Raw genomic sequence first — 61,656 nt, forward strand, 5'->3', positions numbered from 1 at the left:
GGGTTTGAACCGCCAGCCTTCTGGTTAGCAGGCAAGTGCCTTATCCACTATGCTACCAGAGCTCCCAAGTGATAGTAGTCAGGAAAATTGACAAGAAAATAAGCTACCTGTGCTTTTTCATTGTTCTTTTTCCTTGATTTATAAGAAGACCAATATTTTGTTTTACTTTTCACATGAAGAGAATGACAAATCTTTGTTTCTCCTCTAACAGCCATACTCTAAATAAGTGGTTTTTTTTTTTTTTTTTTTTTTAAGATTTATCTATTTGTCAGTGTAATAGAATAGAGGGAAAATAGTAAAATAAATGAAACAGTAAAGTTCTTCAACATCAGTAAGTTTCACGCAGCTGCAGGGATAACTTGATGAAAGGATATGTTCAGCCAGATGGCCTATGCTGGCCCCCTTCCCATTTCTGCAAAAGATAGGTTATTCACTCCCAGGGTAACTCAGGGAAAGAGCTGGTTATGAAATTAAAACAACCAATGTCCAATTAACCTCTGTTTTGGTCAGTATTTCCTACACAGTTTGGATAATTGGCATACTTTAGTTCCATCAAGGGAGGCAACTGGCTTACTGGGAATAAGAAATGTGAAATTCTCTTATTAGCTCTGCACATACAAACTCTTAAGTATAATTGTGGACAACTTATTTACTATTTGCATCATTAGCATTCTGCATTTGAAAATTGGAGATATGTTTGCTTTTTGACTATACATGAAGTATAGAGAATACTGTAGAATAATTGACGAAAAAGAGTGTTGCAAAATTCTTTATAGCCATGGAATAAAATGTGCAGTTTTTCTTCTATAGTAGTATTACCTCATCTTAGGGATAGTTTTATTGCATAGAACAGAAATCCACTCAGTCAGTAAAGCTAAAGTACAGGGGATTTACTAGAGGCATGTAGGAACCTCTCAGTTCCCTGATAGGAGTTCAGTGATAGGAGTATGTTGTGCCTCCTTGAAAATGGAAAACTGTTTAGCAGCTCTTTGCTGTCTCTTCTCTCTCTTCTTTTTGGCCTCCCTTTTCCCCTCCATTTAGTTCATTATATGTGCTGCTCTGTACCTCTGTAATTCATTCTTCTCTCTCAGTGTATTGGCTCCTCTGTATTCTAATCTGTGAAATGTGTCCTCATTAAAGCTGTCTTAAAATGAAGGTTTCAGTCTGTCCCCAAATTTCAGATCCCAGGAAAGGGAGTGGATTGAAACCCAGCTTAGTCAGGTTCACAACTTTGGTTCATTCTCCTGAGACTAGGAATCAGGGAACAGGTTCTCTAAAAAAGAGGTCTAGGGAAGGAAAAAGCAGTAAGCATCTTTTGTACATGAAATTGCTCTTTGCTTAGAAAATTAAGCATGTCTTAGAAAATTAGATCAGTTGGCTAAGTTACTGAATTATTTTGAAGATCCAAAGACTTTGTTTTTTAATTTTTTTAAGATATATGTAGAATATGTTAAAGCATTCAACAGATAATAGATTGACCGTCTCTGAATTATCAAGCATTGGGATGCAATGACAAAAGATGATCCCAGTCCTCAAGGAGTTTTTTTTAAAAAAAAGCTCACTGCTGTCAAATCAATTCCAACTCATAGCGACCCCTCCTTGGGTTTCCAAGGTGATATCTCTATGGAAATAGATAGCCCAGTCTTCCTTCCAAGGAGTGGTTGGTGGGTTACCACCAGTCTTCTGGTTAGCAGTCACATGGCTTAGACACTACACCACCAGAGCTCCTAATAGATAGAATAGTTAACTTTAATTGAGTGCTTAGAAAATGCCAGGTATGATATTACTTATTTTACATACATAGTTCATTTAATACAACAATATTATGAGACAGGCACTATTATTCCCATTTACATCTAAAGAAACTTGGCACCAAAATGGGTAAGTAACTTGATCAGAATCCTCCCCCATTGATGAAATGCAGAGCCAGGAATAGAGAGACTGTTTTCTTAACCACTGTGCTCTGTGGCCTTTCTAACAAAAGCAAGAGAATTATCACAGCAGAAGCAAGATGTTACAGTAGGGAAAGTAATACATATTTTCAAAGCACTGCCGTAGCATTTCCAGTATTGTAACAGAGCCACAGTTTGTTTTACCAAATGTTTTCAAATCCAGTTTTATTAGAAACTCACTGCCATCGAGTCAATTCTGACTCATAGTGACCCCCTTTGGCGACCCCCTTTGGGTTTCTGAGGCAGTAAATCTTTATGGAAGTAGATTGTCCAGTCTTCCTTCCGTGGAGTAGCTAATGGTTTTGAACCACCAACCTTCTGATGAGCAGCCAAATGCCATGGGCATTACGCCACCAGAGCTGCTTAGGTTTTTTATAGTCCATGGCAATTTAACATAAAAGAAAAGGCTAAGATTCAGAGGACCCTGGTTTGATTTTGAATCAACCAGTTACTGGCCATGAGTTTGATCCTGGCTTTTGCACGTTTGACTAGGATAAAACTGAATTTAGAGAGGTAATTAACTTGTCCAAGACCAAACAATTGATGAGTGGAGGAGCCAGAAACTGAACCCACAGCCATTATACTCCCAAAGATACCATGTTGTAAGACAGCTACTGTTCACTACAGGTTTTCAGAAATAAATTAGACAGCCAGAATTAGAAAATAAGTTTTAAACATGTTTAACCGTAAGATAGAATGGTTAGGCAGTTGGCCTTTCAGCTTTCATCTAACCTTTCATTTGTGATTCTACTCTGTTTATAGATCACTTTGAGAGCTGTACTGTTATGAAAATGATAGCTGGTGGTAGAATTATTACAGGAAAATAGATTTACTCCATAAAAATTTTTTTCCTGCCAGTTTTCCATGAAGTCATATTCCCAGTTTTTTGAGAACAGACTGTCAATTTAGCTTTATTCAGGAGTCATTGTTGTTGTTGTTGTTGTTGTTGTTTGCCGTCAAGTCGGCCCCGACTCATAGCGACCCCTCCTTGGGTTTCCAAGGCAGTATCACTACGGAAGTAGGATTGCCCAACCTTCCTTCCGAGGAGTGGCTGGTGGGTTTGAACCGCCAGCCGTCTGGTTAGCAGGCAAGTGCCTTAGCCACTATGCTACCAGAGCTCCCCATATATATATATATACACACACACACACACACACACACACACACATATATGTATCTGTTTATAGTAGTAGACAAGGAAATTTGATTTGACCGTGTGATATCTTTAAAACAAAAGCCTAACGAGCTTTTGGAATAAACCAAGATTTGTTTTAATTACTTTTTTAATAGTGTTTTGCTTTGGATTTTGGAAGACTGGGTTTTCAAACTATTATTCATCCTTATCAAAGTTAGTTATTATTTTCTGAACTGATAAGACTCCTTCCTTAACTTGAGAAATATTATTAAGGCTTAGTACCACATCACAAAGCAAGAGGAGCCTGATAACTCCTCACAATAGGCCAAAGGAGTATTTTTCCTTATTTTTATATTGGTACTGTTGGCAGCATGCAGATATATTAAAAAGTAGAAAATACATGACCATGACACATTGATGCTCCTCACATCGATATTTAGCACCCACTTGGGTAGTTTTTTCTTTGTTGTTGTTGTTGTTTGATTTTTCAAGTTTTAAAGCCTTTAAAAAGTAATATTATTTTAACATATGCTAATTGAACCATATTATGACAGGGCCCAGGGAGTTCTTTTTATTTAGCCAAATGTAATGATAGCTCATATTTGAAGTACCTCAACAAATATAGATTCAAATGAGAAAAATCATTCCAGGAGTAAAATCCTGTTGCCATAAAGTTGATTCCAACTAATGACACCCTTTGTGTGTCAGAGTAGAACTATGTTCTATAGAATTTTCAGTGGCTGATTTTTTTGGAAGTAGATCATCAGACCTTTCTTCCAAGGCACCTCTGAGTAGCCTCAGTCTTCTAGCCTTTCAGCTGATGTGTTTAGTTAACCGTTTACACCACCAGGAACTCCATCCCAAGAATAGCGTTTACCAATTTAATTTATTCTTTATCACACAATTTTAAAAGTTCAACTTATTTTGCTATTGTCTTTGGTATACTATCATTATCTGCTTTAAAAAAACATTCCTCTGTTGTTGTACAGTAAAAAGTTAATTCAAAAAGGCTTACTTTCCCACTTTTATTATAACTATTTTTTAAGATACATTTGTTTGGTTTTGGGGATTGTATCTTTTGATAGGATCCTTTATTTCTTAATTAATATATATCCATCATAAGTAATAAAGTAATATTTTAATGTTTAATGAGTTTATTCAACTTCTGTGGAGTGAGTAATTTGAGAGGGGAGAAATGATGAAAAGCTTAATGGTACCAGTAGTTTGAAATATATCATGCTCGTTCTTGGTATATGGTCTATGTGAATATTAGACCTTATAAACTTTAGCTGGGGAGGCAGTGATTAAAGGGGATCAAATTAACATCATCATTTTTTAATAAGTACATATTAAAATAAAGATCATCTTACAACTTTTTTAATATTCTAAAATATGCATTTTTTAAAAAATTAAATCTCAAGTTTTTCTATGAGAATATAAGTCATACATACATCCCAAACCCACAGAATTTCCTGTATAGGATAAAATGATTTATTATCCTTGTATTTTGTAAGTTTTTATAAGTTAATATTCAAGAGAATGCAAGGTATGTCGAATATGAAACTAAACATTGTAAAGAGCATTACCAGATTTTTTCAAGACTTAAGACCTCTTGGAATTGCGATAGCCCACCACTCATTCTGTAAACCTAGATTCCAAGAGATTCATTCACTTGCTGCATGTTACACTGATAGTGCTACCTCTGCCATATGCTGGCATGAAAGATGACAAAGATGCAATACTTGGATGTAAGGAGTTATGCTCTAGTTGGGGTGCCAGAAATAAAGCAAAGTTCAGTTTTCTGTTTGAGGTGGCTGACAGAGCTGCTGAAAGCTGTGGAGGCACAGAGATGAAAAACTGTCCTCAGCTTGTGGAATTCAGGGACGGCTATCTAGGAAGGAAGGATTCCTCAGCTGACACTTCAAGACTGAAAAAGATGTTTTATCTCTTTAGTTTGATTGTTCATAAATGGTACTTTTTCTCTGCATTTTTGGATATATTTCATTATCGTTAAAAAATTGAGATTGTGTGGGGTTGAGGAGGGCACTGAGCAGAAGGTCCTTTACTCTTTCTTCATTACCGTGCTATTTTTCCCACCTACCAATAAAATTTTTAAAAAACCCACAGCCATTAACATTGATTCCAACTCATACCAACCATATAGGACAAAGTGGAACTGCCCCTTAGGGTTTACAAAGCTGTAAATCTTTAAGGAAACAGACTGCCCATTTTTCTCCTGTGGGGCAACTGGTAGCTTGGAATCACTGACCATTCAGTTAGCAGCCAAGTGCTTAACCACTGCACCATCAGGGCTCCTAATTTCTCCAACAGTAATGTCTTATTTATATCTTCATGTGTAACTATGAGAACTTAAGCATATAACTAATTATTCATTTTATATAAATGACATGATAAGGATCAAATGTAAAGCAAAATAGAAACAGTAGGAAGTATTAACATAAGAATTTAAGTAATACTAGAGTTGAGATAACTCACTAAACAAGAAGTGATCAGTGTAGTACATATTTGCCATTTCACATATCATTGTTCTGTTTCAAAAAAAAAAAACAAAAGCAATGTATGCAGTACTGATGTTTTCATAAAGCTAAATTACTAATTTTTTTGGTGTTAAAATATTTTAGTTCTATTAAATGATACTGAAAGTACGTACTAGCTGCTGTTTTTACTTATCATAGTTGTTACAGCAAAAGTTGTCCTGATATGTCTTTCCAGTGAGTGAAGTCTGAAAACCCCTGACATATGTTACCTAGACTATTGTTCTTCCTGCTTCTCTTCCAGCTTTTTGCAATCTTCTACAGCCTCCACACTAACTCCTCTACGTGAGTGTATATCTATGGTGGATGTCAGGTGTAATGACATGAACATGTCTTAGGCCTGAACAGGAAACTGCATCTCTCATTAGTGGTGTGTAAAGCCTGGAAGATGTCCTAGCTCATTATTGAAATTATTACTTTAGATATTTGATTATATGCACAGGTAAACAAAAGAGAGAGGTCAGGTGAAAGTATGGATGGCAATTTCTTCAGTAAAAATGCAACCATTTAAAGTGAGGCTGACTGATGGTGTGCCAGTAGCTTCATCTTTCTAGTTGAAGGACATATTTTAAACTTATATGTTAATATTTTAAAATATAGAACTTCAGAACTTCAGGTACATTGTGCATATTCCTGTTCTCTTTCTTATTAATTCCCTGGGAGGGAACCCTGTCCATTTTACTGACTTCCTCACTTTCACAGATATCATTGCTATATCTGTCTCTAGAGTGTGACTGTGGTGATACTCCTCTGCTACAGACCGACTGACATCTTCAATCTAGAAAGCTTTGTGTTCTGGGCCAGTATTGGGAAGAATGATGATGTCACAATGTTTACCATTTCTGGAAAATCAAATCAGAGTTCGTGGTCCATTTACAGCAAGTCAGCACTTTCACCCAGGTAACATGTAAAGAAGTTTATTCATTGATAAATTATTCCTTTAAAAAGACATTAATAGTATATAAATAATAGTGTATAGTTTATAAAGAATTTCATTTGAAAAAAAAATATATCAGTAGATTTTATGAGTGAAGTCTGATGTGCAAATTACTGTCTACTAGTAATTTTGATCTATCCACTGTCTACTTCTGTCTTTGGGTAGAGGAAGTTTTGTAGTGGTGTTGAGTTCAAGATTCTTTTTCATTTTTCCTTTTTATTTTGTTTGGTTATTAAGAAACTAACAACCTTTCTAAGATGGTACAATTCTGTCATTTTCATTCAAACATATTTAATTCATCAAAAATAATTTTATAAAATTAAAAACTGATAATTGAGAACATTTACATGTATATGTATCATAAGTAATGTGAAAATTATACAGAGCTACAATGGGTGGTACTTATTTAACAAAGAAAACTTTTATTAATTTGCCCTAACATTATGCATTCTTAAAAATGATTTCTTGTTGGGAATGCTTCAGTAAGAACATTCATCACATAACTCTTATTTTCATAAATGCAATTGAAGATAAATTCAGTATCCTGTTTGAAAACTGGAGGGAAAAAATCATAGTTTTTGTTAGCTAAATTGCATTTGATAATATATTCCATTAACAATCACTTTTCTTACGTTGTTGATTCAGATAATTTTGAAATTGTCATGGAATATATTACAAAACCTTACTTTTCAAGCCAGTCATGTGTTTGGGAAGAAGTGGCCCCAGATATTAAGGAACATACAATGAACAATTTGAAAATTGTCACAAGGCAAAACTAAGGATGACAAATATATAAATACATACACAAACATACATAGTTATATACATGCACATACATAAGCACATGATTCTGAGACAGAAACAGACATACACACTGGTTTCTTCTCTTATTCTGTTATTCAATACAACAATTTAGCAAAACATGCTTTATAACAGAAAGTTTCTGAAGATCTTTTCTTCAAAGATGGGGAATATTTTTAAAACAGAGTGTGCTCTGTAAGTAAATGCACAGTGTCTAGTAAGTGTGCTAAAAACCCCAGGAGCTTTGATCAAATGCCAGCTGTTACATCAGTCCTGTTGGTAATCTTTCTTGCTGATCTGTGACCTTGACCTTGTGCTTTTGTCTGTATGTCAAATCTATTTTAGGAATGGAGAAACCATAGTTGAGTTTAATAGGATTTATACTCCAATTTCAAAAGATGTCCCTATCTATATACTATAAACACTCAATATCAGGAGACAAAAGCTCCAGTTTTCATTATATTTCTAATTCTGATAGAGATTGGAAAATACTATATTTTTGAGACTGATAGAAAGCAGAACTATAGGAAAAGGTTAGGAGAAGCTATACTCTCTAGGTTTAAAATCTAAACCCTACTTTTACACTTGTGGTAGTTCCATAATCCACTTATTAAAGATTATTTCATGTTCTTTCAGAGACTTGGTTAAGAACAGAAGACAGTGAACAAACACTAATGTGAATGACATAAATTAGTACTCTTTATCATGTAATAATTCTCTTCCTGGATTTTTTAATTTGTAGTTAGAATTAATTTTATTTCACACTATTTTACATTCTGCATTAAAGACAGCTCAGCCCAGCATCCAAGAAGGTCATGCATATTTGAAATAGAAATTGACAGTTCTTTCTCTAGGTTTTTTTTTTTATTTTACAGGCCCTTTAACTTAGAGTCTCTGTGTTTTCCATATTAAAACTTTTTAAAGATAAATATAGAGGTGCAGAGTAAAATGCATAGTGGATTCATTGAATCTGATTCATATATATAAGCTTCAGGAGGTTATTCAGAACAAAGAAGCCCTTCTTTACTTTGCTACATTAATTATGATGGAGTATTTCTTTTGGTCACCAGGACAATGATTTCACCTCTCTCTCATGTTTATCTATGTCATCAGGTATCCTAAATTGTTGCCATTCTCTTGCATTTTATTCAGTGTGTAGCCATTATGAGATAAGCAAAAGCTTCAGTTTGAATGTAAGTGCATGTTTAGTTTTTAAATAAGTATCTCTTTGAAGTTTTGTGTGCCACTGAAGAAAAAGTGGATGATTAAGTTTTAGGGGATTGAGTAGGTGGATTCCATGACAATTTTTAAATAATTTCCTTCCCCTAGAATTTGTTAGAAAGGCTATAAAATATATTGGTCAGGACTATTTCCACATCTTTAGGACAGCATATCATGTTTCTATTTTAAATAATTGTCATTTTTATCAACTACAGGTTTGACAAATTACTTGGAATCAAATAAAATTTTATATTTGAAAGGGTCCTTATATATATGTCCTTGTGTTGAACACTTGAGTTAGTCAAGCAGTAGTGTCTCCTAGTGAGTCTCTTTTAATGGGATATATGATTGATGCTGTTTTACTCCTATGGAAGCAGCTGACAGCAAGTTAAAGCTGATAGACTTGGAGTGAGGAGCATATTTGGCCTTGGGCAAAAATACGTAAGTCCCTCAGGTTGAGATGAAGAGAAATCTGGGCTGCTGTTTTACTAAACAGAGTATCAGTGACTTCTGTGTTACCTCTCTCTGAAGAGCATTTATATCTAAAATGAGAACCCATGGGAGAGGGCAAGAAGCTCTTAAGGTCTGTTTTCAAATGTTGAGGTTCTCACTTGAGCAAAAGAACAGTTAATTAGGTAAGCTAATTTTCTTGACACCCATCAAATTGTACCATCACATATCTGTCTTTGGATAAAGATAATACTGCAAAGAAAGCTACTGATTTGGAATTCAAATTATATCAAAGTGCATATACTAATTGTTGATGTATTTTTTTCCTCAAGAAATGGGAATCATATCCTAATAAGTAAGATATCAGGTTTATTCCTTTACTGTTCCTTTATTCTTTCCTGTTGTGAAATGGTAACAATTCAATGATTATTGTAATTCTTTTCCTTAATTTTTTTTAAATAGCCTTCACTTTTTTTTTTTTTTTTTAAAAGCTTCAGAAACTTTATCTGAAATACATCTTTACCTTTCTTGTTCTCTGAAATTACTTGTTGGGTTTTGTGTATACTAATTTTTTATTGGCACTCAATTGGGAAAGCTTATTTCATCCATTTGGAAAAATACTTGGTGTTATATCCTCTGTATAAATTTGTTCTTGAGTTTTCTGTTTACTCTTCAACTTTTTAAACTTCTTAAAAATGTATAGTTTTTAAGGAGCTTTTGCAAAATCTAAGGCGTTTGACTGCTAAGCAGAAGGAAAATGGGGCAATCTACTTCTGTAAAGATATACCTCCTTGGAAACTGAAAGGGGCGGGAGAGGGGGTCGCTATGAGTTTGAAATAAATTCGATAACAATTTGTTTTGTTTTGTTAATGTTACACATTAGAGAATCCCAAGAGCCAGTATCTGGATTATTTTTCTGTATTTGTATTGTTTACATGATAGGTTCAGGAATCCTAATTCTTCTAACTCTTAATGAAACATCTTAATGTTTTTCTTAAACTTTTATATAGACAGAACCCTTAAAATAATGAAGTGTAGGTACTGTTGTTCAATAGGAGTATTCCTGAGTGGCCAGAAGTAGACTCTCAGTTACTTCTGCATTGAAGAATCAAAACTAAGAAGCCAAATGCTCATAAAAATTGCGTTGCTAAAACTCTTTCAGATTCATTGCTCAAACAAGTATTATTTGGTCATACAGAAGAAATTGGAGGACATTGGAAGTCATGAGGTATTCATTAGACCCAATTTAAATAGCGTACAAAGTGACTTCATTGATGTCTAATCATTTAAATGTGTTTTTAATGGAAAATTTGATTACAAGTAAGATACAGGATACTTAAAAACACCCAGAGAAAGACCTTTCTCATTATCTACTCTCAAATAAATGTAGTCCCACATATAATAATCCTGTAAGATGCATCCTTCATTTATTTAAGAAAAATCCTATCACTTTGGGCTATACTATTTTAAGGTGTGTAAAAATTCAGAAAGTTTCCTTTTACTTATTAGTAAATTGTTTCCACATAGAAAGTGCAAAATAGAGTCAATGGAAATAGTTTAACTACTTAAAAGAATCACTATAAACATCCTTTGTGTTCAGACCCGCCAGCCACTCCTCAGAAGGACGGTTGGCCAATCTACTTCCATAGTGATACGGCACCTGGGAAACCCAAGGAGGGGTTGCTATGAGTCAGACAGCACTTGACGGCAGTGTGTTGTGTGTAATAGCTAATTATTTAGAACTATCTTTAATGATTAAAATCCTAAACAAATTCTAATTAACTTCTACTTAATTTCATACTTTGAAGCTACATAGAGAAAAGAAAATGCAGCTGTTTTAAAAATATACTCTGTAGTTCAAACATTTATAATATTTCATTAAACTAGTCTGTTAAAACCTCGATCTCTCCCAAAATCTGTGTATACATATGGCCAAGATTGCATGGTATTCGTTTATGGTTTAGGTTTAATTTTTTTACTTTTAATAATTCTGCTTTATCATAACAATGATTTTTTTTTTCACTGCATGCTAATGGACCAGTAAAACCTCAGTTTTGTATAATTTAAAAGATTGTTAGGCTAATAAAGAATTTTAGATCAATAAAGTAAGACTCAATTTATAATGGTAACAGTGTAAAAACAATATTACGTGAATTTCATTATATTGTCAAAAAGTCATCAATTCTCAATATACTCTTGGGGTTATTTTTACCCAGTTTTAGTTTTTGAGGTATTTGTTTCTTTAGCATCTGTAACTAGTAGAAAGGATTTTATTACATGACTTTTATTCTTAAAATTTTAGTGAGTTGGGCTTTTACTCAAAACATATATTGCTGTTACTGTATGAGTCCATCGGAACCTTTTATAAATCAAAGATACATTATGGAATTTTAGTGACCTTATTTTACCTATATCTTGAAAATTTTTGCCATTTTATTATCTTAGGAATTAATTCATGATTTATTCCCAACTGTGCTGAAAAAATGTAAAAGTAATAAAAGAAAGAAAAAGGAAATGGAAATGCGTAGAACGATGCAGTAATGAAATAAGTCATCACCGCTATCTCATCTTCATCTTTCATATTGCATAACCCATTTAGTACTGCATTGTCTTTCAAAAATGTATAAAAAGTCTAGAGGTGATGTCTCTGCAATCTTTCTTTTTCTGTATTATCTTTTATTCAGCACAGTTGAGAATTCAGAATTTTGCACATTCTACCCATAAGTTTTCATAGTCTCTTTCTTCAGAGAGAAGAAAGCTGATATGGAAAAGTGTTTCTGTTAGATAAATCAGAATATGAATACAAAGGAACTTGTGATAGGAGCACTCCAAACATGAATGATGATGATGAAATTGACAGTATCCTAAAAGGATTTTCTCAAACTCTAGACTCAGTGAGTGAACAATATAGTTTAGCAATGTAATAGAGTAGAAAGATAGACTATTTTCATCCAGACCAATAGAAAAGACTTCATAACTCAGTATTTTGTGACAAGAATCAAGACTGCCCTGTTTTGCTAAAAGGATTGGTAACAGCATTCTTTCATCTTTGATGATGCTGGTGCACCTACATTTATTTGGAACAATTCATAAGTAGAAACATACTGAGAGTAGGTGTGTAACACAGAAAATTAATGAGGTAGAAATAATAATTTAAAAAAAAGTTGAATTGGTCATTGTAATTGGTGGTTTTTAATCTAAAAATGAAAATATTACAATTATGAAACAAAGATTTCTTTTCTCTAGTCAACAAAATTAGGAGCTGTAAAAGTTTTCCAAAGTTTCACATTTTGGTGCAACCACTGTGGAAAATGGTATGGCACATCCTTAAAAAGCTTGGAAATAAAATACCGTATGATCCAGCAGTCCCACAGCTAGGTGTATATCCTAGAGAAATAAGAGCCGTGACACAAACAGATATAATTACACCCATGTTCATTGCAGCACTATTCACAATAGCAAAAAGATGGAAACAACCAAAATGCCTATCAGTGGAGTAATGGATCAACACACTATGTTACGTATGTACAATAGAATATTGTGCAACTAAACAGTGATAAATCTACAAAACATTTTATAGCATAGATGAATTTTTGTTTCTCCTATGACTTCTTCGGAGAGTAGAAAATTTTGTGTTTCTCTTTTTTAACTCATTAGGAAAAAACAACAGCCATATTTTCTTTCTTATAATGGTCTAACATTATTTACATAACTAAAAAAAAAATAGTATCACATTTTGGCAATACATGAACAAAATGAAGCCCCCAAAGTGGTGATAAGCTAGAACTTATTAGACATATACTTTAAATATGGAATTGATATTTGTAAGATATTTCTAGGTTCATGCATGACAGTTGATGGGCTGTTAGTACCTTGCCCATTTCAGATACATAGTCCTTCAAAACCAGGAAAGTATGAAATAAAGAATTGGCTTTACTCTGTTTAAATTCTTATTAAAAATTTTCATTAAGTTGTTTTTCATCATTACTTCATTCTTATTTTATACATTATTCATAAGTTGACTTAAATATTAATAAAATGTATGTTAGACCGAGATGATAAATAGTGCTGATTTTTTTCTTGGTATACTGAGGGTTAAGATGGACTTATTAAAATTACAGAGAGCTAATTTTGATTTCAGATGGTAATCATAAAATTAAAATTTAATCACTTCTTGTTATACTAAATGGTATACTAAACTTTTGTTTAAAATTAGTCTGTTCTCAAAAGCACGATTTAGTCATTTTATTATTGGGCAGGTTTTATTTTTCTCTTTCACATATGTGTATTTTTAGTGTACATTAAAGGAATTTATTTTGCTTGTCATAGCTACTGACCTCATGTTGATTGACAGGCTATTGATATATTCTCTCTTAATTTCTACACTAAATTTTTTCTTCTAATACCTCATGAGAGTTCCAAACTCTGTGAGTCCTTCATTTGTTCATAGGAAATTTTTCTATTTATTTCCTGTGCTCTCAGTCCTTTCACTCTCTTTGATCCCTCTTCCCCTTAATAAACCAAGTTCTGGAATAATTCTGTACCTTTTACACAGAAATAGTTTAATAAGAATATACAAAACAAGTAACATCCCTTCCTTATTGTGTTTATGAAGAGAGGATCTGGAATGTCTTTAAATAGACCGATATAGAAGTTCTAATAAAATCAGTATTGAAGAAAAATGACAAGCCAGTGGATTGCAGTATTTTATAAACTATTGCAGTGTTAAAATATTTTGTTAGCAAATCCCTAAAGAAACTAAATTTGTAAATGTGTGATTTGAAGTGACCTTTTCTTTTTTCCTAAAGTTCTAAGTTAGATTTTGTACTATCGACATATGAAAGCAAGTCTTGGAAAGGTGATTGTATGTCATTGTAAATGATCCTACTCCACCCTTTGATGTTGTTGTTTAGAGGAATGGAATTGTAAGGTTTAGGTGAATTTATCCAGGCTTGCAGTAGTTACAGAAATCATACTTGCTGACACATTTCATTTTCCAATGGAAAGGTGGTTGGTGTTGCCATTGAGCCTCACGTCAAGCTGCCTCTTGGTAACAACAGGGTTGCTTTGACTTACAGATAAATCTTATTAAAAATTAGATTTCTATGAGAAGCTTATTCCCCCCCCCCCAATTGCTTCATGTAATTGGTACTGTTTATAGGATTTTCTTTCAAAGAAATTAAAAATAACCACCTTTCCTTAAAAGTAATTTTGTTGGAAGGAATTACTACTGATTTTTCCTTCAAATCTATTCTAAATTGGTTTCTTGCCCAGTTTATAAGAGGGTTATGTGATAAGCTTAGTGTGTAAATAATTATGTGTATTATGGTGTGGTGGTTATGTTTGTGTGTCAGCTTGGCTGGGCCTGGTTGAGTGGCTAGGCAGCTGGATGTAGTATTCCCCATGATGAGACTGGTAATCAACTCCATGGTGGAATCTACTGTGAGCAGCTGAATAAGCTGCCTTTGGGTATGTGGTCTGCTTCTTGTGTATAAGAAACAGCTTTGGGAATGGTCTCTAGCTTATGGCACGCTTGAACCCTGCATATAGCTGTGTCGTTGTTCAGCAGCCTGCAATTGTCTGCCAACCTTGGGACTTTCAGTGGACTTAAATTTAATGGCCTGCCATGTGGTTTGGTAACATCGGGACTGTGCCTTTTTACTTGTCAACCTTGGGTTTGTCAGCCTCAGCAGCCAGCAGCTGTCTGAGTGAAGAAGAGCCTCTGGCTCCAGTGGGCCAGGAGCAGGAGGCAGGTTGAAGGGCTTTCACCCAGCCCCTAGAGCCTGGCACTTTGAACGTGGACTTCAAGCCTCCAAATTGTAAGAATAAACTCCTGTTTGTTAAGGCCATCCCATTTGTGGTATGTTCTTGTCAGAGAGGCACTAGGTAACCGGAACATATGGTAACCACCTTTTCTATACTAAAAGTTGGTACATGTGCCCCAACACATTTTCTTTTTAATTTTTTTATAATTCTTTTAAAAAAAACTCGTAAAACTTTTTTGTGCATCACATTTAATCATTTGATTTATTGAACTTACTGATAAAATGAAGTCACATGAAAAGAACGAGCATGGGTGGGTAGAGAATATTTTAAATTAGAATCATCCTATAAACAAAGGTTCACCTACCTTATTCTTCTGTATGTTGCCTATTACACTATTTCCCTTTTCTAAATAAACATGATTCAGCACTCCTGAGACAGATCTCTAAGCAGATTGGGAGTTTGGTAAGAGTCTGTTGTATTAAATTAAATGAAGTTAATGTAATGAAATTTGTGATTTCAGTCATTTTAGTTTTTCATCTATCCATTGTTTCAGTGGATGAATGTGTTTGTGTGCGTGTGCGTATGTGTGTGTGTTTGGATATCAAAGACAATTTTAGTCTTTGATCCTAGTAGCAGTTTGTTTATTTAATCACTATTTATTATTTTAACATTCAGTTAGTAAGTATGTTGCACTGTGCAAATTATAATTAGCACAGGCCTCAAACCCAAGTAACTTAATGAAGTTATTTGAAAATATCATTTCATGTTCTTGAAGTTAAAAATTGAATTCTGATTTCTTATTTCATAGTAGAAAATTATTCATCTTAATCTCTATCATCTACTTTCTCTGTTAAGATGGAAAACTTATAAAGAAATGGTAAAGTTTAACATTTCAAAGACACTATGGCAATTCCTTTTAAAATAAACTTCCAGATCTGCTTTGTAAATTTAGATATGTATAAATTCAGTCTCTTTAGAGCAATGAATAATACATTGTAACTTTCTGTTAATAGTAAAAAGTGAAGTGGAAATAACATGAATAATATGCACCAAAGATGCTCTGATAACCTTTTTTTTTCTTCTTTTTTCTATGAAGTGTGTTTTTTGTTGTGATTGTTGTTTGTTACACATTTATTTAAGACCACCTCCAAATCAGCTATCAAATTGTCTTATGTGATTTTAACTGAGTTTCTTTCGTCCACCAAAAGGTTGATAATGGTCTTCAGGAAAGTATAGTGAGTTTGCATGACCTTTGAAATGATTGAGAAACTTAACATTTGAGAATTAATTATATATTAAAAATTTAAAAAAATAATTGTAAAACCATGCTTAATCAGCTTCAACATGTTGTCACGTGTAAAATGCATCATGATTTTATGCACCATAAGGAAGAAAAACAATTATCCAATTAAGCTAAATCTTATCAATTGTAAGACATGTACCAATGGGAAAATGTAGTGTGTTTTAGTCAGGATACCTTCCCTACTTCGTGAAAAACAAATTAGGGTCCTGGGGTAAATAAAGGAAAATGAATATTGGGTGGCACTTGTCAGGTCTGCCATAATCATCATCATTTTATGATTATCATTACTTGTTTATTAAAATATTCATCTCACTTAGGTATATGCTGGCAAAGTTTGTTGTTAACTGCCATCAAGTTAACCCGCTACTCATGAGGACCCTATATATGAGAGAGTGAAATGCTCCTGATCCTGCACCGTCCTCATGATTGTTGCAGTTCACACTGTTGGGATCTGTAGGGTTTTCATTGGCTGATTTTCAGAAGGAGAACACAAGCCTTTCCTCCTTGTCTATTTTAGTCTGAAGGCTCCATTGAATCCTGTTTAGCCTCATAGCAATACCGGGCCTCCACTGACAAATGTGTGGTGGCTGCGCATGCGGTATATTGGCTAGGAATTGAACCCAGGGCTCCCACGTGGAAATTGAGAATCCTACCACTGAATCACTGCTATCTCATGTGGCAAAGCTTGAAGACTTTTTAAAAATTGTGACTTTGGTATCTCAAAAAGAGTCAGCCTGTTTCTTAGCCTGTTCCTGTATACTTGGAAGTTACTTATTTTTACCGGTGCTGCCTCTTTTTTAAAGCTTTGTTTGTTAAGCTGTAGTTTTTTATATTTTTAATCAATTAATTTAATGTAGCTGTTTAATGTAATGAGATAATTCTTTCCTACATTTTGACTTCTAGGTAAACATTTTCATCTAAAAGACTACAGGTTAAACTTTAAATTAAAATTAACTTTTTAAAAATCCGTGGGAATTAAGGTGTATTTGATAGAACTGAGGAGGTCTAATAACTTGAACAGCATTATGTCACACTTTAAGTTGTCACTGCATGAAATTCATTCTCTTCTTGGGGTACAGTGACAAAAACATACCTAATAAGCTTCCAAAATCATAATAAGTTCCTTTTCAGTTGTATATATGTTGGTCATGGGAAATTATTTGATATCTTCTTAAATAGTAAATAGCAGTGAAACATTTTGTAAATTCTGGCCAAAGAAAAGTATTTCTCATTGTACTTCTTTACATTCATAGACTTCTGTGGGAGCTCTGGTAGCGTAGTGCCTAACGCACTTGACTGCTAATCAGAAGGCTGACGGTTCAAACCCACCAGCCACTCCTCAGAAGGAAGGTTGGGCAATCTACTTCCATAGTGATATCGCCTTGGAAACCCAAGGAGGGGTCGCTATGAGTTGGATCCTACTCAGTGGCACATAACAACAGCAACAAAGTCGTCTATATTTGCAAGGAATGAACTTAACATAAAAGTACATGGCAACAAGTCATGTAAGCATGATGGAGTGTGTGTTTAAAACAAAAAGAAAAAATTGCATTTTTGATGAAAGTTTACACAGCAAGTTAGATTTCTGTCTGACAGTTTCCATACAGATTGTTCAGTGACATTAGTTACATTTATCACAATGTTTCAATATTCTCTTTGTGTTCAGTTTTTCCCTTTCCAGTATTGTAGTTTCCCTACCTTCTTATCTTCTCGTCTTTGTTCTTGAATAATTGTTGATCTTTTGATCTCATACTGATGGTTCATTTAAGTAGAGCACTGATATTACGGATTGTTGTTGTGTTGTTGTTGTTGTTATGTGCCATGGAGTCGTCTCTGACTCATAGGGACCCATCCTTGGATTTCCAAGGCAATATCACTATGGAAGTAGATTGCCCAGTCTTCCTTCTGAGGAGTGGCTGGTGGGTTTAAACAGCCAACCTTCTGGTTAGCAGTCAAGTGCTTTAGGTACTGCGCCACCAGAGGTCCCGATATTATGGGTAATCTTTTATTTTGTGTGCAACTCTGCAATTTCACTAAAAGGTGATCTTACTGGGGATAGGCCCAGTTCTGTGTTTAAAGAGTGTCTCAGGGTGATAGTCCTGGGGTGTCCTGTGCTATCTAGTGTTCCAGTGTGTCTGTCGTTGGAATGAAGAAGAAGAGTTTGATTTCTGCTCTCTACTTTTCTCCCATTTTATCTGGGACCAGCTATTGTGATCCCTGTCTGAATGATCTATGGTGGTAGCCATGTACCATCTAGTTCTTCCGATTTCAGGGTAGATGAGGTTTTGGCTCGTGTTGACTTGTTTCTTCTCTGTGCTTTTGGTTACCTTCTTACTGTTTTGGTCACCTTCTTAGCTGTTTTGGTCCTGGTGAGTAGAGACGTGTAGCTGTGTCTTAGGTGGCAATCTTTTAAGATTCCAGATGCTACTCACTTCAGTAGGATGCAAATCATGATTTTTTTTTTTTAACTGTATTATGGCGGCTGACTGAGTTGTCTCATGAGACTATGGTCCTGAGCTTTCAAACTGAGAAAACCAATGTTAGAAGGTGTTTGTTTATGTCTCAGGTGTATTTACTGTGTCTTCAATAAATATATTTGCCTGTACCCACATATTTATATTTGCATATACCTGTAGATACCTCTAAGAAGCTTTGGTGGCACTGTGGTTAAGGCATTGGGTTTCTAACCAAAAAGTCAGTGGTTCAGACGTGCCTCCTGCTCCACGGGAGAAAGAGGCAGTCTGCTTCCATAAAGATTTATAGCCTTGGAAACCCTCTGGGGGTCACTATGAGTCAGAATCAACTTGATAGCAGTGGATTTGGTTAGATTTTTTGGTTAGATTCTTTTTTATTTTCTCACATATGTACACATCTGTACCTGCCTGTATACCAGTTTGCCTCTACACATCTATATGTGCTCAAAACTAATTTTTACTTTGGTTGTACTGTGTTCATACATCCACATTTGGTGCCACTTTTCCCATCACCAAATTAACTAATCTCTATTCTATAAAGCATGCTTCCTCCCACTCCCCAACCCTGGTAAACACCAATGAACTTTGATCTCTCTATATTTATCCTTGTTTTGTAAAAAGAGGGATCATGCAAGATTTGTCCTTGTGTGTTTGACTTATTTTACTCAGCATCATGTCCTTCAGATCCATCCATGTGATAAAATTTTACACAGATACATCATTTTTCTTTATGTTTGCATGGTATTCCATTGTATGTTATGTACCACAATGTGCTTATCCATTCATTGGCTGATGGATACTTTGGTGGTTTCTGTTTGTTATGTGAGTAAAGCACCAGTGAACATAGATATGCATTTGTCTGTTCTTAATATTTTTAGATCTCTAGGGTATATATGTAGAAGTGGGATTGCTAAATCATAAGGTAGTTCTGTTTTCCAGTTTTTGGAGAAAGTGCCATACCATTTTCCATAGTGGTTGTAGTCCCACCAGCAATGGATAAGGTCCAGTCTCCCCAAATGTTCAACAACATTTGTTGTTATCTCTTTTTGTTTTTGTTTTTGCTTATAGTCATTGCCATTGTAGCTGGGGTAAGATATTAACCTTATTGCAGTTTTGATTTGCATCTCTTTAATGGCTAATGATGTGAACATCTTTTCATGTGTTGGTTGAGTGTTTGGATGTCCTCTTTGGTGAAGATTCTGTTTGTGTCCTTTATCCACTTTGTGATTAGATTGTCTTTTTTATTGTTGAGTTTCAGTTTTCTACACATTTTAGAGATTAGACACTTATCAAGTAAATAATTTCCAAAGATATTTCCCGGTGTATAGGTTGTCTAGGAGCTCTGGTAGCATAGTGCCTAAGGCACTGGACTGCTAACTAGAAGGCTGGCGGTTCAAATCCACCAGCCACTCCTTGGAAGGAAGGTTGGGCAACCTACTTCCATAGTGATACTGCCTCGGAAACCCAAGGAGGGGTCTCTATGAGTCGGGTCCAACTCGACGGCATATAATAACAACAACAACATAGGTTGTCTGTTTACTCTTTTAATAAAGACTTTCAATGAGAGTGAGTTTTTAATTTTTATGCCATCCTGTTTACCTATTTTGTCATCTTCTATTTGTTTGTTATCCTGTATTTACCAATGATTATGTCTCACAATTTTCCTCCTATGTTGTCTTCTAGGAATGTTATGGTTAGGGTTAACATTTAGATCTTTGATCCATTTTGAGTTAGTTTTTGTGTATGGTGTGAGTCATGAGTCCTATTTCATTTTCTTGCAGGTGAGCATCCAGTTTTGCCAGCACCATTTATTAGAGACTGTTTCTACTCCACTGAATGGACTTTGACCCCTTGTTGAAAATCAGTTGTCTGTAGATGACTTGGTTTAATTCTGAGTTCCAAATTCTTTTCCACTGGTCTGTGTTTCTGTTGCTGAACCAATATATTTTGATTATAGTGGCAGTATTGTTGTTGTTACTATGTGCCGTCAAGTCGGACCCGACTCACAGCAATCCCTCCTTGGGTTTCTGAGGCAGTATCACTATGGAAGTAGATTGCCAAACCTTCCTTCCAAGGAGTGGCTGGTGGGTTTGAATGTCCAGCCTTCTGGTTAGCAGTCAAATGCCTTAGGTACTGTGTTACCAGAGCTCCCACAGTGGCTGTATAGTATACTTTATAGAATATGAGACCTCCTACTTTGTTATTTTTCTTCAATATTATTTTGGCTATTCCGAGTTTCTTTCCTTTCTGTATGAAGTTGGTCATTACTTTTTTGATTTCAGTAAAGAATGTTGTGATTTGTATCAAGATTGAATTTTGTCTGTAGATCACTTTAGGTAGAATTTACATTTCACTTATTAAGCCTTCTAATCCATGAGCATGGAATACTTTCCATTTTTGTAGGTCTCGTTTAGTCTCTTGGAATTGTGTCTTACAATTTTCATTATATGTCGTATGTCCCTGGTTTCATTAGTTTATAGGTAATTTATCTATTTATTTATTATAAACTGTTGTTTTCTTGATTTCTTTTCTGGAATTGTCATTGTTAGAGTAGAGAAACCCAACTAACTGTTTTTTGTGTGTTGGTCTTATATCCTTATATACCCTTATATAGTCCGTTCAGTGGAACAGAAACAACCTCTTTAATAAATGGTACTGTTAAAACTGGATGCCTACCTGCAGGAAAATGAAACAGAACTCATACCTCACACCATAAACAAAAGCTAACTCAAAATGGATCAAAGACCTAAATGTTAAACCTAGCCATAACATTCCTGGAAGACAACATAGGAAGAAAATTGTGGGGCATAATCATTTGTAAGTACAGGATAATAAACATAGAAGAAGACAAAATATGCCCATTCTTCTATTACTTACAGAAGTTGTCTTGTGGAATCTTCAGAATCTTCGGTGTATAGAATTGTGTCATCTGAAAATAGAGGTAGTTTTACTTCTTTTCAATTTGGATACCTTTTATTGCTCTTTCTCATTTTATTGCTCCAGTGAGGATTTCTAGTACGATGTTAAAGAGTTGTGATAGTGGGCATCCTTATCTCATTCCCATTCTCAAGGGAAGGCTCTCACCCTTTCTCCATTGATTATAAATACTGGCTGCTGGTTTTACATATATGCCCTTAATTGTGTTGAGAAATTTCCCCTCTATCCCTTTTGCTAATAAGAGTTTTCATCAAGAAAGGGTATTAAATTTTAGAAAATTTTAAATCAATTGATGTGATCATATGGCTCTTTTCCGTAGATTTATTTATGTGGTGGATTACATTCATTGATTTTCTAATTTTGAACCACCCTTGTAATCCTGTACGAAACCCACTTGATCGTGGTATATGATTTTTTTGATATGTTGCTGAAGTGTGTTGGCTAGAATTTTATAGAAAATTTTGCTTCTGTATTCATAAGGGTATTGGTCTGAAATTTTCTTTTTGGGGGATGTCTTGCCTGGTTTAGGTATCAAAGTTATTCATAAAAAGAGTTCAGTAGTGTTCCTTCCTCTTCTGTGTTTTTCATTTCTTAATTGGGTTATTTGCCTCCTCTTCTTTTTTTTTCTTTCTCTCTTTCGCAGTCAACTTCTGGTTTTGTTGATTGATTTTATTGTTTTTCTATTTTCTGATTTATTTCTGCCCTGATCTTTATTATTTCTTTTTTTTCTGGTAGTTATTGGTTTCTTTTACTCTTTCTTCCTTTTCTGTTTATTCATGTTGTCAGTTTAAGTTAATGTGTTTAGATCATATTTTTTAATATAGGCATTTATCACTTTGAATTTCCCTCTGAAAATTTCCCACAGCTGCTTTTGCTGTGTCCTAAAGCTTTTTAAATGTATATTTTCACTTGATTCTAGGAATTTTTTAATTTCACTTTTGATTTCTTCTGTGACCCAATAACTTTTTAAAACAAAAAGCTAAACTCACTGCCATCAAGTCAAATCTGATTCATAACGACCCCCATTGGGTTTCTGAGGCTGTAAATCTTTACAGAAGTAGATTGCCCCATCTTCCTTCCATGAAGCAGCTGGTAGGTTTGAACCACTGACCTGCATTGCTGCCAGATGCCTTATCCACTATGACACTAGAGCTCCTTAGTAGCTTTTTAGTAGGGTATTATTTAGTTTCAATTTATATATTTTTTTTTCCTGTTCTTTTTCTTCTTGTTGATTTCTAGCTTTTATACCTTTAGGGTTGTATGATTTCAGTTGTGCCTAAGGCAATTGACTGCTAACCAGAAGGCTGGCGGTTCAAACCCACCAGCCACTCGGAAGGAAGGTTGGGCATTCTACTCCCGTAGTGATACCGCCTCGGAAACCCAAGGAGGGGTCACTGTGAGTTGGATCCGACTAGACGGTAGTGAGGTTGATTATTTTTTTATTTATGTTTTTAATTTGTTGAGACTTGTTTTGTGTCCTAGCGTATGACCTATTCTGGAAAATGATCCATGTGCCCTGTAGAAGAATGTGTATTGTTCTGATGTTGAGTAGAGTGTTCTCTGTATGTCCATTAGGTTCAATTAGTTTATGATTTCATTTAAGTTTTCAATGTTTTTACTAATCATCTTTTTAGATATTCTATCTGTAATTGTGAGCAGTGTGTTGAAATCTTTACTTTTATTGTGGCCTGTTTCTCTTTTCATGCTATTCAGAATTTGTTTCATGTATTTTGGTACCTTGCTGCTCTTATAGTTCTTATGTGCTGTCATGTTGTTAACAAGTCATTGTGACCCTGTGTACAACAGAACAAAATGCTGCCTTGTCTTTGTACCATCCTCACAATCCTTGCTATGCTTGAACCCATTGTTACTCCCACTGTGTCAATCCATCTTGTTAAGGGTCTTAAACTTTTTTGCTGACTCTCTATGAAGCATGTTATTATCCTTCTCCAGGGAATTTTCCCCTGACAACATGACCAAAGTAGGTGAGATGAAGTCTGGCCATGCTCACTTCCAAGGAGCATTCTAGCTGCACTTTACTCTTTCTTCTCGCAGTCCATGGTATTTTCCATATTCTTCACCAACACCATAATTCAAAAGCATCAACTCTTCTTTGGTCTTCCTTATCCATTGTCCACCTTTCACATGCATGTGAGAAAATTGAAAATACCATGGCTTGGGTTAAGTGCACCTTAGTTTTCAAAGTGACATCTTTGCTCCTTAACACTTTAAAGAGGTCCCTTATAGCAGATTTGCCGATTGTAACATGATGCCTGATTTCTGGACTGCTGCTTCCATGAGTGATGATTGTGGATCCAACTAAAATTCAATCTTTGACAACTTCGATATTTTCTCCATTTATCATGATGTTGCTTATCAGTCCAGTTGTGAGGATTTTTGTTTTCTTTATGTTGAGGTGTAATCCATACTGCAGACTGTAGTCTTTGATCTTCATTAGTAAGTGCTTCACATCATCTTCACTTTCAGCAAGCAAGGTTGTGTCATCTCCATAACATAAGTTGTTAATGATTCTGCCTCCAATTCTGATGCCTATTTCTACTTCATATAGTCCAGCTTCTCATATTATTTGCTCAGCATACAGATTGAATGAGTATGGTGAAAGGATACAACCCTGCCACACTCCCTTCCTGATTTTAAACTATGCACTATCCCCTTCCTTGATCTGTTAGAATGACAGCCTCTTGGTCTATGTATGGTTTCCTCATGAGTACAATTAAGTATTCTGGAATATCATTCTAAATAATGTTAACCATTATTTATTATGATCCACACAATCACATGCTTTTGCATTGTCAATAAAACATAGGAAAACATCTTTCTGGTATTCTTTGTTTTTATCCAAGATCCATCAGACATCAGGAATGATATCCCTCATTTCTTATTTAAGATGTCACCCAGCTGTGTCCCAAAATGTGTATAATGAGCGAGCACTCCCAATGTTAGTGGGTAGGTTCTCCCTACTTCTGTGCCATCGCCACTCTTCCTTTTTCCCTTTTAGGACTCACCCCTGCTCTCCAGCACCACATCTACTGTCCTGTCCAGAGTTCTGAGATCTGAGTCTGTGCTTGTTTTTATTCATTGTTCAGTGGGGTAATTGCTGGGGGAGTAAATGGAAGCCTTCACTCACTTTGCCATCTTGCTCTACCTCCCTAATGGGCATATAAAGAACCACCCTTTGCTGTCTTTAATAGAGCATTGCAAATTCAATGGGTGAATAAAATTAATTTACTGCTTATGAATGTGATTAAGACCTTAATATTACATTTTGCAGAGCCCAGACAACAGACTTAAACTTGTGCTTTTCTGTTTGTATTAAAACAGAAATTCTAAAAATTGCTTAGTTTTAATACTGCCATGTCTGATGTATGGGGAAAGTCAAAAGTTCTGTAGTATTCAACCCTGTCATCAGATGTATTAGACAAGAACATATCATGTGCATCTCCTTTCTTTTTTTCTCACATCTACTTTTATTTCTTCTTAATTGTCCAGTAATATAAGTAAATAAGGGGGCTAATTCTAACATCCATGTAGAGCTATAAAGGAGACTTAGCATTCACATAACTTTGTAGAAAGATGCTTATTGAAACTAAAGTAAATAAATAAATTAGAGGAATTTGAAAGACAGATGAGCGCTGATGGCACAGTGGCTAAAGCATTCAGTGGCTAACCAGTAGGTCTGCGTTTTGTACCCACCAGCTGTCTCATGGGAGAAAGATGAGGCAGTCTGCTTCTATAAAGATTTACAGCCTTGGAAATGCTACAGGGCTCTTCTACTCTACCTTATATGATTGCTATGAGTTGGAATTGATTTGATGGCAGTGGGTTTGGTTTTGGTTTAGAAGACAGTGTTATATAGAACATTAAATTATTTTCTCTTCTGTAATTGATTTGATTATTTTAAGAATACAGATTAACCGGTAGGATTTCTGGTAGTGATTTCTAATTTAATTAATTACTGAAGAAGTGCCTGTAGTGTGTGTGTGTATACATATATGTATATGTGTATGTGTACATATATATATATATATCAATGAAACTTGGAAATACTTTTGCTTATATGTATCATGGTATGATCCTATTGTGGCATCTCTTTAACTATTTTATTTTATTCTATTTTTAGAACACTGATATTTCCATTTAATGGAGAGCAAAAGATGAAGAAGGTAAAGCAGTATATTCACTAAGGATTGCATCTTCTTGCTGCTACGGACCGTTGTGTTAAGGAATTCTGCTTCTTCTTGCGTAGGATCTGATCAGCTCTTTGGTCAGTCTACATTGGCATTACCTGCCCTTTATCTTGTCATTGCCAAAAGAAATCCTGGCTAATTGCTATGGAGGGTGATAAACTGACACTTGCTTATTAGAGTTACATCTCATTCACCCACAGAAAACCATTCTTAAAAGTGAATAGAAACAAGCTCTTGTGAATACCCTTCTATTGAACATGACTCATGGAGAAGAGCTTGGCTCTGATGTGCACCAGGATTCTATTGTTTTAACTTACCTAGAAGGATTACTAATGCATCAGGCAGCCGGGGGTTCAAGTACTGCAGTCGAAAAGAAGTCTGCGGGGCATGATGAAGAAGATCAGAACTTTAACATTTCTGGCAACATACTTCCTACCTGTCAAAGTAATGGTCCAGTTCTCAATACACATACATACCAGGGATCTGGCATGCTGCATCTCAAAAAGGCCAGACTGTTGCAGTCTTCTGAGGACTGGAATGCAGCAAAGCGGAAGAGGTTGTCTGATTCCATCGTAAATTTAAACGTAAAGAAGGAAGCTTTGCTTGCTGGCATGGTTGACAGTGTACCTAAAGGCAAACAGGATAGCACATTACTGGCCTCTTTACTTCAGTCATTCAGCTCTAGGCTACAGACTGTCGCTCTGTCTCAACAAATTAGGCAGAGCCTTAAGGAGCAAGGGTATGCCCTCAATCATGATTCTTTAAAAGTGGAGAAAGATTTAAGGTGCTTCGGTGTTGCATCAAGTCACTTGAAAACTTTGTTGAAGAAAAGTAAAGCTAAAGAACAAAAGCCTGATACCAGTCTTCCTGATGTCACTAAAAACCTCATCAGAGATAGGTTTGTAGAGTCACCTCATCATGTTGGACAGAGTGGAACAAAGGTCATGAGTGAACCCTTGTCATGTGCTGCAAGATTGCAGGCTGTTGCAAGCATGGTGGAAAAGAGGGCTAGTCCTGCCACCTCACCTAAACCTAGTGTTGCTTGTAGCCAATTAGCATTACTCCTATCAAGTGAAGCCCATTTGCAGCAGTATTCTCGGGAGCATGCTCTAAAAACACAAAATGCCAATCAAGTGGCAAGTGAAAGACTTGCAGCTATGGCCAGATTACAGGAAAATGGCCAGAAAGAGGTTGGCAGTTTCCAGCTTTCAAAAGGAATGTCAGGCCATCTTAATGGTCAGGCAAGAACATCCTCAAGCAAACCAATTACTAGCAAAAGTAATTCAACATTTCAAAGTCCAACGGGTATTGTTCCTTCTTCCCCAAAAAATTCAGGCTATAAGAACTCACTGGAGAGAAACACTGTAAAACAAACTGCTAGTAATAGTTTGCTTTTACATCTTCTTAAGAGCCAGACCATACCTAAGCCAATGAATGGACATGATCACTGTGAGAGAGGAAGCATTTTTGAGGACGGTAGTACACCCACCACTATTGATGAATATTCCGACAACAATCCTAGTTTTACAGATGACAGTAGTGGTGATGAAAGTTCTTATTCTAACTGTGTTCCCATAGACTTGTCTTGCAAACATCGAATTGAAAAGCCGGAATCTGACCAACCTGTTTCTCTGGATAACTTAACTGAATCTTTACTAAACACTTGGGATCCAAAAGTTCCAGATGTAGATATCAAAGAAGATCAAGATACCTCAAAAAATTCTAAGCTTAATTCGCACCAGAAAGTAACACTTCTTCAATTACTGCTTGGCCATAAGAATGAAGAAAATGTGGAAAAAAATGCCAGCTCTCAGGGAGTACACAGTGATGTGACAAAGTTCAATTCACAAAGTTATACCAGGACTTCTGTAATAGAAAGTCCCAGTACAAATAGGACTACTACTCCAGTGAGCACTCCACCATTACTTACGTCAACCAAAGCAGAGTCCCCCATCAATCTTTCTCAGCAATCTCTAGTCATCAAATGGAATTCTCCATCCTATGCCTGCAATACTCAATCAGAAAAGCTAATGAATACTGCCTCTAACCACTTGTTAGACCTTACAAAAAACAAAGAATCACAAGCAGAGAAACGAGTCCAAAATGAAGGTGCACAAAACTCTGCAACTTTTAGTGCCAGTAAGCTGTTACAAAATTTAGCTCAGTGTGGGATACAGTCTTCTATGTTGGTAGAAGAGCAGAGACCCAGTAAACAGCTATTAACTATAAAAACAGATAAACCAGTAGGTATGATTGACAGATTAAATAGTCCTCTGCTCTCTAATAAAACAAATTCAGCAGAAGAAAATAAAGCATTCAGTAGTCAGCCAGCAGCTCCTGAATCAGGACTCTGTGGTTCTGAAATAGAAAATCTGCTTGAAAGACGTACTGTCCTCCAGCTGCTCCTGGGGAACCCCAACAAAGGTAAGAGTGAAAAGAAAGAGAAAATTCCTTTGAGAGATGAAAGTACTCAGGAACATACAGATAGAGCTTTAAGTGAACAAATATTGATGGTGAAAATAAAATCTGAGCCTTGTGATGACTTACATGGTCATGATACAGATGTGCACCTGAGCCACGATGTGAAGGGTGGCCCACTCTTAGGCACGGCTCCTACTATGCAGAGGAGCACAGCTGCCTTACCAGCCTCTGAGGATTTTAAATCGGAATCCGTTTCACCTCAGGATTTTTCTTTCTCAAAGAATGGTCTGTTAAGTCGATTGCTGAGACAAAATCAGGAAAGTTACCTGGCAGATGATCTGGACAACAGTCACAGAAACAGTGAACTGACACTTGTAGAATCAAAGAATCTTTGCATGGTCCCTAAGAAAAGGAAGGTTTATACTGAGCCTTTAGAAAATCCATTTAAGAAGATGAAAACTAATATTGTTGATGCTGCAAACAATCACAGTACTCCTGAGGTATTGTATGGGTCCTTGCTTAACCAGCAAGAGCTGAAATTTAGCAGAAATGACCTTGAATTTAAATACCCTGCAGGTCATGGCTCAGCCAGTGAAAGTGAACATAGGAGTTGGGCTAGAGAGAGCAAAAGTTTCAATGTGCTGAAGCAACTGCTTCTGTCAGAAAACTGTGTCAGAGATTTGTCTCAGCACAGGAGTAACTCTGTCGTTGACAATAAAAAGAAAGGACACAAAAGCAATGTGACAAGTAGCAATCCTGAATTCAACATTTTTCCTTTAAATGGACTGATGTATAGTTCCACTCAACCCAACAGCTGCATAGATAACAGGACATTTTCCTATCCAGGAATTGTTAAAACTCCCATGAGTCCTCCTTTTCCTGAGCATTTAGGCTGTGCAGGGTCAAGACCAGAATCTGGGTTTTTGAATGATTGTTCCTTGCCCAGTGACAAAGGACCCATGAAATGGGTTATCACAGATGTGGATAAGAATGAATATGAAAAAGACTCCCCAAGACTGACCAAAACTAACCCAATACTGTATTACATGCTCCAGAAAGGAGGTAGTTCTGTTACTAGTCGAGAAACACAGGACAAGGACATTTGGAGGGGACCTTCATGTGCGGAAAGTGTCTCACAAGTTACAATCAAAGAAGAGTTACTTCCAGCTCCAGATACTAAAAATTCTTTCTTTAATTTAAGAAGTCCTTACAATAGCCATATGGGAAATAATGCTTCTCGCCCACACAGTGCAAATGGAGAAGTTTATGGACTTCTGGGAAATGTGCTAACAATAAAAAAAGAATCAGAATAAAATGTACCTGCTATCCAGCTTTGGATCTTTTTAAACTGATTAGTATGAACTTGAGATCTGTATAAATAAGAGCATGATTTGAGAAAAGCATGGTATACTGAACCTTTTTTTTTTTAATTATTATTTTGAAACTTGGTTACTGGAGATGTTTAAATAGGCATACTACATTTTGCTTTACATTAGATGTCATGATGAAACTAATGAATTAGCAATTGGTTGTTTAACACTTCTGTATGCATCAGACAACAACTGTGAGTAGCCTATGAATGAAATTATTTTATAATCATAAATAATAGGCATAAATTAAAATTTAAATCTCCATCCATAGTGGATCACTGTATTTGCTGCCTTTCATGCCATTATTAGGGTATTTTATTTTGCTTTTTGGAAGTTTGTTCACATGTTTTTTAAAAAAGTCCCAACAAATACTCTGTAAGTGATAATTGTTAAACAAAAAACCTAGTGCTGATTTACTTTCATTATCCAATTCACCACTAAATTAGGGGGAAAAAATGCTTAACATTTTTCACTTTTGCTAAAAAAAAGTATTCTCTCTCTCAAAGGGAGTTTTGGGGTTCCTAATATCTCCACCCCAATCCAGTCCTTTTCGATGTATTTCTTTAAATCTTGTACTACTTAGTAAAAATTAATTACAATTGAGGAAGGTATGATAGATTCTTAAAGAAAAGGCAGATTTCCATTTTTGTATTTTAGCTACTTTACTAAATTAATACTCCTTTTACAGAATTAGGAAAGTTAAAATTTATCTTCAGGTGGTTTCTTGAATAGTTGAATATTTAAGAAATTGTTTTTATCAGAAGCAAAATGGCTTTTCTGTAGAGTTTTCACCATTTCTTATAAAAGTTAGTTTTCACCCCTCCTGTGGTACCTGTCTGTCAGTCTTATGACCAGGGTTTCTTAAAGCTGGACTCAGATCACCTGCATCTGGAGTGCTTGTTTTAAAATGTAGATTCCTAGGCAGCATCCCAGATGTACAGAATGAGAATCTCTACTAAGTGGACCTGGGAATCTTCCATCTTCATCTTACCATGCTAGTTGTTTCTTCTACAATCTGAAGTTTGAGAATCATTGCTTATGACTTTTCTCAGAACAAAGAATATGAGTGCACAAAAAAAAAAAAAAAAAGAAAATGCAATTTGATGCTTATATTTCCCCAGCACTGTCACACATCAGTTCAAAATTTGCAATATTCTAGTTCATGTGTTACTGTTAATGTCTTTGAAAGTCGGGTTCACAATACTTTTTATGACAAAAAAATGGGTGGATGGGGCAACTTTCATATCTGGTTCAACATCTCAGGAAAATCTCTGATTATTTATGTATTCTAATGAGTAACATCTTCTTAATTAGCCTTAGGTATAAAATAACAGGGCCACTTACCAAACTCAGGTGATTCTAGGATGGTTTAGAAACTTCTCCTGAATACATCCTTAACTTCTGTTAAAACCATTGTCCTAAAATCAGTGCTTATAAATATGAAAACATATAGTTTAAACCCAAGAAAGGCACTGCATTGAGAGTGACTAAACAAAAAAAGTACAAAGGGTACATATACACTATGGAATGGTACACAATCACTCCATTGAATCTATCATTTTTAAATCTTGATTGAAAATGAACATTGACATAGCTTATAAGAACTTAATATATTATTGAGCTACATGGGGTCTAGATCTTGAAACAAGTCCATGTGTTCAAGTTCAGTTTTTACAATCCACAATTTCATTCACCAAATACTGTTATTGTTTTTAATTGTGAACCAGGCTAGCAACTCATGTAGCAAAAATTATAATCAAATGTTAATTAGAAAGAAATCTATTTGAAGTTCTACTTGAAGTTTCTAAGATTTTTATATTAAAAATGGGCGTTATTTCCTAATATCTCAAATTCTAAATGGTTATTTTTTTTCTCAAAATGATTTATAAATAGTTACTGGATATATTATAACAGGAGTGAGTATTATGCTACATCATGGAGAGTTAAAGGTATGTACTAATTCTGAAATGAAAATTCTACAGGCCAGTGAATATATTGTACTCCATCCCATATTTTCTCTGCAACAATCTTTTTGTCTATATAAATAAGCTTTTAAAGAAGTCATCCCCTTCCCCCCATTTGAAAGGTGTAGAGCATTAGCGGGGAAAAAAAAAAAAGTTGGTATGTTCCCTTGATTTGGGGAAAATGGGGTTTTGCAAGGAAGTGAAATTTAGATCAGGGAAAAGAATATCGGGGGCAGCAGCACTGCTATTTTTTGTTTGGTTGGTTGGTTTTGTTGTTCTTACTTTTGTTAACAATGAAAGGAACAAGAATGTTTAATACATAAAAAATTATGACCGCAAAGAATGCCGTTCTGATTTACTAGGGAATGTCTCCACTTTGAGTTTAGGGTGATTTTAAAGAACAACTGCAAGAACATACATCCACGGATTCACTTTGTTTATACATATATAGATACAAAGATGCACATAAACACATTTCCAAGGACTATTTTAGATATGTAGACAAGTTCTTCCTAATAAAGTCATTTGTGAAAGGGTACTACAACTCTCATTGACATCAGTAAGGTAGCATTACCTGTTTATTCTCTGCTGAATCTTACAGAGGAGTAAACTGGTGAGAGTATATATTTTATATATATATATACATATATAATATGTATATATATATATGGACTTGTTACATGAAGATGTTAAAATTGGTTTTTAAAGGTGATGTAAATAGTGATTTCCTTAATGAAAAATACATATTTTGTATTGTTCTAATGCAACAAAAAAACCTTTTAATCTCTTTGGTTTCTGTATATTCCGTGTATAAGTGTAAATATAATCAGGTTTAAAAATTGTGCATGTATGTATACAGTTGCAAGTCTGGACAAATGTATAGAATAAACCTTTTATTTAAGTTGTGATTACCTGCTGCATGAAAAGTGCATGGGGGACCCTGTGCATCTGTGCATTTGGCAAAATGTCTTAACAAGTCAGATCAGATGTTCATCCCAACATGACAGTATTCCATTTCTGGACATGACTTCTGTGGTTTAAGCTTTGTGAAAGAATGTACTTTGAATCCAAGGGTCTTAAAATTTTTTAAAACCAGCCAGCCACTTTTCGACATAAAGAATCACACAACTACTTTCATGGATTTTTTAATCCCATTGGGAACATAATATTATACCAGAAGTTTTCTGGGTATTAGCAAATTCTGGAATACAGGCACTAATATTACCACTCATGGTATGAATTCTGGGGTTTACACAACCAATTTTGATGCGATGTGCTCCGTAATATAATTTGTTATTTTTATTAGAAGTTTAATTTCTTCATGTGATGTCATGAAACTGTACATACTGCAGTGTGAATTTTTTTGTTTTTTTTTTAATCTTTTAGTGTTTACTTCCTGCAGTGAATTTGAATAAATGAGAGAAAAAAAAAGTGTAACATCTAGTTTGAATTGACTGTTATTTGATGGGTTTTCCATAGTAAAAGTCCCTAGTCATGAAAATAGCAATAGGTCTTCAAGGACGCTTTGGTACTCTCAGAAAAAGGGAGGATGAGGGGAAAATAGCCAGCAAGTTAGTACGTCTAGTGACAAGACAAATGAAATAATCACTCAACATGACAGTGTTGTCTGTTGTCTGTCCTTCTTAACTTCTTTTCCGTTTTTTAGTTCCAACTCATAGTGACCCAACTTGGCAGAGTAAAACTGCCCCATAGAGTTTGCAATGCTATAAATCTTTACAGAAGCAGATGGTCACATATTTCTCCCACAGAGCAACTGGTGGGTTTGAATCACTGACTTTTTGACCTTTTGGTTAGCAGCCAAATACCTTAACCACTGGACCACCAAGGCTGCTGTTAATGATGATAAACCAAAAAAAAAAAAAAGAATTTTGAGAATATATGTGTATTGTTGGTGTTACTAAACTAACTTGTTTGGTTACCAAAAACAGGTTTTAAATGTTTAGTATTAAGGGTAGCATTTTGATTATTTCATAAGAATCAGAGAAAAGAGAATTGTCTAACACATGCTCACCTTGTAGAGGTGGAAAAATCAGTCTTTGGCATTATTTAGCACTAATTTGATACTCCATTTTTCTAAATAGTTTGTACAGTAATATTTACAATATTTTAAAGATGCTATGTTCACAACAACAAGAACATATTCACAGGTAAATTAAAGACATTTGCTCTGACAACCAAGCAAGAATTAATGTTTTCTGATTGATAGCAGAATCATTGGGCATCAAATACAAATTCCATAAATTTCAGTCCTGGGGAAGTGCTTCCACACTCTTTGAGTGGCTAAATATAAATATATAAAACTTTGAGCAATAACTGAAAATTTTAAATTTTAGCATACTTCTCTGTCAGAAGAAAAGAATGTTGAGCCATTCCTTTTCAGTCTTTTTATTGACACAAAAACCTAAAAAGCTGCTGTTTTCCCCCTTTGTTTTACAAAACTACATTGGTAGATGTTCTGAACTTTCAGAAAAGTTTACAATCCTGTTGGAATAGTTCCATTTTACTCGTTTTTAATGATGAATGTTCACCTCAGAGGCCATATCTGGAAAAGGTAAAACCCTACCACTGGATGAGTGGCAACCTTTATTTTGGGAGCTCTAGTGATGTAGTGCCTAAGGCACTTGACTGCTAATCAGAAGACTCGGGGTTCAAACCCACCAGCCACTCCTCAGAAGGAATATAGGGCAATCTACTTCCTTAGAGATGCTGCCTTGGAAACCCAGGGGGAGGGGTCGCTATGAGTCAGAAGCGACTCGAAGGCAGTGAGTGTGGCTTTTTGGTTTATACAAACAGCAGCAGAGTAAAACCAAAGAACATTTTTTTCCAAAGAATGGAAAGGTTGCATCTTCATCTAAACTTTCCATAAGGAAGCTGCAATAAATAATATAAATCTTTTAGCACCACATTGGGTGTTCTAGCTAATCTTACTACATTTTGAAGTGTGTCCTACCCTTCTCCCTTACACTCTGGCCTTACGAGTTTTCTTGTGTTCTGGTTTGTTGCACAGTGGCACTAGTAAATACATAAAGCCATCAGATGAATCTTGAAGGAATCGGGAGAGATCTACAATGCAAGGGGTCCCTTTTCTTTCCTCTTCAGATCTTTATACCCACTGCCATTAAGTCGATTCTGACTTATAGTGACTCAGTTGGGTTTCCAAGGCTGTAAATCTTTATGGAAGTAGATTGCCTCATCTTCCTCATGCAGAGCAGCAGGTGGATTTGAACTGAGTTTGGAGTTAGCAGCCAAATGCCTTACCCACTGTGCCACCAGAGAGCTTCTAACTTTATAAAATTCAAACCAAACCCACTGCTATGGAGTCAGTTCTCACTCATCGCAACCTCCATTGAGTTTCCAAAGTGATAGGTAAATCATCATGGAAGTAGATTGCCCGTCTTCCTTCTGTAAAGCAGCTGATGAGTGTGAACTGCCAACCTTCTGGTTAGTGGTCAAATGCCTTAGACACTGCATCACCACAGCTCCTTCATACCTTTATAGTTACCTTCAAAACCCAAAGTTATAATAACCTTAGCTCCTTCCTCATGTCCTAAACCATACTTTCTCCTTGCAGTTACCTTTCTTTTTGGGGAAATAGATACTAGAATAAACATTCAGATTGTTAGCAGTCTGGATGTGGCTACAACTGGCACTCAATCTGCCAGAAGAAACTAAAGGAATATCAGTGGAGTAAATACTATAGTACCCACTGATCAGTCAGCTATAGGTTTCAAGCTAAGGCCTTTGTCATCTTTTTTCCTAAATTCTTTCCTATTATTAATAAAGACTTCTAACTGCCCATCATTTCCTAAGCCCATGCCCTTGGGTTCACTACCTCTATCACATCTCTTACCCCATCTCAGCCTATAATGTGTTCCTTCAAAATCTCCATGACCTTTCCATATACCCATAAAAATTTAGACATTTATCTATAGAGCCATTTGCTCTTTCCTAAGAGCAGTTGACAATAAGGAAAAGAAATTCCTTTCAGCTCTACCTGCCTTCAACAACATAAAGAGATTTTTATCTCCTAAGCACACCCAAGCCATGGTATTTTCAATAGCCTCATATGCATGTGAGAGCTGCACAAAGAATATGGAGGGCCACAGAGGAAGGATTTGAATTTTGATGTTGGTGAATATTGAAAGTACCGTGGACTGCTAGAAGAACAAACATCCGTCTTGGAGGAAGTATGGCTGGAATGCTCTTTAGAAGAAGTCATACTTCATCTCTCATACTCTGCTCACATTTTCAGAAGGGACCAATCCCTAGAAAAGCTTATCATGCTAGGTAAAATAGATGGTCAGTGAGAAAAGGGAAGTCCCTCATCAAGGTGGATCGACACAGTGGCTGTGATGATGGACGTAAGTATGGCAACCATTCTGAGGATGGCACAGTACCGGGCAGTGTTTCTTTCTGTCATACATAGGGTCACTGAGGCAACAAGAAGTGGAGTTTTATAGTGGAGACTCAGTGGCCAAACTCCAGGGATAGTCTGACCAGAAGGGGTGCAGTAATTTAATGCTTAATGAGCATTATTACCTGCTCTTGTAGGCAATTTCACCATATTCAAATTTACTACTTTCATGTTGCTTAGTTCTATGCAAATAAAGCTGCTCCGCAGAAGGAAGGTGGGGCAATCTACTTCTGTAAAGATTTACCACCTTGGAACCCAATGGGGGTCTCTAAGCAGGAATGAACTGGATGGGAATGAGTTTGGAGCTTTTGGAGTATACTAATAAATATAAGCATAATAATCTTTCCAAAGTGAGCAATGTGGGGCCCTTTAGATTCTTTTGGAATTTCTTGCAGCATAGGGAATTTTATGCCCTTACTCTGAAGTCAGGTTCACTTGCTTAAGAACGTTGTTGTTATGTGCCATCCAGTCAGGATCAACTCATAGCTATCCATCCCTGGGTTTCTGAGGCAGTTTCACTACAGAAGTAGATCTCCCAACCTTCCTTCTGAGGAGTGGCTGGTGGGTTTGAACTGCCAGCCTTCTGGTTAGCAATCAAGTGCCTTAGGCATTACGCTACTAGAGCTCCCATAGTCCTCTGAAATGGAGATTTCCTGCCTGGGCCTCCAGGCCCCTGGGGAGGTAGGAGGACAGGCAGGCACGTGGCTTGGGCCTTTCTGGGGCCATCTTTATCCAAGACTGGGGGCTGGGCAGGTAGGCAAACAAGCAGGTGGGCAGGTGGGGAAATGAGTGGTTAAGTACAACTAAGGGAGATGAACTTGTCTGTGAGTTTGTCCTCCTGTGGTGGCTTATGTGTTGCTGTGAGGCTGGAGGCTATGCCACCAGTGTACAAAATGCCAGCAGGGTTACCCATGGTGGACAGGTTTCAGCAGAGCTTCCAGACTAAGACAGACTTGGAAGAAGAAAGACGCCATCCACTTCTCAAAGAATTGGCCAGTGAAAACCTTATGAATAGTAGTGAAACACAGTCTGATCTATTACTGGAAAATTCTATGAATAGACCTGAAACATTGTCCAATACAGTGCTGGAAGATGAGCCCATCAGGTCAGAAGGCACTCAAAATATAACTGAAGAAGAGATGAATCCTCAGAGTAGAGATGACCTTAATAATATGGATGAAGTAAAACTTTTGGGACCTCACGCGATGTGGCACAACTCAAAGTGAGAAGAAACAGCTGCAAACATCCATTAATAACTGGAACATGCAATGTATGAAGCATGAATCTAGGAAAACTGGAAGTTGTCAAAAATGAAATGGGATGCATAAAGAGCGATACCCTGGGCATTAGTGAGCTGAGTTGGACTGGTTTTGTCTGTTTTGAATCAGACAACCATATGATCTATTATTCTGAGAATGACAAATTGAAGAGGAATAGTGTGGCATTCATTGTCACAAACACTTTCAAGATCTGTCCTGAAGCATGATGCTGTCAGTGACAGGATAATGTCTGTATGCCTCCAAGGAAGACCAGTTAATATTACTACTATTCAAATCTATGCAGAAACCACCAAAGCCAAAGATGAGGAAATTGAAGATTTCTACCAAGTTCTGCAGTCTGAAATTGACCGAATATACAATAAAGATGTGCTGTCACTGGTGACTGGAATGCAAAAGTTGGAAACAAAGAAGAGTTACTGGTAGTTGGAAAATATGGCCTTGGTGATAGAAATAATGCTGAAGATTGCATGTTAGAATTTTGCAAGACCAATGACATTCATTGCAAATACCTTTTTTCAACAATATAAATGATGGCTATATACATGGACTTCTCCTGAGGGAAAGTACAGGAACCAGATTGACTACATGTGTGGCAAGAAGGAATGGAGAAGTTCAGTTATCTTTAGCCAAAACAAGACCAGAAGCTGATTGTAGAACAGACCACTAACTGCTCATATGCAAGGTCAAGAGGAAGCTGAAGACAATTAAAACAAGTCCATAAGAGCCAAAATATGACCTTGATAATATTCTTTCTGAATTTAGAGACCACCTAAAGAATAGATGCATTGAATACCAGTGACCAAAAACCAGAGGTTCTGGGATGACATCAAGAACATCATCCATGAAGAAAGCAAGAGGTCATTAAAAAGACAAAACAGGAAGAAAAGACGTAAGTGGATGTCAGAAGAGACTCTGAAACTTGCCTGTGAGCAGAGAGTAGCTAAAGCAAATGGAAGAAATGGCAAGATAAAGGAGCTGAACAGAAGATTTCAAAGAGCAGCTCGAGAAGACAAAGTCAATTATTATAATGAAATGTACAAAGACCTGGAGTTAGAAAACCAAAAGGGAAGAACACGCTTGGCATTTCTCAAACTGAGAGAATTGAGAAAAAAATTAAACTATGAGTTGCAATATTGAAAGATTCTACAGGCAAAGTATGCAGGAAACATCAAGAGAAGATGGAAGGAATACACAGAGTCACTGTACCAAAAAGAATTGGTTGATGTTCATCTATTTCGGGAGGTGGCATATGATCAAGAACCAAAGGTATTGAAGGAAGACGTTGAGGCTGCACTGAAGGAATTGGCAAAGACCAAGGGTCCAGGAATTGATGGGATACCCATTGAGATGTTTCAACAAATGGATGCCATGCTGGAGGCATTCGCTCGGCTATACCAAGAGATTTGGAAGACAGCTACCTGGTCAACTGACTGGAAGAGATCCATATTTGTACCCATTCCAAAGAAAGGTGATTCTACAGAATGTGGAAATTATCAAACAATATCATCAATATCACATGCAAGTAAAAGATAAAAGATAATTCAAAAATGGTTGCAGCAGTGCATTGACAGCGAGCTTCCAGAAACACTGGCTGGATTCAGAAGAGGATGTGCAATGAGGGATATCATTGCTGACGTCAGATGGATCTTGACTGAAAGCAAAGAATACCGGAAAGATGTTTACTTATGTTTTTTTGACTATGCAAAAGCATTCGATTGTGTGGGGCATAACAAATTGTGGATAACATTGGGAAGAATGGGAATTCCAGAACACTTAATTGTACTCATGCAGAACCTATATATAGATCAGGAGGCAGTTATTCAAACAGAATAAGTGGATACTGCATGGTTGAAAATCAGGAAGGGGGTGCATCAGGGTTGTATCCTTTCACCATTACTTATTCAATCTGTATGCTGAGCAAATAATCCAAGAAGCTGGATTATATGAAGAAGAACATGGCATCAGAATTGGAGGAAGACTCATTAACAACCTGTGATATGCAAATGACACAACTTTGCTTGCTGAAAGTGAAGATGACTTGAGGCACTTATTGATGAAGATTAAAGACTACAATCTGCAGTATATCACACTTCAACATAAAGAGAAGAAAAATATTTGCAATCGTCCAGAAAACAGCTTCATGATGCACAGAGAAAAGATCGAATTTGTCAAGGACTTCATATTACTTGGTTTTACAATCAACACCAATGGAAGCAGCATTCAAGACATCAGACGACATATTGCATTGAGAAAACCTGCTGCAAAAAACCTTTTTCAAGTGCTGAAGAGCAAAGATGTCTCCTTGAAGACTAAGGTGCATCTAACCCAAGCCATGGTATTATCAATCACCTCTTACGCATGTGAGAGCTGGACAATAAATAAGGAAGACCAAAGAAGAGTTGATGCTTTTGAGTTGCGGCGTTAAAAAGGACTAACAGATCTGTCCTGGAAGAAGGGCAGCCAGAATGGTCCTTGGAAGCAAGAATAGCCAGACTTCGTTTCACCTACTTTGGTCATGTTGTCATGTCAGGAGGAACTATTCCCTGGAGAAGGATATGCTTGGTAAAGTGGAGGGTCAATGAAGAAGGGGAAGGCCCTCAACGAGATGGATTGACATAGCAGTTGTAACGATGGGCTCAGGTGTAGCAAGGATCATGAGGCTGGCGCAGGATCAGGCCAGTGTTTCATTCTGCTGTGCATAAAGTCACTATGAGTCCGAGATGACTCGTTGCCACCAGACAACAACAACAACAACAGGACGTTCTAGAAATGCTTGTTTTGGGAAGACTGGGATACTCAAGACCAGAAGTTCTGAACTATTTTGCATAGTATTATGGTGGAAGATGTACAACATGAATTTAATAAAGGGGTACTCCAGTTGTGTAATGTCTAAGTCATTTGACTGCTAATCAGAAGATTGGGAGTTCAAACCCACCAGCCACTCCTCGGAAGGAAGATTGGGCAATCTTCTGTAGAGATACCACTTTGCAAATCCAAGGAGAGGTCACTATGAGTTTAATGATCCCTGGAAATTAAACATCACTTGCTCAGAAAACAGATAGGCCCATCAGACAAAGCAAGTTCTGCTCACTACTTTTATTTCTGATGTTGGCAAGCCAGTGACACCCTGCTCCTTCTGGTTTCCACAACCCATTGTCCCCTGTTTCTCTTCATAGTGCTGATTTCTTTCTGGTCTCATAACTGATTCTTTTACCAATATCTGTTCACGTTCTAGCATTATAATCCTCCCTTTTTTCTTCATACCTCTTTGGTGATAGCCATCTCTGTATCTTCAAATCCCCCATATTTATCTTGAGATCTTTTTCATTGTCCCAGTCCTTTGTTTCCCACCACTCAATAAATACTACTTTATTGACCTGTTAATATCTGAAGTTCAACTTGGCCCAGTCTTGAATTCATTATGTATTTCTGTCCCCCAATTTGTTCCTCTTTACTTTGTTGGAAAGCCATCCAGTCCAAGAAACTTTGGTCTTCATCAGTCCTCTCTTGGTATGGTACCTACCATTACTCATGGAAGATTTCCTCAATCTGTACACTCTAGCCTATCTCCTTTGGCTTAATACAAGCTATGACATGTCTCACCTCAGCTGTTGCCCTAATATCTTACTAACTTGCCTACTTAAGGTCTCTCCCTGTGTTAGGCTGGATTCTGTGGAGAAGGAAAACCAGTAAAGCTTATATAGAGAGAGAAATTTAGGAAAATGGCTCACACACTTAGAGAAGCTGGCAAGTCCCAACTTCTTGGATCAAACGTCAAGCTGGAGGCTTTTCCTGACTCGCGCAGATGCAGGATCTGATGAGCTCAAGGTTGGCAGGCAGTATACCGGCTGTTGACTCCAATGAATGATGAATCCAAGATCACCAGACCGAATGGTGGATTGTTCGCTTATGGACAGTTCTAGGCAGTGCAACAGGATCCCAATCCACAGAAGAGTGTCTCTTTTCCCAGGATGTCCATAAATATACTGGAAGCAGGTCACATCCCTAGGGAAACTCCCTTTCTAATGGATTGGCTGTTCGAAACATATATATCTGATCCCATCATGGGAATAACCCACATCACAACTGCTTAAACCAATGCAAATTGTGGTCCAGCCAAGTTGACACACAACTCCAACTATCACAGTCCACCCCTTGTCAACTTGGCAGTTGTACACATCCCCTTAACCACATATAATCTCTAAGGACAATTATAAAGTCATATTTGTGCCTAACATGATAGACTAACATGCATACAACCGAAATACATTAACCCTGTTTACATTTCATAGTTCATAACAGAAGGAAACAAAAATATTTGATGCACATATACAATGAAGAAATATAACAATCTCAGTACTCATTTCTGCAACTTGTCACATGGTTGTAGCTGATATTCAGAACGACCTTCTTCCACCACCCCTTCCATATTTCCCTTACCAACAGCAAGCACCTCAGCTTGTCATAGTTCTTTGCCTGGTGGGATGACCCAAACCTTCATTCCTGAAGGGTCTGGGCTATTAGTAGTCATATCAAAATTGGGTTACTATGATTTTCCATTGACTTTAATCACAGGGCATGGTAGTACTAAGACACGCCCTAAAGAATTTCCTGTATTCCAGACATATTCTTCCTTACCTCCATTATGTAACATCAGTCCAGTTTCCCCTTGGTAATCAGGAGCTATCACACCAGATAGTACAGTAACGCCCACCTTTGTCTGTTGATCCAGAGGCATGAGGAAGCCAAAATGGCTGGGTGGCATTCTTACCTTCCAGTTCAATGCAATTGGTATTGTGTCTCCAGGTGGGAGTGTTCCTCCCTTTGGGACCAAGATCTCCAGATCTGCAAAGCCTAGAGTAGCAGAGACAGGAAGCAAAATTTTTTGAGTTGGTCACTATGGGTAATAGTGGTACCACTCCTGTTTCCACACCTTGGTTCCTGGACCCATGAATCCTGGCTGTTGGAGAAACAACATCATATATTGGACTCTGGTTTAAAGCATATACAGTCTCCAGGAGAACATTGGACCAACCTTTCAAGGTATTTCCACCTAGCTGGTGCCATAATTGTGTCTTCAGGAGGCCATTCCAACATTCTATCAAGCCAGCTGCTTCAGGATGATGGGGAACATGGTAAGACCAGTGAACTCCATGAGCATAGGCCCATTGCCACACTTCATTTGCTCTGAAGTGAGTCCCCTGATCTGCAGCAATACTGTATGGGATACCATGACTGTGGATAAGGCATTCTGTAAGTCCACAGATGGTAGTTTTGGCAGAAGCATTGCACGCACAGAAGGAAAACCCATATCCAGAATAACTATCTGTTCCAGTAAGAACAAAATGCTGTCCTTTCCATGATGGAAGTGGTCCAATGTAATCAACCTGCCACCAGGTTGCTGGCTGATGACCCGAGGAATGGTTCCATATCACACACTCAATATTGATCTCTGCTGCTGGCAAATTGAGCACTCAGCAGGGACAGTAGCCAAATCAGCCTTGGTAAGTGGGAGTCCATGTTGCTGAGCCCATGCAAAACCTCCATCCCTGTCACCGTGGTCACTTTGTTCATGAGGCCATTGAGCAATGAAAGGAGTACCTGCGGAAAAAGGATGGCTGGTTTCCACTGAACGTGTCATTCTATCCACCTGATTGCTAAAGTCCTCCTCTGCCAAGGTCAGCTTTTGGTGGGCATTCACATGAGACAGAAATATTTTTACTCCTTTCACCCATTCAGAGAGTTCTATCCACATACCTCTTTCCCATGCATCCTTGTCACTAATTTTTCAATCATGCTCCTTCCAAGCCCCAGACCATCTAGCCAAGCCATTGGCCTCAGCCCATGAATCTATATACAGTTGTACATCTGGCCATTTCTTGTTCCATGCAAAGTGAACAGCCAGATGCATGACTCAAAGTTCTGCCCTTTGGGAGGATTTCCCTTCGCCAGTGTCATTCAAGGAAGTCCCAGAAAGGGGCTGCAGTGCCACTGCTACCCACTTTTGAAGTGGTGATTACATATCATGCAGAACCATCTGTAAACGAGGTATGAGCTTTCTCTTTCTCAGTCAACTGATCATAAGGAATTCCTCAGGAGGCCATAGGTGCAGACTGGGAGAGGGAAGGTAATGTGACTGGAGTGGAGACCATAGGCATTTGGGCCACTTCCTTATGCAACTTACTTGTGCCTTCAGGTCATGCTCAAGCCCAATCTCTTATATATCACTTCCATTTAATGATGGAGTGCTGCTCTGCACATCCAACTTTATGACTCTGTGGGTCAGACAACACCCATTTCATGATGGGAAGTTCAGGCCTCATGGTGACTTGGTGGCACATGGTTAGGCATTCAGTCTCTACTAAAAGCCAGTAACAAGCCAAAAGCTGTTTCTCAAAAGGAGAGTAGTTATCTTCAGAGGATGGCAGGGCTTTGCTCCAAAATCCCAAGGGTCTGCATTGCAGTTCCCCAATAAGGACCTGCCAAAAACTCCAAACAACATCTCTATCTGCTACAGACACTTCAAACACCATTGCATCAGCTGGATCATATGGCCCAAGTGGCAGAGCAGCTTGCCCATCAGCCTGAACCTGTTGCAGAGCCTTCTGTTGTTCTGGGCCCCACTCAGAACTAGCAGCTTTCCTACTCACTTGATAGATAGGCTGCAGTAACACACACTGATGAGGGATATTTTGCCTCCAAAATCCAAAGAAGCCCACCAGATGTTGTGCCTCCTTTTTAGTTGTGGGGGAAGCCAGATAACAATAACTTATCCTTCACTTTAGTAGGAATATCTCGACATGTCCCACACCACAGGACCCCTAGAAATTTCACTGAAGTGGAAGGTGCCTGAATTGTTGCATTAATTTCCCACCCTCTGGCATTCAGATGTCTCACCTATAAGTCTGGAATCATAGATACTTCTTCCTTACTAGATCCAATCAGCATAATGTCATCAATGTAACGGGCCAGTGTGATGTTTTGTGGAAGGGAAAGGTGATCAAGATCCCTATGGACTAAATTATGACAGTGCTGGGGTGTGGATAAACCCCTGAGCAAGCACTGAGAAAGTATACTGTTGGCCTTGCCAGCTGAAGGCAAGCTGCTTTTGATGGTCCTTTGAAATTGGTATTGAGAAAAAGGCATTGGCCAGATCAATAGCTACATACCAAGTACCAGGAGATGTATTAATTTGCTCAAGCAATGAAACCACATCAGGAACAGCAGCTGCAATTGGAGTCACCACCTGATTAAGTTTACAATAATCTACTGTCATTCTCCAAGATCCATCTGTTTTTTGCACAGGTCAAATAGGCAAATTAGATGAGGATGTGGTAGGAATCACCACCCCTGCATCCTTCAAGTCCTTGATGGTGGCAGTAATCTCTGCAGCCCATCCAGGGATGTGGTATTGCTTTTGGTTACCTAGTGCCACTCTAACAGAAGATACCACAAATGGGATGGCTATAATAATTAGGAGTTTATTCTAACAATTTTGGGAGGCTAGAAGTCGGAGTTCCAGGTGCCAGGCTCTAGGGGCTGGGCTTTCGCCCCTCGACCTTGGGCTTCACCTCTGCCTGTTGCTCCCAGCCCACTGAAGCTAGACGCATCTCTTCACTCAGGCAGCTACTGGCTATTGATGCTAACAAGCCCAATGTCGACAAGTAAAATGGCACAGTCCCAATGTTACCAAACAACATGGCAGGCCATTGATTCAAGTCCATTGAAAGTCCCAAGAGCAGCAGAGCATGGCAGGCTGCTGAACAATGACTTAGCTACTTGCAGGGTTCAAGCATGCCATAAGCTAGAAACCATTCCCAAAGCTGCTGCTTATATACGGGAAGCAGCTCACTTCCCTGAAGCAGCTACTCAGCTGCTTATGGTAGATCCCACCATGGAGCTGATTGCCAGTTTCATCATGGGGAATAACTACCAACAGCTGCCCAGCCACTCAACCAGCCCCAGCCAAGTTGACCCACAAACTTAACTACCACACTCCCCTCCCCCACCGTGTTACCCACTGTGGCCTGAACAATCTTTCTAAAGTACAATTTGTTTAATCTGCCTTTTTAATTTGTTTAATCTCTGATGACTTTTTATTGCTTATTGGAGTTGCATACTCAAATGTCTATAGGGGCCTGATGGAATAGTAGAATGTGTGAGGCTTCTAGTGTAACACAGGAGAAAGTGGTGAGCCTACCTCAAATGGAGGAGACAAGAAAGTCCAATTCAAATGAAAAAAAAAAAAAAACCTGTGTTGGTCAAATTAAACTGGCATGACTAGTGTCTTCTAGTGTAAGTGCAGAAGATTAATTCCATGTTCCACAATGTCCATTGATTTCTACTGCTACCTGAATTTTATTCTTTTCACCTCATTCTTAACCCTTGGATGCCTTTCTGCTCATTATCACCAATCATCCCATGTTCAAATCTTCTCAAATAAGAACTCACTCTTTCTTGAACACACCAGACTTCTTGGCCTCAGTGCATTCAATAGTTGTTCAATATTTTCTGCTTAAGATGTTTCCCTCCTTAGCCCTCCCACATCCATTATCAGCCTTTTCTACTTCTATTCATCTTTAAGGGAGCTCTTATAGCATGGTGCCTAAGGCACTTGACTGCTAACCAGAAGGCTGATGGTTCAAACCCACCAGCCACTCTTCGAAAGCAAGGTTGGGCAATCTACTTCTGTGGTGATACTGCCTCAGAAACCCAAGGAGGGGTTGCTATAAGTTGTGTCCAACTCGACAGCACCTAACAACAACAACATATTTTAATATTTACCTTGCCTTTTCAGATTATACACAATAGGCTAGAAGATGAAATTGCCTAGTCTTAAAGGCTCAAACAATATTTACCAATCCAAATGAAAAGGCTTAAATTGTAGCATAAGCTCTATAAGCTTACTGTAATGAAGGTAGCATGAGTCTGACCATGGGGTCTAATAAGTAATTGATAGAATGTGGCACTACTTGTACTGTAGGAGTAGGAAAATGAAGAAGATGACTTGAAAAGAAAAAATCTAAACTCTAACAATAGAGAGATATTAATTCTTTGTATCATATAACTGTATATATGTTCATGTTTATTGACTTCATCATTTCAATTTATTTATATGATTGAAACTTCTCTCTTACTCCCCAAACAGGGTATTCCATTTAAACCTAAAACATGCCCTGAAGCAAATTTCAACCGAGAAGGTAATTTTGGTTTAGGTCATTTCATATTCAATGATTAGTCCTTGAGTTCTTAAGCTAAATTGTTAAGACACTTTTTTTTTTTCTCAAGATGTACTAACAATTTCTGATTTACCAGCACTCACTTTATGAACATTCATTACTTCTTTAAAATTTTTATTGTGACTTGTGAAGGTTTACAGAGCAAATCTGTTTTCCGTTCAATAATTTGAACACATTTGTTTCATAACATTAATTGCAATCCCCACAATGTACTATCACTCATCCCACTTCCTCCCCACTTCCTCCTTATGTTTCCTATTTCCATTCCTTCTTCTTTCCTAACACTTCCTGTCTTCTGAACTTTGTCCTGGGCAAATGCTGACCTTTGATCTAGAATGGTTGATTGTTCTAAGAAGTGATTACCTCTCTAGTGTTATTTTTCACCTTGTAGACTTGTCTATCGTTTGGCTGAAAGTCGATAGCGGGAGTGAGTTCAGCTCCAGGCCTGAAGTGGGGCTAAGGGCCATGGTCTTGGGCATTCCACCAGTGTCTATTCAGTCAGTAAGCCTGGTCTTTTTGTGATTTTGAGTTTTTTCCACATTTTTCTCCCATTCTACCCAAGACCTTTCATATGATCCCTTTCAGAATGGTCAGTAATGGTAGCTGGGCACCATTTAGTTCTCGTCTCAGAATGGGGAGGCTGAGATTCACGTGGCCTTTAGTCTTTTGGACTAATGGTTTCCACATGTCTTTGATTTTCTTTATGTCTCTTTGCTCTGGATGAGTAGAGACCAATAGTTGCACCTTAAGTGGCTGCTCACATGTTTTTAAGACCGTAGTCACTCCACCAAAGTAGGAATGAATATCCATTATTTATTTATAAATAGCTACTACAAATAGGTGCTAATCTCTTTGCTAGTTCAGACTCAGAAATTTCTCCTCTTCCCTACAGAAATGGCCTTCCCTGGGAAAGTCATCTCTGCTTCCTTTTTTCTCATCTCCCTTGGCTCAGCATCACTGCAATCAATGAGTTAGACATGCCCCAATCTCTACTTGTGCTATTTGAACTTCAACAAAAAGCAAAATCATCCTGTAGTCCTAATTTTTTCCCACTGCAAGAAAATTCACCCAAGTTCCCAATACATTCTTGTGCATTCCCTATTTTCCTTTCCCTCAACTTTTTCAGAAGTTTCTCCAGAGTTTTAAATTTTCCCTCATTCCAACACCTATTAGGACAAAGAGCTGCTGACAGATGGAATGAAGAGGTAGGAAGAATTATTATTCTTTCCCCATGGCAAGGAAGAGCAAAGAAATGACAGAAGACATTCTCCCCTAAAGGATATTAGTATTTTAGCTGCAATTCCCAAAACATTTTTAAGGAAAAACAATGGGAATTGTGGTACAATGGAAAATAAGACTTTGCAATCAAAAGCCTGGACTTTGAAGTCCAGATCCACCACAAGCTAGCAATGAACCTCCCTAAGTCTCAGATTGGTGGCCTGAAAATGAGTTTAATATGTGTTACCTTACAGGATCATTGCTACGATTACTAGATGTATTACATATGAAAGTGTATATAAAATATTTTTCACATAATCTCTTTTCTGAAAAGGGTATTTATTTTTAAAATTATAATATTTACATCTGCTCATAAAATTTATGGAGCATTTAGAAAATGAAGAAAAGAACAAAAATTGCCTATAATTCTACCATTATGAGATAAAAACCATTAATTATCTCCATTAATATAAAATGCTATTGCTATTTTCTTCTATTCTGCTAATAATGCATTACTGTTTAACATTGTCAGCATTATGCTTTGCATGTAGCTTATGTTCTTGTGTACTAAAATGTGTGTTCTGAAATGGCCACAAAATATTTCAGGTCCCAGAACCTTGTCACTCCTTCAAGCGATGATATTTTATTTTCCATCCATTTGTCACTGGAGTAGACTTATGACTGTCTCAATAAAAGCAACAACAACAAAAACTCATTGCTACTGAGTCCATTCTGACTCATAGCTACTGGGTGGGATTCAGTAGAACTGCCCCATAGGATTTCCAAAGCTGTAATCTTTATGGAAGCAGACTGCCATATCTGTTTTCCACAGAGCAACTGGTGGGTTCAAACTGCTAACCTTTTGATTAGTGGCCAAGTACTTGCACCACAAGACTCTTTCCTCAATAAATATAATGTGGCAACAGTGGCCCTCCCTGCCTGCTAAGGCTAGGTCATACAAGGTGACATAGGTTCTGCCTGTCTTTCTCTCATAGAATCATGGTGCTTGGAACCTAGCTACCATGTTATGCGGAAGCCTAGGCCACATGGAGAGGCTTGTAGTGTGACCGACACCATCAATTATTGACTGCCTACATGACCCTTCAGATGATTCCAACCTCTGAGCTGCTTCAACTGACACCAAGTAGACTAGGGAGACACTGTTCCCACGGAGCCCTGCCTAAATTGCAGAGTCATAAGCATAATAAATGTTGGTATAATTTTACTTAAATTTTGTATGAGCACTTTCTAATCTATTTAACAATTTCATAACAATTTAATATGGCTGCATAACATTCCACTTTGGGGATATTCTATAGTTGATATAAACTTTTCTCTGTTGTTATGTATTTAAATTCTCCCCTCCCCCATTTTATACTGTGGTACAAAATGGCAAAATTTAAATACATTTGCATATAAATTTTGAGTTGCGTTTGTGATTATTTCCGTAGAAAGGATTCTTAGAAAACAAAAAAATAACTCTTTTGTAGCTTAGTTACATTGATTTAGCTTCATGTGACTCAACTGAAATCAAAACGATTTTGTATATCATTATTTCTATTGAAAATCTACTAAGATCTAAACTTCAAACAACTGACACACAAAATTTTGAAGCACAATCTTCTTCCTAAGTCAGGAATACATTTTTACACTGGTTTCTGAATCACTGGTTCAGCCTCAGATTTTTATTGATAATGGTTCTTTCCACTGCAAGTTGTTTTCATTACCGTGGTGTTTTCACCATCTGCAGTGGACTGAATAACCAATATATTTACATCGTCTTTTAGGACGAAGGTGCGCCTAACCCAAACCATGGTATCTTCAACAGCCTCATGTACATGTGATGTGAGAGCTGGAAAATGATTAAGGAAGACCAAAGAAAAGTTGATGCTTTTGAGTTGCAGTTTTGGTTAGGAATACTGAAAATACCATGGACTGCCAGAAGAACTAACAGATCTGTCCTGAAAGAATTGCAGCCAGAATACTCCTTGGAAGTGAGAATGGCCAGACTTTGTCTCACCTACTTTGGTCATGTAGTAAGAAGGAACCATTCCCTGGAGAAGGATATCATGCTTGGTAAAGTGGAGGGTCAACAAAAGGGGGGAAGGCCCTCAATAAGATGGACTGACACCAGTTGCCTCTCATGTTCATGTAAACATCAGATCAGGAGGCAGCCACTGTTGTTGGTATAAACATGAAAGGAATTTTTTACTGGTCCCACTTACTTTCTTCCTCAGCATTAGCTTTTAGTTGAACCTCTTCGTTGGCTGCAATGATGGCTCAGGTGTAGCAGGGATCATGGGGCTGGTGCAGGACCGGAAAGTGTTTCATTCTGTAGTACCTAGGGTCACTATGAGCCAGAACTGACTTGATGGTGCCTAACAACAACAACAACCCAACTAACTTGTGAATGTTACCTTACATAGCAAAATAGACTTTGTAGATGTGATTAAGTTTAGGATTTTGATATGGGTTCTAAATACAATCACAGGTGTCCTTATAAGACAGAGACAGAAGGAGACTTAGCACACAGTGGAGAAGGAATGTGATAAAGAAGGGAGAGACTGGAGTAATTCAGCCACAAGCTAAGGAATGCCAGCAGCCTCCTGAAGTTGAAAGAGGCAAGGAGCCATTTCTCCCCTAAAGTCTCTGGATGAAACACAGTCTTACTGACACCTTGAATTCAGCCCAGTGAAACTGATTTTGGACTCCTGGCCTCCGGAACTGTGAGAGAATACATTTCTGTTATTTTAAGGCATAAAACTTGTGGTAATCTGCTACAGCAGCCATAGGAAATTAATATGCTACTTGAAACTGCACGGAAAATAAGTAAAATACAGAAGAGTCCATTTTAATATCCCAAATTCTGTTCCTGGGCTGTCTTCCTATGCTAGGCACAAATGCCACTAAACATACATACAATATATCGAAGATTTTTATCTTTTTCTTTCTTTTTAGTGAAAATTAATTAAGTACCAAGTGTTTACTGTCCTATGAAGAGTAAAGCAAAGATAAAATTCTTGTGCTTGAGGTATTTATGTTCTAAGTTGGAATAAGCACACACGCATACACATTCACATATATTTTTAACCAGCTGGATCAGAGTATAGAGCCCTGTGTTTCATCATATCCTCAAAGTCCACCTTGAGGAATATGCTTTAAAATATGTTGGAATTCAGAGCACATAAACATCAAGTGTAATTTTAACTCTTTCTCTTTGGCAATAGAATTGCAGTTGTGGAAAATAAACTCACAAAGAGTCACAGATAATATGGTACCAAAGATCTCAGAGAAATAGGTTAATCTCACTGTGGATACTAGTATGTCATAAAATATCAGTGCATACTAGTTTTTCTTTCCCTTCCTTTGTTGAAACTGTCCCTTTATTATCAAGGTCTAAAAAAAGGCAAGACAGAGCGAATGAACCTGCAGTGATGTTTGAAAAATATGCCCTGACACATTCGGAACATACACACTGTTCAAAATCTGCCAACGAAGAGAAGCTGATTAGAACCCCTGAGGCCCATGGGGAGACCCATCCCAGGTGCTTACTGCCTGCTGTTATCAGCTCTGCCTTGGACCAGCATGGAGCCAGCATAGCCAGTTGCCTCTCATGTTCATGTAAACATCAGACCAGGAGGCAGCCACTGTTGTTGGTATAAACATGAAGGGAATTTTTTACTGGTCCCACTTACTTTCTTCCTCAGCATTAGATTTTAGTTGAACCTCTTCAGCAATGAAAGCATCTTCCTTTTCCTTATAGAGTGTCTTGATTTCAGTAGCTTTTTTATATCTCTTCATTCAGAATCAGAAACTCTCCACTCTCAAATGCCTCCCTGAAGCTCAGAAATGAGAGACTTAAAATTATCATCCCTGTTACTGTGTGGATTTACAATGGAAAGATTTCGAAGACTGATCATAAACCCAGTTTCCCATCACCACATGTATGATGTAAAATGTATTTGTCATCCACATTTCCTTCCTGAGGGTTGTTAGGTATTGTTATGTACAACAGAACAAAATACTACCTGGTTCTGCACCATCCTCACATTCCTTGCTATGTTTGAGCCCATTGTTGCAGCCACAATAACTTTTCATTTCATTGAGGTTCTATTTTTTGCTGATCCTTATTTTACTAAGTACAATATCCTTCTCTAGTGTCTGATCTCTCTGAGTAACATTTCCAAAGCACATGAGATGAAGTCTCACCAAACTTGCTTCCAAGGAGCATTCTGGCTATACTTCTACCAGGATAGAGTTGTTCTTTTTTCTAGCACTCCATTGTATGCTCAATATTCTTCGCCAGCACATAATTCAAATGCATCAACTTTTCTTTATTTTTCCTTATTCATTGTGCATCTTTCACATGCATATGAAGTGATTGAAAATAACTATGACTTTGGTCAGGGGCATCTTCACCCTAGAGTGACATCTTTGCTTTTCAACACTTTAGTCTTTTGCAGCAGATTTGCCTAGTGCAATACATCATTTGATTTCTTGACTGCTGCTCCCAGGGGTATTAAATATGTATCCAAGAAAAATTAAATGTTTGACAACTTCAATAGTTTTTCTGTTTCTCATAATATTCCTTATTGATCCAGTTGTGAGGATTTTTGTTTTCTTTATGTTGAGGTGTGATCCATTCTGAAGGCTATAGTCTTTGATCTTCATCAGTAAGTGCTTCAAGTCTTCTTCATTTTAAAAAGCAAAGTTGTGTCATCTACATACCTTAGGTTGTTAATGAGTCTTTTTCCAATCCTATTGCTGCTTTCTTCATATAATCCAGCTTCTTGGAATATTTGCTTAACATACTGATTGAATAAATATGGTGAAAGATACAACACTGACTCATACCTTTCCTGATTTTAAACCATGCAATATCCTCTTGTTCTGTTCAAACAAGTACATGAGCACAAGTAAATTCGGGAATTCCTATTCTTTCTCAAATTGTTATCTACAATTTGTTATGATCCACACAATCAAATGCCTTTACATAGTCCGTAAAAGAGAGACACACATCTTTCTGTTATTCACTGTTTTCAGCCAAGATCTATCTGACATCAGCAATGATATCCTTTATTCCACATTCTTTTCTGAATTTGCCTTGAATTTCTGGTAGTTCCTTGTTGATACCCTGCTGGAATTATTTTTTAGTAATCTTCAGCATAATTTTACTTGCAGGTGATATTAATGATATTGTTCAATAATTTCCCAATTTAACTAGATCATCTTTCTTTGGAAAGATATGTGGATCTCTTTCAGTCCAATGACCCAGTAATTGTCTTCCATATTTCCTGGCATCGATGAGTGAATACTTCCAGGGTTGTATCCAATTGATATTCCGTAAATTCCTGGAACTCTCTTTTTTACCATTGCCTTCAGTGCAGCTTGGACTTCTTCCTTCAGTACCATCAGTTCTTGATCTTATGCTACCTCCTGAAAAGGTTGAACATCAACAAATTCTTTTTCATACAGTGGCTCTCTGTATTCCCTCCATCTTCTTTTGATGCTTCATGCATCATTCAATATTTTGTCCACAGAACTCTTCAATATTCCAACTTGAAGTTTAAATTATGTCTTAAGTTCTTTCAGCTTGAGAAATGCCGAGCAGTTCTTCCTTTTATGTTTTCTAACTCCAGATCTTTGGATGTTTCATTATAAAACTTTAATTTGTCTTCTCAAGTTGCCTTTGAAATACTCTGTTAAGCTCTTTTACTTCGTTATTTCTTCCATTCACTTTAGCTATTCTGCATTTAAGGGCACTTTCAAAGCCTTTTCTAAAATCCATTTTGTCTGTCCTCTTTTTTTTTTTTTTCCCTAATGACCTTTTGCTTTCTTCATATAGTATGTCTTTGATGTCTTACCACAATGCATGTGGTCTTTAGTCATTAGTATTAAGTGCATCAAATCTATTTTTCAGATGGTCTTTAAATTCAGGTGGGATATACGCAAAGTCATACTCTGGCTCTTCTGGACTTATTTTAATTTTCTTCAGCTTCAACTTGAACTTGCATATGAGCAATTGAAGGAGCTTAGTCCCTAAGGCACTTGACTGCTAACCAGAAGGCTGGTGGTTCAAACCCACCAGCCACTCCTCGGAAGGAAGATGGGGCAGTCTACTTCCGTAATGATACTGCCTCGGAAACCCAGGGAGAGGTCGCTATGAATCGGGTCTGACTTGACGGCACATAACAACAACAATAACAACATGAGCAATTGATGGTCTGTTCCACAGTCATCCCCTTGCTTTGTTCTGACTGATGGTATTGAGCTTCTCCATCATTTCTTTCCACAGATGTAGTTGCTTTGATTTTTGTTCATTCCACTTGGTGAGGTCCACATGTATAGTCACTGTTTATGTTGTTGAAAAAAGTTATTGATATGAATAAGTCATTGGTTTCGCAAAATTCTATCATATGATTTCCTTTGTCATTTCTATCACTAAGGCCATGGCCATATTTTCCAACCACTGATCTTTCTTTGTCTCCAACTTTCATATTCCAGTTACCAATAATTATCAATGCATTTTGATTGCATGTTTGACCAATTTCAGACTGCAGAAGTTGATAAAATACTTCAATTTCTTCATCTTTGGCTTTAGTAGTTGGTGCATAAATTTGAATTATAGTCATATTAACTGGTGTTCTTTGTGGATGAATGGATACTATAGCATCACTAACAGCATTGTACTTCAGTACAGGTCTTGAAATGTTCTTTCTGATGATGAATGCAGTGCCATTCTTCTTTAATTTGTCATTCCTGGCAAAGTAGACCATATGATTGTTTGATTGAAAATGGTCGATAGCAGTCCATTTCAGCTCACTAATGCCTAGGATACTGTTCTTTATGTATTCCATTTCATTTTTGACAACTTCCAATTTTCCTTTATTTACAGTTCATACATTCCACATTCTGATTATTAATGGATGTTGCAGATGTTTCTTCTCATTTCGAGTCATACTACATCAGCAAATTAAAGTCCTTACACTATCCATGTCATTCAAGTTGACTGTACTCTGAGGAGGCAGCACTTCCCCAGTCACATGTTGAGTGCCTTCTAGCCTGAGAAACTCATCTTTTAGCACTGTATCAGTGTTCCACTACTATTCGTATGGTTTCCACTGGTAAGTTTTTTCAGAAGTAGATCACTAGGTCCTTCTTCCAATCTGTCTTAATGTGAAGCCCTGCTGACACCTGGCCACCATAGGTAAACCTGCTGGTATTTGAAACATTAGTGGTATAGCTTCCAGCAACACAAAAAGCACCATAGTATAACGAACTGACAGATGGGTAGTGGTTCCCAAGGATAAGTGGGAAAAAAAAAAAAAGAAAAGAAAAAGATTTTATTTAGCATGTATCATTTTTTAATACTATAATATATTCTGAAGTAAATCATTAATGTGATTATAAATAATAGAGCATAGGAAAAGTTTTCTAGGAATGGAATAAGATTCAAAATAGAACAATTGATGCTGTTAAGACATAGACAAAGCAGTCATAATCCATGGGGTAGAGAAACTCTACTCAGTCAGGAGAAAAGCAATTCATACATGTATTCATTCATTTAACAAAATATTTATTAGCTCTTAATCTATGTCAGCTTCTTGTAAGGTCCTAGAAATACAATGAGGAATCAGACAGATGTGGTTCTCTGTTCCTAAGGAATTAAAACTCTAAACTAATAGGGGAGACAGACAGACTGCAATTTACCAATTGATGCTAAGATGGGATGCAATAGGAAAATCATCAGACCAAGGCTTGGGTGGAAGACTTTCCAGAGGAAATGATATTTTCCTTGGATCTTAGAATCTCAGATGAGTGTTCTACGCAGTGTAACAGCATATAAGCAATGGTTTGGTGTCAGGAGAGGACATGAAATACATTAAAATAAGTGAAATAAGATCACAGTGGCTGAGTGATGAGGCAGTGAAAGTAAAAAGAGACCTCTTTGTAGGATTCTTATCATTAAAGTCAGTGGAATTTATTATTATTATTATTATTATTATTATTTTAACCTTACCCACCCTAGTGCTTTGCCCATTTATTTTTTGTGTTTTATCTCTCTCTCTCTCTTTTTTTAAATTGTGATTTTGGGAAAAGTTTACAGAGTATATTCATTTTCCACAGAACAGTTCATATATATTTTGATTCATGACATTGATGGTAATCCCTGTAATGTAAGAGCTCTATTCCCATTTCCTCCCTGTGTGCTACTTTCCTATGCATTCCTGCCCTCTGAGGTATCTCCCTGTGCAAATACGACCTTCTTGATCTCCCATGGTTGATTGGTTTAAGGAGTGTCCCTGCCTGGTATAAAAGTTTACCTTATGTTCTGTTCTATTGTTTGACTAAAAGCCATGGGAATGAGTTCAATTCCAGACCTGAAGAGTGACTAAGGGCCATAGTCTCAAAGATTTCATCAGTTTCTATCAAACCAGTAAGGCTGGTCTTTTTTTATGATTTTAAATTTTGTTCCACATTTTCCTCCACTCTATCTAGGATCTCCTATACTGATCCCCTTCTGAGTAGCTGACAGTGGTAGCCAGGTACCATCTAGTTCTTGTTTGAGTTTCATGTAGGCTGAAGTTCACATGGTCCACTAGCCCTTGGACTAATTATTTCCATTCATCTTCAATTTTCTTCATTCTTCTTAGCTCCAGGAGAGAACATATGTTGCATCTTAAATGGTCAATTGCAAACTTTAAAGACACCAGTCGCTACTTACCAGAGTAGGATATAGAACTATGTTTTTGTGTATTTTATTGTAGCAATTGAGCTTGATGTGCTCCCCAACCATGGTCTTGAGCCTCTGGGCCCCATAACTCACTCTCTCAGTGTAATTAAGAAGTTAATATAACTTTACCCCATTGTTGTTGTTAGGTGTAGTTGAGTTGTCTGCGACTCATAGCAACCATACATACAGCTGAACAAAACACTGCCTGATCATATGCCAGCTCCACGATCACTGCTATACCTGAGCCCACTGTTGCAGCCACTGTGTCCATCCATCTTATTAAGGGCCTCCCCCTTTTTTGTTGACCCTCCACTTTACCAAGAATGATATCCTTCTCCAGGGAATGGTCCCTTCTTACAACATGACCAAAGTAAGTGAAAGGAAGTCTTGCCATTCTTGTCTCCAAGGAACATTTTGGCTGCACTTTTACCAGGACAAATTTGTTCTTTTAGCAGTCCACAGTACTTTCAGCATTCTTTGCCAACACCACAACTCAAAAACATCGACTCTTCTGCGGTCTTCCTTATTCATTGTCCAGCTCTCACATGCATGAGGCGATTGAAAATACCATGGCTTGTGTCAGGTGCCCCTTAGTCTTCTAGGAGATGTCTTTGCTCTTCAGCACTTGAAAGAGGTCCTTTGAGCCGATTTGCCCAGTGCTATACATTGTCTGATATCTTGACTGCTGCTTCCATTGGTGTTGATTGTAGAACCAAGTAATATGAAGTCTTTGACAACTTAAATCTTTTCTCCATTTATCATGATGCTGCTTATTGGTCCAGTTGTGAGGATTTTTGTTTTCTTTCTGTTGAGGTGTAATCCATACTGCAGACTGTAGTCTTTAATCTTCATCAGTAAGTGCTTCAAGTCATCCTCACTTTCAGCATGAAAAGTTGTGTCGTCAGTGTATTGCAGGTTATTAATGAGTCTTCCTCCAATCCTTATTCCATGTTCTTCTTCATATAGTCCAGTCTCTCAGATTATTTGCTCAGCATACAAACTGAACTAGTATGGTTAGAGGATACAACCCTGACACACTCCCTTCTTGATTTTAAACCATGCAGTATGCCCTTGTTCTGTTCAAACAACAGACTTTTGGTTTATGTACACGTTCCTCATGAGCACAAATAAGTGTTCTGGTATTCCCATTCTTCTCAATGTTATCCATAATTTGTTATGATCCACACAATCAAATGCTTTTGAATAGTCCATAAAATATAAGTAAATATCTTTCTGGTATTCTTTGCTTTGAGCCAAAATCTATCTGAAATTATCAATGATGTCCCTCGTTCCATGTCCTCTTCTGAATCCAGCTTGCATTTCTGGAAGTTCTCTGTCAATATACTTCTGCAACCACTTTTGAATTATCTTCAGTAAGATTTTACTTGCATGTGATATTAATGATATTGTTCAATAATTTCCACATTCTGTGGGATCACATTTCTTTGAAATGGGTACAAATATGGATCTCTTCCAGTCAGTTGGCCAGGCGGCTGTCTTCCAAATCTCTTGGCATAGCCAAGTGAGGGTATCCAGTGTGGCATCTGTTGAAACTTCTCAATGGGTATTCTGTCAATTCCTGGAGTCTTGTTTTTCGCCACCTCCCTCATTGCAGCTTCGACTTTTTCCTTCAATACCCTTGATTCTTGATCATACACCACCTCCTGAAAGGGATGAACATAGACCAATTCTTTTTGGTACAATGACTCTGTATAATCCTTACATCTTCTTTTGATGCTTCCTGTGTTATTCAATATTTTGTCCATAGAATCTTTCCATATTGCAACTCGAGGCTTAATTTTTTTCTTCAGTTCCTTCAGTTTGAAAAATGCCAAGCATTTTCTTAACTTTTGGTTTTCTAACTCCAGTTCTTTGCACATTTCATTATAGTAATTAGCTTTTCCTGCTCGAGCTGCTCTTTGAAATCTTCTGTTTAGCTCTTTTATCTTGTCATTTCTTCCATTTGCTGTAGCTACTCTCTGCTCAAGGACAAGTTTCAAAGTCTCTTGTGACATCTATTTAGGTCTTTTCTTCTTTCCTGTCTTTTTTTTTTTTTTCTTTCCTTAATGGTGATTTGGGTGAAAGTTTACAGAGAAAATTCATTTTTCATACAGCAGTTCACATACACTTTGTCTCATGACATTGACTACAGTTTACCACAGTGCAACAGCTCCCCTCCCACTTCCTCCCCATAGTTGTCTCTTCCCTGTGTCCTTCCTTCCATGCACTCCTGACCCCTGAGCTGTCACCCTGTGCATACACAATCCTTCTATTCTCCCATGATTGTTCTCTCAAAGGAGTGTATCTACCTAATGTAAATGTTCACCTCATTTGCTTGTCTTTTGTTTGACTGGAAGCCACAGGAGTGGATTCAATTCCAGACCTGAAGGGCAGCTAGGGGCCATAGTCACACTGGTTCCGTCAGGCTCTATCAGACCAGCAAACCTGGTCCTTTCTGTTTTCTTTTTTTTTTGCAAAGGATTTTGAGTTTTGTCCCACATTGTTCTTTCACTCAACCCAGGATCTCTATATGGATCCCCCGCCAAGTGGTTGACAGTGGTAGCTGGGCACCATCTAGTTCTTCTGGTCTCATAGTCAGATAGGCTGAGGATTGCATGGTGTACCAATCCATTGGACTAATTGTTTCCCTGAATCTTTGGTTTTGTTCATTCTTCTTTGCTCTGGATGAGGAGAGACCCATCGTTGCATCTAGATGGCTCCTTGCAAGCTTTTAAGGTCCCAGTTGCTACTTGATAAGGTAGGACCCTGCCGCTCCTGTGGTCCTGGCTGCTCTGCTCCCTCCCTTTCCTGGCTCTAGGAGGCTTGGGATCTAGCCTTGACTCCCACTGAAAAACCTTATGAATAGCAGAGAAACACTGTGTGATTTCCCTGGCTAAGACTTCCAATACAATGTTGAATAGAAGTGGTGATAGAGGGCACCCTTGTCTGGTTCCTGTTTGCAAGGGGAATGGTTTCAATCTCTCTCCATTGAGAATAATGTTGGCTGTTGGTTTTGCATATATGCTCTTTATTATGTTGAGGAATGTCCCTTCTACTTCTATTTTGCTGAGAGTTTTGATCAAGAATGAGTGTTGGCTTTTATCAAATGCCTTTTCTGCATCGATTGGTATGATCATGTGGTTCTTCTCCTTTTTTTTCTTTATGTGGAGGATGACATTAATTGTTTTTCTAATGTTGAACCATCCTTGCATACCTTATATGAACCCCACTTGGTCATAATGAATGATTTTCTTAATATGTTGTTGGAGTCTATTGCCTAGGATTATGTTGAAGATTTTTGCATCTGTATTGATGAGGGATATTGGTCTGTAGTTTTCCTTTTGAATGATGTCTTTGCCTGGTTTTGGTATCAAGGTTATGCTTACTTCATAAAATGAATTAGGGAGAATTCCATTCTTTTTGTTTTAGAGTAATTTGACTAGGATTGGTGTCTGTTCTCTGAATGTTTGGTAGAATTCTCCAGTGAAACTATCCAGGCCAGGACTTTTTTTGTTGGTAATTTTCTGATGACCTGTTCAATTTCTTCTTTTATTATGGATCTTTTCAACTTTTCCACATCGGTTTGTTTTAGATTAGGTAAGTGGTGTAAGATTTTTAGAAATCTGTCCATATCTTCCAGATTTTCAAATTTGTTGGAGTACAGTTCTTCATAGTATCCTGATATCCTTATTATTTCAGTTGGTTCTGTCGCGATGTCGCCCATTTCGTTTCTTATTCATGTTATTTTTATTCTCTCCCTCTTTTCCTTTGTTAAATTTGCCAGTGGTTTGTCATTTTATTATTATTTTTTTTTAAAAAAAGACAAACTTCTAGTACTGTTGATTTTTTTCTATTCTTTTTTATTTTTTGTTTCATTGATTTCTGCTTATTTCCTTTCTTCTGGTAACTGTAGGGTTTTCTTGCTGTTCTTTTTCTAATTGTTGGAGAAGTTGGTTTAAAATGTTGATTTTGGCTCTTTTTTCTTTTCTGATGTGTGCATTTATTGCTATAAATTGGCCTCTGATGACTACTTTTGCTGTGTCCCAAAGATTTTGGTATGTTGTGTTTTCATTCTCATTTGATTCAAGGAATTTTTTAATTTCATTTTTTATTTCTTCTCTTACCTAGACTTTCTTAAGGAGGGTGTTGTTTAGTTTCCATGTCTTTGCTCTTTTTCCATTGGTCTTCCTATTGTTGATTTCTAATTTGATAGCATTGTGATCTGAGAAGATGCTTTGCAGTATTTTAATATTTTTAAATTTATTAAGGCTTGCTTTATGGCCTAACATTGCCTATCATGGAGAATGTTCCATGTGCACTGGAAAAGGATGTATATTGTGCTGTTGTTGTGTGAAGTGCTCTGTAGACGTGTATATGGTCAAGTTGGTGGATTGTATTGTTTAATTCTGTGTCTTTGTTGATTTTCTTTCCAGTTGTTCTATCTTTCATTGAAAGTAGTGTATTAAAGTCTCCCACTATGACTGTGGAGTCATCTATTTGCCTTTTTAGATCTTTTAAAGTCTGATTCATGTATTTTGGGGCTCTTTCATTGATTCTAAAGATATTTATTATGGTCATATCTTCTTGTTCAATTGCTCTTTTAATCATTATATAATCTCCTTCTTGTCTCATATGGAGGTTTTTGTGTTAAAGTCAGTTTTATCAGAAATTAATATTTCCACTCCTGCTCTTTTACAGTTGCCATTTGCTTGATATATATTTTTCCAACCTTTGATTTTTAGCCTATTTTTGTCTTTGTTTCTAAGGTGTGTCTCTTGTAGACAGCATATTGATGGGTTACGTTTTCTTCTGCAGTCTACAACTCTCCATCTCTTGAGAGGTGCATTTAATCCATTAACATTCAATTATCAACAAGTATGAATTGGTTGCTGTCATTTTGTTATGTGGTTTTTCATGGTTTCTGTGTTCCATGTAATTTTCTATGCTGAGCTCATTGTGTTATCATTTCCTTTGTAGCTGTTGTTTAAGTATTTGCTGAATTTTTGTGCCTGTCCTCTTTTTTATTGTGATGTCAAGGTTTATCATTTTTCTTTGAGGTTACCCTATGATTTATAGTTTTCTCCCTGAGTTTAGAACAGTCCATTCAATTTTGCAACTCTTTTGACTTCCTCACCATTTAGAAGTTCTGTAACTACGCAGTATTTTCCCTCTTTTTGGTTTCTAGCTTTCCTCATTTGCCAACTGATGTCTCTGATTCCCTGTTTACAATCTTGTCAGCTTATTTTACTTTGGATA

The 61,656-nt window shown here is 37.2% G+C and overlaps 1 protein-coding gene across 1 annotated transcript; it reads left to right on the top strand.

The window, feature by feature from the left end:
- The first annotated feature begins 25,996 nt into the window (after positions 1-25,996).
- Positions 25,997-29,473, top strand: NRIP1 (nuclear receptor interacting protein 1). The gene has a single exon (XM_007934901.2). The coding sequence runs from the start codon at positions 25,997-25,999 to the stop codon at positions 29,471-29,473; it is 3,477 nt and encodes a 1,158-aa protein (XP_007933092.1).
- The last annotated feature ends 32,183 nt before the right edge of the window (positions 29,474-61,656 follow it).

Source organism: Orycteropus afer, unplaced genomic scaffold (genome assembly GCF_000298275.1).
Source record: "Orycteropus afer afer isolate SDZICR_OR568_19922 unplaced genomic scaffold, OryAfe1.0 scaffold00022, whole genome shotgun sequence".
Taxonomy (NCBI): Eukaryota; Metazoa; Chordata; class Mammalia; order Tubulidentata; family Orycteropodidae; genus Orycteropus; species Orycteropus afer.

Bases quoted from the DNA above. Each gene is read 5' to 3' on its own strand.
- NRIP1 (XM_007934901.2), top strand. From the start codon at position 25,997: ATGACTCATGGAGAAGAGCTTGGCTCTGATGTGCACCAGGATTCTATT.